A 72,089-nucleotide genomic window follows, 5' to 3' on the forward strand; every position below is an offset into this window, starting at 1 on the left:
ACAATCACATCAATAGAACCTTGTTGCAAATTAGTCAACTCCTCATTTGTAGTATGAGTCAGATTTGTAGTTGGTCATATTTAAATGTACCAACTATGACTAACCCTTGACATAACTTGTGTCAGTTGGAAGTTAAAAAGAGCTAATGGTTCTAATTTCGAGATTTAGCCTTAGACACTTTAGCATGAAGGTATACATAACATACAGTTTTTACCTCATATATCAGCAATCTGATATCCTCATGGGTACTGCTAGGTTCATCTGCCTTCAGCAGGTACCTACTAAGGTCGAATGTGATTAGTATTAACCTCATTGGTCATATTTGTTGAGAGGATTATAATATATACACAGACCCTTGAAAATATAGGGCATTGAATCTGGGTGTGGCAGAAGTTTATCCACTGATATGCTGCTAGTCAATATAGGGTCTTCACAACAAAAGTTGTGACATGTATAAACAACTTAGAGATATCACTATACTAAGGGTTGTTAACAGGTATTGTCCTGTTAGTAAGTAACAGCAATGTTTAAATCACAATTCTGCTTCTTACATAGGTAGGAATCGCCCCGTAGTGGCACATAGTCCAACACATATTAACAAGCTCTCACAGTTAAATAATAAGCATACGCGGTATGATAGTATGCATACACGGTAAGATAGTAACCCTGCGCAGTCTCACAGTAAGCCTTTCTAGCAATCACTCAAATAAACATTTATTATTGGCCAGATAGTACGATCAAATACTCGTGTTACTAGAAGCCATAAGTTGAAGAGAATAAATGTACCTCAAGAATTCATATCCAAAGTGCGTATAGAGATATACTGCACTTAATCTTTAAGTAACGGCTAAGTCGCATCCCTCAATGAAAAAGGCCGAAGAGATTCTTCTGGTCGCCTCTGAGTCAGACCGCCCGCAGTCTAAAGGGATACATGAGAGCAATGGGTCAGGAAAGGCTAATCAGCCCAAAACCTCCCGTACGCCCCAACCCCTCAGCCAAAGCGCATACCTGCTCGTCCGAACTATAAGTTACGACGTGGGTTCCTCTGTCCTGTTCACTCCGCTGTCAATGAAGCGAGTGAAGACCTCTGTTTATATTCCCAATTCACGCGCGAAACTAAAGCGCGTTCTTAATAGTACAGCCCGTTTAGCATCCGGAAAATAAAAATACTTCCGGGTCGAGAGCGAAAGTAAACGAACGACCCTAGATGACGGACTCGCTACATCTAGCGATATCCGAAGATGGACTCACTTTACCAAGCGAACGTGTGATTGTTATAACGACGCTTGGTATCTACGATGTAATCACATAGTTATTGTGATGAGTGTATAGCATATACGCTTGTTACATGATACGCAAATTTGAATTGTCACGATGCTGTTAATGCGTATCTATCACAGTCTCGGGGGTTCTTTGGATTCTTGCTCAAAAAGTTATATCTATTAGATCATAGTGCAGTCTCATTTTATTAGTAAATGTGCAAGTATAGCCCAACATGTCGTTTCTTGCATACATTTACCAATAAGTGCTATTATGTCGACACATACATATACATATATTCCTATTTATACAGCCTTGTCATATGTCCCTCATTTTCTTTTTATATACAAATACTGCAAGTGCTAGTAAGCTTAGACAGTCACGATTATACATTCAGTGTTGAGACATGCATATTCGTAAGGTCAATATAAGCAAGTCTAGTTTTGACAATCAATATAAGCAGTATTCTTAAATATGAAAAATATGAAAAATGATCACCCTTCTGAATATTTTTAAGGGGAGAGAAGGAAAGAAAAGTATGCTGTACAAAAAGTAGTACTTTACCCTTATAGTTCGTACCATTTTATATTTGGGGCTTTGTAATTCAAAAAGAAAACATGCAAACGTTAATAAACTTAATGATACCTTTCTTGGAGTTTGATTAAACTCCATCGGGTGCTGAGGGAACAGGCGATATTCCATTAAGTTGAATCATTAAACACAAAGACAAAAAAACATTCATGAATTTCAGGGAAGTCCTGCGCGCCCTTGGAACATGAAGCTTATACACGGCAGCTAGCACTTTATAAAAAAGCCATTCGTTTGAGAAAGGCTGATTTCTATGAAACAGCCATCTCAACGGCAGCTAATCCCCAGAGAGAGGTCTTTAGAGTCCTGAATGATCTACGTACCATCAAAGAGCCAAAACCTTCCTTTGACTCCAAAGACTGTCAGGACTTTCAAGACTTTTTTATGAACAAAATTAAGAAATTGGTCTCAGAAATTAGTCAGATTCCAATCCTTCCGTGCTCTGCAGAACCTGTCCCACCTCCCATCAGACCCACCATACAAAAACTATCAGTTCTACCAGCTCTAACTAAGGAGTGCCTAGCGACTATATTGAACCGGGTGAAATCCGGCTCTCCAGCTGACCCCTTTCCACCTCAGATCTTTAAGCTGGGTTGGCCGGGATTGGAGAACAATGTCCTTAGGCTACTTAACCACTCTATCGAGCAGGGACTGGTGCCCTCTAATTTTAAAGAGGCTAGGGTAGTTCCGTTACTGAAGAAAGCTGGTGCGGACCCAAAAAACCTAAAGAAGTTTAGGCCAATTTCCCAGCTTCCTTTTCTTGCGAAGATCCTGGAGCAACATGTTCTACATTCTCTTACCCACTTCCTGGAAAGTAACCATCTTCTTGAGCCCAACCAGGCGGGCTTCAGAGCACACCACAGCACGGAACTTGTGATGCTCTCCGTGCTGGATGACCTAAGACTCAAGGCGGACAATAAGAAACCTTGTGCTCTGATCCTCTTGGATTTATCCGCGGCATTTGATACTGTTAATCATTGTCAACTTTTGTCGCGGATACAGGACCTGGGGATTCAGGGTACAGCCTTCGCCTGGTTAACATCTTTCCTGGAAGATAGGTCGCAACGAGTACAGCTTGCTGATCTTGTATCCAAACCAGCAAAACTGACTTGCGGCGTGCCCCAGGGCTCGGCCCTGTCACCCCTACTGTTTAACATATACCTTCAGCCACTGATTGCGTCACTAAATAGGATGGACTGTAGAGTCTACAATTATGCAGACGACACACAAATCCTGATTCAGATCGAGGACACCGCTCAGGCTCATTTGAGAATGCAGAACACTCTCAAATTTATAATTAGCTGGATGTCGAACAACTCTCTAAAAATAAATCCAGACAAAACCGAAGTCCTGGCAATCACCACAGCTGCCAACCCATGGTGTGACCAGTTCTGGCCGGCTGAATTGGGCCCACTCCCAGCCCCAGCCCCAGCAGTCAAAAGTCTGGGCATCAAAATTGATGCCCGACTATCAATGACTCAGCAGGTATCATCTGTGGTCGGCGTCTGTGTGAGTCTGATCCGCCAGCTGAGGAAACTCTCCTCAGTTTTATCCTTTTCCACCATGAGGCTGGCGGTCTCCGCCTTAATTCTGGCACGACTGGACTACGGTAACTCTCTGTACTATGGCCTCCCAAACAACCTTCTGGCCCGACTTCAGGTCATATTGAATGATGCAGCAAGACTCATTTTTAATAAACCTAGGCACACTCGGGCCACACCCCTACTTCGCAGCTTGCATTGGCTACCCATTGCCCAAAGAACTAAATTTAAAAGTCTCTGCATTGCTCACAAAGGGGTTTACGGCTCAGCCCCCAAATACATTAAAGATCAGCTCCCTAGGTATTTTCCCACTAGGTCTCTCCGGTCAGCTGAGGCATGTAACCTACTCTCCCCTCGGTACAATCTCACATCCAAGGGCGGCAGAGCCTTTTCTAGCACTGTCCCCCTGGCATGGAACCTTCTCCCGGTTGAACTCAGGAAGGAAACAAATCTATTGCTGGTCAGGAAAAAGCTGAAGACAGTGCTCTTTGCGGAGGCATGGGGACCTCTGTGATCCGCTTTTTTTCGTCTACTGATGTTGTGTTTCCGCTGATAGCGCTTAGATACCCCTGGGTGATATAGCGCTTTACAAGCTCATAATAACATAACATAACATAACAAAGAAAGAACAACAGGCAATGAGGGAATTACAACAAAAGAAAGATGTAATTATCAAACCGGCAGATAAAGGAGGAGTCATTGTACTCCTTTGAACATCAGCTTACCATAAATAATGTACAGATCTTCTAGGAGAAGAAAGACGCTACAGAATCATCTCCCAGGACCCGACAGAAAGACTGAAAAGAACTATTAACTTCATGACAGAAGTGGCAGAGAACATGTGGATCTCAAATAATGAGGCAGTTTTTCTAAGATCCACTAAGCGACAAATACCCTACTTCTTTTCCCCACCAAAGACCCACAAGAACAGGGATCTGCCTCCAGAGATGCCGATAGTATCAGGGATACGCTCTGTGTTAGAACCCCTGTCACAGTTTGCAGACTACTACCTGAGACCTCTAGTACATCGAACAACACACTTACTTAAAGGACACACAGGATCTTCTGAATCTCTTGAAAAATGTATCATACCAACAAGGCAGTTCCTGGTTAGTTGGCCTAGACATAGTGAGCCTATGTACGAGCCTCCCCCAAGAAGCCATATTACAAACTATTGAAGCGATATTATTCAGAGCAAACTGGCCACATAAGACACTGAGACATTTCATCCTGGAATGCTGCTGTCTAGCATTAATGGAGAACTATTTTGAATATGAGGGAACCCTATACCTCCAAATGCATGGGACCTCTATGGGCAGTACATACGCCCCTAGTCTGGCGAGCCTCTAAGTGAGCACATTTGAAGAAAAATACATTCTAAAATAAAATATTCCCTTAAAGACCAAGATCCTTTTCTGGAAAAGGTATATATACAATGTTCTGATGATCTGGGGAGATAAACCAGAAACCTTACCAGAATTCCATACATGTATCAATACCAGAGATGACTTTCTCAATTTCACTTACACCGCAGATGAGAATAAACTGGATTTCCTAGACATTACCATTTAGACGGAAAACACAAAATTATCCACCAAGACCTACTATAACCACACTGCCAAAAACAATCTATTTTCATTTAATATCTTCCATGCAAGAGCACTGAGAGAAAACCTACCGTACAGTCAATTCCATAGGATAAGGAGGAACTGTAGCAACACACAGGTATACAAACAAAAGGCAGGTGAGTTAAGAATAAAACCCAAGGATAGACAATATCCTAAGACCATCATTAACAAATGCCATAAAAGAGCGAGAAACCAAAACCGAGAGAACCTTCTTGTGGTGACGCCAAAAACACTTGATAAAGATATCCTCACCTGTGTAGCTATGTTCAACATAGCTTCAAACGAGGTAAAGAAGTTAATTAACACAAACTGGAACATCCTCACGCCAGGAAAGCTACAATTCGTGAAATCTCCAATGGGGTTAACCCAGTATCCCTAAGAACCTGGGCAGTTAATCAATATTACGACAATTGGTTCCTTCGGGTGTGCCACATTTCTTTTACTCACTCATAGTTATATGTAGTGTATCAGGTACAATACAAAAGGATCAGAATCCCACACCAATCTTGTATTTATGCACTATTTTATGAATTATAGTCATTCATAAATACTCTTTGTAAATTTCAAGAAAAGGCTGTACAATGTGTGAAAAAGTGCAATTTTGTGACATTTAGTGCTCAGTGCTGGCGGCGCAAAAGTGAAAAAAACTATACAATATTTATATACAGGGAAAATATACAATGATTCAACTTTTGGTCTGTACAATTACACATATACCACTGTATACCACACAGGTTAATTTTCATCACAGGGTATTGAAAATACAGATCCAGCCATTCGTCGACGTTTCGACCCTCTAAGCGCACACATATGACGTCAAACACGGGTCTTCATCAGGACTGGGGGGACAGAACAGCCTAAGTAATTAAAAGGGGAGGTGTTTTAATACGGATATTCTGAAAGGCATCTAATTATAAGTGCCTGTGGAAGACCTGATTGCACTCACCTTCAAAAGAAATCAACTGTCAAGGTGGTGTATCTTGAATAGCTTGAACTGCGTGTGTCTGTTCAGATAGATAGAGGACCTAATACCCCTCGTTTTCCTAGTCAGAAAATAAAGTCCGCACAGCGGTTCCATAAGAACAACCATCGTGGGAGCATTCTACGCACCACTGATAGGTAAGAAAAAGAGGAAATGGGCCAATTCGTATGGTCCCAACCCTATATAACCAAGGTATTAATTAGGTCCTCTATCTATCTGAACAGACACACGCAGTTCAAGCTATTCAAGATACACCACCTTGACAGTTGATTTCTTTTGAAGGTGAGTGCAATCAGGTCTTCCACAGGCACTGATAATTAGATGCCTTTCAGAATATCCGTATTAAAACACCTCCCCTTTTAATTACTTAGGCTGTTCTGTCCCCCCCAGTCCTGATGAAGACCCGTGTTTGACGTCATATGTGTGCGCTTAGAGGGTCGAAACGTCGACGAATGGCTGGATCTGTATTTTCAATACCCTGTGATGAAAATTAACCTGTGTGGTATACAGTGGTATATGTGTAATTGTACAGACCAAAAGTTGAATCATTGTATATTTTCCCTGTATATAAATATTGTATAGTTTTTTTCACTTTTGCGCCGCCAGCACTGAGCACTAAATGTCACAAAATTGCACTTTTTCACACATTGTACAGCCTTTTCTTGAAAATTACAAAGAGTATTTATGAATGACTCTAATTCATAAAATAGTGCATAAATACAAGATTGGTGTGGGATTCTGATCCTTTTGTATTGTACCTGATACACTACATATAACTATGAGTGAGTAAAAGAAATGTGGCACACCCGAAGGAACCAATTGTCGTAATATTGAGGAAAGCTACAATGGCCCAAACCCAGATTTGCCAATAGGAGAAATAAGAACATTCGGGACATCCTAGTCCACACAAGACCAAGACTAAATCACAGGGAGTCTAACCTGATGTGTCTCAAGCTATAAAAGGACACCACCCTTGTGGCCCCTGTTCCGTGTGTAACTTGACCAAAAAAACAACAATTTACAGTTGACTGATGCTATTGTTTGGTCACTCAGACGACACACACATTGCAATACGACTCATGTGATATACATGATCACATGCCCTTGCCAATTGATATATATAGTCATGACATATCGTGAAGTGAAACAACAAATTTGTGAGCGCATCAGTAACATAAAGTGTAAAAAATCAACCACACGCACAAGCACCCATTTTCTGATCCTGAACCTCACCATGAAGGACATGGAATGGGTTGTCATTGAAACTCTAGATAACAAAGGAGACCCAAACACAGAAAGAATTCTCTTTGAGAAGGAACAACATTGGGAATGCCGTTTACAAAGGATTAAATGACAATATTCCTTGGTTGTCATTAAAACACTGAACAACTGATGCTTAAACAGCAGAGTGACCCGTGTCTACACAAAACAAAATTTCACCAGTAAACACGTTTCTTACCCCGTATATTATGGGCAAATAGACAACACAGAAACAATGACAACTTCATTATTATGGGCACTCAAGTTAATGCCATTGTATTTACAGAATACTGTGCATTGCCGTGGTAAACCTGTCTGATCCCTTCATAGAGGTTTGCATTGACCACCTGAAGCACAACATTGAGGCTCGCCTTTTGTCCCTAACACCAACCTCGTAACAGTAATTTTATAACAGCACTTAATGTAGGGAGCACATGAAGCCACATTGCAACACTTACACCTTCACTCCCCCTAGAGAATTTTCCTATCTGTCTTCATCTCAAAATTTACATTAGAATAGTCTTTTTTCAGTTTCCATACTGCATTATCACTATAAAGGTGCACTTCCTCCCGGACCGCAGGTGACAACGTCTGGGTCGCAGTAAGAAGCTACAACAAGGACATGCAAGTAGCATTCTAGAGATAACTGAGAAAAGAAATGACACCAACAACCCAAGGTAATGTGAGCAAAGAAATTATCATTGTATGTCTGTTTCTATTTCTTATTGTAGAGATTCTGCAGCACCCGATGGAGTTTAATTAAACTCCCATGAAGGTACCATTAAGTTCATTAACTTTTGCATGTTTTCCTTTAGAATTAAAAAGCCCAGAATATGAAACTAAACGAACGTTGAGGTTAAAGTAATACTTTTTGTACAGCATGCTTTCCTTTCCTTCTCTCCCCGTGAACATATTTAGAAGGTTGAGAATTTTTCAAAAACCATTTCAACAAGGTGATAATCTTTCTAGACACGTTTATTGGACATGTTCTTGAGCACACGTTTGATTACATCCTCAATGCAGGCTCTTGTGGTGTAGAGTAGGAGTAAAATTATTGATATGCTTTACACTAACTTAATGATGTCTTAACAGCCGTTTTTTCTTACCAAACAAGCCCAAATCACTTAATTATTATGCCCTTTTGTAGGCCTTTGATCCCAACAAATATAACTGGCTAATATAATCTTTGCTCATTACATTTGATTCCCCCTCATGCATCCTTGATCTATGCCCAGACACTCCCTGCCCCTCAGACTCACTCCTGCACGTTATTTTTCATACTTGCTTTCTCCATCTAACACTGTTTTTCCATCTTCCTCTTACTCCTCCCTTCCCCCTTGAATGTTTCTCTTTCTCTCTCTCTCTCTTGCTCTGGCAGAAAGTACGAGGAGGAAAACGAAGTGCCCTAAAATAAGTGCCAGTGGGCCCCACCAGCAGCCACAAGCTCAACTTACGTATTGGCCTTTCTTGAGGGTCCTTCATGCAGTGTTGGTTGATGGGCTGTGGAATGGGTGTGATATGGTTCTTGCATTTTTAGGTTTCGCCAGCGTTAGCATGCACCAGCACATGCACTCTTGCTTATTAGGTCTCGCCTGCATGAGTATGCTCTAGAGAATGTGCTCTTGCTTGCAAGACTCTTTTGTTTAGCATTGGGTTTGGAGCTCTTCCATTGCTTACCGTTCATTCGCATCATGGTAACTCTTCTTTGCTGCCAACTAATTGAGCAGCACTTGCAATGCGCCACTTTCTTTCCTTTCTGTGGCGCATGGACCAAGCACAGATTAATTATTCTTTAATGCCTCCGCTGGCCATTCATTGCTCCTGCTGTGACTCAGGTACTATTTCTTCTGAAAAAAGCTATATAATGTGGTCAATGCTGGCCATATCACCCCTTTTTTTAACCTTCTCCCCACCGTCCCTGTTTCTTCTTCCCTCACATCCTCTCTCCTGTCTTTATATCTTCACCCCCTCCCACCCGCCCTCATCTTTTTATTCTCCTGACAGAAGGATGTGGTGTGATGGCCAGAGCTGCCGACTTTGGAACTGGTGAACAATGTTCTAGTCTTGGAGTCAGCTCAACATCCTGTGCTTCTGGGCAAATCATCGAATCTCCCCGTGCCTATCACTCCCGGTGCCTACAAAAAATGAATGTGCCCTTGTGTAATGCAACTGGTGCTCATGTAAAATACGTCAATACCTTCGGGTCGTGTTTGCACTAAAATAAAACTGCAAAAGAAGTAAAAGAAATTGCTATGAAGCGGCCAGCGTAGGCCTCTTCATAGCAATTTCAAAAATCATACGCATTTTTACCCACTCCTGCTACCCTCGTTACTCACTCCCACCTGCCACCCCCCCCCCTCCAGTTACCCATCCCCACCCAATTGCCAAAGCTAATGCATCCCCCATAGGCGAGACCTATTGACTTTGCCAATGCTTGTTGTTCAGGTTTTCAATATCAAATTGCTTGCACCTTTCTAGCCAGAAGATGTATGTAAGAAGTGACTGTTTTGATGCTTCTTCAATAAGTACTTTGAACAATAAATCAGTGTGAAAACTCAGCTCTGACTGGATCATTAAAAACTCTCATAATTAGTTTTTTTAAAATAATTACTATACACCAGAAAAAATGCAGCTCTTTTATGCAAAAGAACCAGACTAAATAAAAGAATCATTAGTGCCCTTCAATGCATATTTCTCTGCATTTCTAATAGTCTAAACAATTACTCGTCCGTAAAAGGGAAGGTGCTGGGGACCTATAAGTCTATAAAAAAAGTACAAGTAACTAAAATAGAATTGATGATTCATCTTTTAGACTTGTATGCCTTTAATCCCAAACAAATTCCATTCGAAACCAAACTAGTAATAGTACAATATTACAAAGCTCAGTAGCCAGAGCATACCAAGAGGAAATTCAGTGAGAAAGTATCACCATTTAAATAACAAATTGATTCTATTATTTTGGCAGCTGTACCATCAAAGGTTCGAGGCTGAGATGGAATTTCTGCTTTTGGTCATCTCCTCCACTTCTATGGCCAGACTTTCACCTGACAAATAGAGAGATTACCTCAGGTCTGCAGTGATCTCTGTGCCTTTAGTGGAGCCACCAACACTGCTGTATCAGTGAAGGCACAAACGTTTGGTGTGCGTCTGCCATATTTCTGATGGCTGCTTACCAGACATTTTTGTTTTTCAGAAACAAACTCTAGAAAAGAAAAAATGATTGGGCCCCTACAACATAGGAGATTTCTCCCAGGGTGGGTGGGGGCAGTCATTATTTTTTTGTGTGTGCTGGCAATGACAGACATAAAAAAGTAACTAGATCATCCACTCTAAATAGGACAGGCAGGATGCAACTACTCTGTCAGCTGGGGTCTCCACCTTTCCCAGGGAAAAATACCGGCTATCTATTTACCTTTTAAGATTCTGCATAGGCCCTGGATATGATTTTTAAGTAGAACTTTATATGAAATTGTCTGCAGATATGTAGACTCCCATGGGTTATTTCAGATCATAACCCTGTTACTAAACTATGCTATGGGAGGGTTAGAACGGTCTAAGACAAACTGGACTTTTGAAAGAAGGCTGCTGGCAGATAGTAGATTTGTTGATCATCTGAATATATGGGCTGGTGAATTTTTTTTCGGCAAATAGATACAGCACATCTCGGAACGGAGTCTGGGAGGCTTTCAAATTTGCGCTGAGAGGAGAAACAATCAGCTGTGCCGCCAGGCTTAGAAGAGAAGATAGGAGTGCCGTAGAGAAATTAATGGATAAATTGGTTAAGGTGAAAGAACAACATATAAAGGATATTGCTTCAGGTAGTAATAGTGAGGCTCATCAGGGTGTTCTGCTGGCAGTAAAAGCGGCACTACAGAAAGAGGTTACACAGAAAGCAATCGGGGAATATAAATCCTCAAGGGCAAAGAGGTACGAAACGGGAGAGCAAGCTGGTAGAGCACTTGCACTTCGGATACGACAGGAAATATCAAAGAATGTGATTGTGTGTATAGAAGAGGAAGGGATAACATATACAGAGATGAAGGATATTCTGTTGGTGTTTAAAAAATACTATCAGAAATTATATGAGGAGGATCCCTTCAATAATGATCAGGAGGAGGGATGTATTGACAATGGACCTTGTCTGGATGATTTAACAAGAACAGCCCTTGATAAGAATATAACGTTTGATGAAGTTTTATCTGCCCTGCGAGAGTTAGCGCCAGGGAAAGCATCAGGCCCTGATGGTCTCCCCTTGGAGGTATATAAAGCAATGGAAAAAGTGATCGTTCCTCTTTTAGTAGATCTATTTAATGGAATACTGTATTCGGGGGTGATCCCGGACTCGTGGAAAGAAACTAATATTATAGTCTTTCATAAGAAAGGTAAACCAGCCGAGAAACCGGGGTCATATCGGCCTATATCCTTAATAAATGCCGATACTAAACTATACTCAAAGATCTGGGTGAAGAGGTTGGGCAGGATCATAGGCGGTCTCGTCTCCCGTGGCAACATGGTTTTGTTCCTGGGCGTGGTACGACAGATCATACCAGTAGAGCGATAACTTTGTTTGATGCCCAGGAAGCCGTGGGGGGAGAGATAGCCATGATCCTGCTCAATGCAGAAAAAGCTTTTGATCGGGTGGGGTGGAGCTTTCTCTGGAGCATTTTGGCCGGGAGAGCTTTGGTCCGAATGTCATCAGGGCGATCAAAGCTATGTATATAGATCCAGTGGCAACAATTACAGTTATGGGGGAGAAATCAGATAAGTTTAAGATAAGTAGAGGGACACGGCAGGGCTGCCCCTGCTCCCCCATACTATTCGCTTTGTACATTGACCCTCTTATTCAGAAAATCTTAGAGTGCCCTAGAATAGTTCCAGTGATCTAAAATGGCTATGAAAATAAGATGTTAGCCTATGCCGATGACCTGGCGGTTATTACAACAAACCCGCAGCAGGCACTCCCGGAATTAGTACAGATGGCTAAGGTTTTTGGTCAAGGCTCTGGATATCTTTTGAATGAATCCAAAACCCAAATAATCTGCTCCAGGAATATACCAAGACCCGATTTAAGGTATGTCGATTTTGCTATATATTTAGGGGTAAAGATTAATGCTTTAGTGGGTAAGATAGTGGAAGAGAACTACCTCCCCCTTATCAAATCCGTAGAGATAGAACTGGAAAGGATGGATGTTCTTCATTTATCTCTGGTTGGGAGAGTAAACATCTTAAAAATGGTGATGTTTCCTAGGGTGCTGTATCTATTTAGAGCCATTCCACTATATATTGAAGAGAAAACTCTGAAGAAATTAGAGTCTGCCTTTATTAGATTCATATGGGAGTATGGTAAGGTTAGACGATCAACGACCCTTATGTCCCTTCCGTGGGAAAGAGGTGGGATGGCACTCCCGAACCTGAGATTGTACCGCTGGGCTTGTCTCCTGATCCAGATGTCAATTCTGTTTCAATGCGACACTGGCGCGACTATTGTAGACAGTCAGTGTCCCCCTCCAATCTTTAAAATGCTGATGGGGGGAAAGCAATGGGCCTATTGTTGACGGAACTAGAATATAGGTTCTAGAAGAAGGCACGATTTAAGACCTTACTGGGGGCATGGCAAGTATGGAAATCAATCTTAAAATTCTTTCATGTCCCTAAAATTAACCCTTCTCTCCTTTTGGAAAATTCGAGTCTTTTTCCTCAGCTAAGTAATGATGGGAACCTACAAATTTGGAAGGGCTTAGGGGTTAAGACTATTGGAGACCTAATGGTAGGAGACAAGATAAGCGGGTTTGAGGACATGCAAAGAAGATGTGGCCTCCCTGAAAATCCGTGGCTTATATATGGCCAAATATCGGGTATCATACAGGCTTGCAGGCCAAAACTTAAACCCCTGGTAGACTTCCCTGTGGTTGAGGGCATTGGAGGAGGATGTAGGAAGATAAAGAGGTTTATAATATGCTGGCGTCCAGATTACAGGATGATGTAGGAAAAGTAGAAAGTGACTGGGCAAATAAACTGGGAAACCTGGATGTAGATTTGGACCTAGCATTATGGTTAAATAAAAAGATCTTTCGGGTGTCCAACCTACGGGCACAACATTTTAAAACAGTTTCCAATCTGTATCACACACCGGCCAAACTATTTGCCTGGGGTGTTAGGAATGATGATTGCTGCCCGAGATGTAATAAGGGGCAAGCAGACTTATTACATATGTTTTTTACTTGTGAGCGATTGACCCCTGTCCTGGATGAAATAATACAATTTTAGGAGGGGCTGCTAGGTCATAAGATCGATCTATCCCCAACACTGATGTTATTTGGCTCAGATTCTAAACTGGTTTTAACAGAGGATGAGGCTGCTTTGGTTTTTATGTCAGTCGCTGTGCTTAGAATCTTAATCTCGGCCGGATGGAAGGATGTTACAGCCCCCTCTTTTCAAATGTGGGTCTCCAGATTTTTGGGTATTTATAATATTGAGTCTTGTATCTATGAATTTAAAGGTGTTAAAAAACGAGAGATGGGAAGACGATTATGGGCCCCGGTTAAGAAATGGCTGGAGGACAGAATAAGAACTTGAAATGTACTGTATTGCTATATTTATTGATAGATCTTCTGTAGTATTTTTATCCCCACGTCAAATAATGTGTTTTTTAGCTGCTTATATCTAAGTGATTATGTAACTGTATTAGATGTTCTTATACCTTGTTTGTGGATAATTATGTATTTTCTCATTGCACCATGAACTCCAATAAAAAATAAATTAAAAAAAAATGAAATTGTCTGCATTCATTTTTTAACATGACCTTTCTGTCTCTGTTTACTTTATCAGTCAGGGATCATTAAGGGCAGCTGTAGAGGGTTTTCCATTTGAACTTACTTTTTAAAGTATGCTCTGATGAGGGCTATAGGTGACTTTCCCTATTTTTGTAACAGCAATAACAATAAAATACTGGTCATGCCTGTACACAATTGGCCTAGTGGCACCCCTGCTGATGGCCCCTAACCCATTGAGATAGTCGAGTAAGTTTTCCAATGGCAAAACCAGCAAAGCCAACGCTGTCAGAAAAACTATGGTCCAAACAACTTATAAGTGAGCAGGCGGCTTGAGGGATTGGCAGACATGGTGCTCCCTGTATGCCAAACTCTAATGCTAAGTCTTCACGAGATTGCAAGTATTAACACAGAAACGGGGCAGTGTAAAAGAGTGCCTGTGACTAATCGTATCAGGTTGATTACAGCATTTGCAAGATATTTGCTCAGCTCAGATTAGGAGATGGGTCCTTAAATTAACACTTAGGGGTATATTTATTAGGAAGTTGCGGAGTGCAGCGTTAGCCTTCTTTGCTTAACGCCCACTTCCAAAATGCAGGGCTGCACCACATTTACAAGGATACGGTGCAGCCCTCCGTTTCCCCATGCGCTGGCGCTAATTTTAGCTGCCTGGTGCCAATGCAGACACTTTTGCGCCATAGTGCAATGTTGCCTGTGTTGTAGGGGAGATTTGCTTATGTGCAGAAAGGTGTGCCTTCCTGCACATAAACAGTCTGATATGACAATTTGAAACTTCTATGTGTTCTGCTTAATGCAGCACATACAGAAGTATTTTTTTAAAATTGATTCTTTATGTGCATAAATGGTCACCTTCCTGCACATAAACAAACAATGGCCTTTTGCTGTTTCTATGTGTACTGCACAATGCAGCAGACATAGAAACAGCAAAAACAAGGGGAAATGAAACATTTCTCCTCATTGCCCCTGTTTAAGACCAGGTTTTCCCTAGTCTTAATTTTGGCACTGCCCCATATTTATGCTGCTTTTGTAAATATGGAGCAGTGTCAGGATCAATGGGTGTTGTGGTGGAACGCCCACCACAACACCCATCTCCCTCCCGTTGAATGCTAAGTATAATGTGAAAGGGGGCCTTATTTGCAAAGCAGCGGTAAGTTAGGTTAAGTGGCTTAACACTGCCTTATAAATAAGGTGATGCCCATATCGCCACAGGAACAACACAAAAAGTGATGTTCCTGTGGTGCTAAGGGCTTGTAAATATGCCCCTTAATCCCTTTATGATAGACACGTTTTTGGTACATGAAGGAAATGGTCAAATCAGGAGAACATTTGTTTGTTATGTAATTGCAAAGAACAAGATGTTGTGTATGCCTGTGCTACCTTCTCTGAACCTTTGACTACAGGCGTATTTTAATATTCACAATTACTAGAGCACAATGAATAAAGACAGTGAAGGTTTCTTGTATTTAACCATCTGTGAAAATAAGAATTTTAAGTATTTTCTCCCTTTTAATGCTCATTGGCGACTTGAAGGTACATTTTTTCTTCTGTGAAGAGAATGCAAAATGGCTTTCCCAAGGCAATGCATACTGGAATATCCCATTAATCTCTGTCCCGAATTTGCGGAGTGACAAATTTGGGTTAGAACTGATAAAGTCTCTTCACAATGTTGGTTCTACAGCCCCTTACTACACACAACTCTTCCTCAAGCGATGCTGTGTTGGACTATACACTCATGACAGTAGAGTACTTTGAGGCAATCGTTGATTTCAAAATTTTATCAATTATAGACAGTGATCATTTACCCCAATGTATTGAACTGAATATCAACCATACATGCTATGCGAGATCAATAATGAAAAAGAATGGAACATTTGGGAACAGAGAACTTGGAGAGAGTAAAATGGTCCCTATGGAAAAAGGGCCAACCACTAAAATAGCAAAACCTGTTTGAGTGCATTGTAAGATCAAATGACACACTCCCTTCAGCTTGGTTGGTTTACCGGCCTCAAATTGTGGCGTCAGTAAGTACCTTTCTTAATCATTTTTCCTTCATGGCTTCAGAACAGACCTACCTTGAAGCTGTGACTGACATTATATACAACTAGCAGCCCGTCCCGACGTTGTCCGGGTATGAATTGCTGCCGGCCAGTAGTATATTATTTTGTAGGAATTCGTTTAGATAGCATTTCTTATCTGTGACAGGCCTATGGAACGCTCCGATTCACAGTGCACCGCTGATGCACTTAAGAGTGCGCGTTCAGTAGTGTGTGAACTCGAGTTTCCCTACTTTATTTTTCCTTGCAATATTATATAGCGCGAACTCGACAACATGGCATGAGCACAATTTACATTACAGAAGAACACATTCATTTGTGGTAGGCACGGGGAGACAAAGCAATTTGCCTGGAATCACAGGATGTTGAGCTGATGCCGAGATTCGAACGTAGCTCCCCAGCTCTAAAGTTCGCAATTCTAGAACTTGTGGCGGGAGGTGTGTCTAGAGTAGTCTCAGAGAGATAAAGCACTAGTGTAAACTGCGTTCCCCCATGGAATGGAAAGATTATATTAAAAAACCTACATTCATCTGATCCACAATACAATGGCTGCCGCCCACATAATCAGCTGTAACAGCGTTAAGGCTCTATTCACTAAAATGGAAGTCAAGAAAGCATTGACGACTGCTTGTGGTGACTGTACACCTGGCCCAAATTGCTTAACAATGGCTGTCTTCATATCTAACATTTCTCTCTGGTTGGATATTCTAATCTAAACCCTTTATTAGCACACTGCCCAAAACAGATACAGCCACTGGCAGCAGGTGAAGTTGCCTTCTTCTTCCAATACATAAAAATTGGTCAATCCTCTTATTTGGAGATTTGCCATCTCCAAGTCCTTCTTGAGTGGGAGGTAAATGCTTCTCCAAAGTGCTAATGTATGAATTGGAAGCATAGGTCTCTGAAAAAACTATTAACCTTTTACCAAACAGGTTTCCAGTAGGGTAATGATGTTGAGGACAACTTAATTCCATTACCCATCTTGATACAGCATAACCCAAGCAACAGGAAACATGTATTATGCATTCGATCATGGTAAACTGTGGGTACAAGTATCACCACTAGGAATACCATTGGCACTTCTAGTCAACTCAGAAACCTGGGTAAAAATCAGGCTTCACCCCAGCACAGTCAGCACCAATAAACTTTTTGCAATAGAAGCCTGAAGCGGGATGTGCCCTAGCCCCATTACTATTTAATCTTTACAAGCAGATCTATGGCCAACATTTGGCATTGCTAACTCATTTTCTCTCAAATTTGCTAATGATACAGTAAGAGCTTTGAATGAATTAGAAAAATACTGTGCTAACAACAATCTTACGATCAACAAAGAAAAACAAAAGTAGCACATTTTTATCTGGAAATTCACCAAAAATAGACAACGGAATTTGGATTATACCAAAGTTAAACAGGTTAATGGCTATGAATACTTGGGCCTCAAGGAAATTCTAAATTACAACAAATAGCAATGCTCTCAAGAGCCTTAGCCCGCAAAGGACTCTATCTGGCATACAAGGATCCAGCTATCAGAACCGTCTTTAACCCAAATACTGCAAGGTGATTCGAGCAACTTGATCCAAACATTAATTTTTGGTTTGACTGCCTTTCATGGGAAGCTTTCAAAATGGTCAGGGATAGCACAATGCCCAATGTATAGATTCCTCTTTTGCTTACTTGACGGTACAAGCCAATGATGTCGGACTCATATTTAATTTGCAAAAATAATCTCATTTCCTCTAGACCTGTTATATTTCATGTGTGCCAAACCTAGATCAGAACCAGAGAGCACCTAGTAGCATTTTCTGTGGTTCAAAATCAAAAAGATTCCCATAAGTAGTGGGAATTCCTGAGAAGTTTTCAATGCTCCATCCCTTTCTAACCAACAATTTAAGGACATTCACCTGAGATCGCTACCACCACCACATTTTGAAACAAGTCAATCTCATGTCACATCATAAAAACCGAGGAGATCTACAAAAGAGGAAGCACATGTGTATGCCCCTCAGCACGTTCAATGATAATGTACCACAAAACTATCTCTATCTTCCTCTTAATCTTGCATAAAAGCATGAACTAATTATAATTCGAAAATTGGAATGCTGGGAGCACCATTGAAGACAATGGAGTACCTTCGGGCTTACAATGGCTGGTATAATACTGGAGCTCCAACATTTCAATGTTTATCTTCATGTTTCTCCTTTTTTAACTTAGAACATTCTACACTTAGTGGGTGGAATGTTCTGATAGCCTTATAGCCCTTCTGCTTTGTGCTATACTGGTTGTTAAAGGCCCTCTCCCTAGCTATAGGCCTGAGCCGCTTGGCATCAGTCAAAAAGGCTATATAAGGTTCTTTTGTTTCCAATTCAGTGATTCAGGTATGGTCATCTACATGGTAAGAACAATAACAACAACGACTACATGGTAAGGAAATCACAAACTACCTTCTCTACTCTACAGACAAGGACTCTCCTATACATATTCCTGTGTATCTGCCATGACCAGACAGCACCAAGAAGAGATTTGTCAAGAACATCTTTTTACTTTTGAAAATCAGGAGATGCAAAGACACAGGGATAGAAAACAACGTATTGTGCACAAGAAAATGCCTCAGCGGAGGCCCTCTGCATGAGAAAAAACTGTCAGCAGCATCACTGCTGCCTTTAATGAACACTGTCATTATAATATCTCCATGGATGCACCCACCCACCCACCACCCATTTGCACACCCCACAACTCTCGGTAGATACTAGCCACCACTGATGACTGACCTATCACCCACAAACGAACAGGCTTCTAAGACACAAAGAAAGATTAAGACTTTGCCTTGCAAATTGACAAATTCTGGCAAGGCTATGTTCCATCGGAATGGAAAGCAGCACAGATAATGCCTATTCAAAAGAACACGAAGGCCCCTCTAACTGACCTGGCCAATCTCCGTCCCATCTCACTGTTGCCATTTCTGTGTAATGTACTAGCTAGATATGTCAACAAACATCTCTCTAGCTATGTCGAATCCTCAGGCGGCCTAGACTCTTCTAGGTCAGGTTTTAGGCCCAAATATAGTACCGAATCAGCCCTGCTAGTGGTCACAGACAATATCAGAATGACCCTAGATAAGGGCCACACAATGATTCTGGTGCTATTGGACCTATCCGCTGCATTCGACACTATCTCCCATCAAATACTACTCAGCAGGCTGAAGGAAACGGGACTAAGGGACTCTGCCCTTTGCTGGATGGCAAGTTTTCTATCAGGTCTGACTCAGACGGTTAATCTAGGCCCGTATCGTTTGGCACCCATGAAACTCACCAAGGGAGTCCCACAGGGCTCCTGTCCGAGCCCGACTCTATTTAATATCTATGTGGCTCCCTTGGCTAATGTTTTAAGGAAACATGGGTTCATTCCGATATCATATGCCGACAATACGCAGCTGCTCTTTCTCTTCGATTAACTCACTCCTACCATCCAGGGGACCTTCTCTCTGGGCATGAATGCCATCTCACAATGGATGAGGAGTAATTTTCTTCAATGTAATGTTGGGAAAACCGAGCTCCTACTCTTTGGGGAGGCTCCCATATTATTGTCCCCTAATTGGTGGCCTATCAATCTTGGAAAGCCTCCTGTCCCAAAAACAATCTGGGAGTTCGGTTAGACCTTGCTCTCACCTTCAAAAAGCATGTTGGCAGACAGTTGGTGCATGTTTCCATACGCTGGGCCTACTCCGATGAGTCTTTCCTCTACTTCCAGACTCTGTTCGAAAGACCTTGACTCAGGCACTTATACTGAGTCGCCTGGATTATTGCAATGGTTTGTTGCTTTCTGCTAATGAACCTGCAATTAACAATTTCGCAGAACACATAGAAGGAGGAATATACCTCTACGAATTGTTTTTGTGCAGGAAGTTGTCCTTCCTGCACAAAAACAATCCTGCCTGGAACACAGTGTACCAGCACTAGGACACAGAAGAAATGTCCCATATTTTGGTAAATATGGTGCATTTCTGCTCTCTACCTTTCACGCAATGCAGTGCGTGCAGCAAGTTGCCTTGCTCAGTCTAAGTAAATCTGCACAAAATCCAGTGCAATAACCAGCTAAGCATACTACAATCATAGGAAATACTATAATGGGGCTGCGGAGTGGTTCAAAGCTGCCAATGACTGAAAACCATAAACCATAGTTTATGCATCAGTGTCTCGCACACCTTATCATTCACCACACTGCTACATCCTGCAATCCATAACACGATAAGCACACCTCTGTGGTGATCACGCACGACATGGAAACACTTCCTAGATTGGATCACATACAAAGACAACACCCTTCTAACCACCCACCACCATATAGGGTGTAGCTTGCTGCCTATGTGGGTAAGCGCTTCAGTGCCACACATGAGGGTAGTAAGCTCTATACAAGTGGGCAATACAATATAATATTCATCGATTGCATCACAAGATATGTTTTGATCCTGCTAAAGTCTTTGTTTCCATCACACTTAAGAATTAAAAAACAAAATGTACTGCTGGTATATTTTGAAATATGTGTACAATTTATTTACGGGTATATTATATTTTTGTGAATTAGAAACAATATGGCATCCTGCAGTATTTCTTTTCGCACTCACTGCATATATGGGCACTGAAATTATGAGATTCTACGGCCATGTACCTATACGATTCTTTGGCCGCTGGGCATAATTATGAATTTACTGCATTTGCCACATAATCCATCATCTGCTGCATATCCTACAGTTTTTAACAAAAAAAAAACATTTTTTTGACCTGAAACAGATCAAAATTTGCTAAAAATGTTGCAAAATGTATGGCTGTGCAATGGAAGGTCCTTCGCAAAGGTTGAATAGCTACCTTTTCGTTACGTTCAGCTGTATTTAAATGTGGAACTGGTACTAATGAAGTGAAACCTTTGGCCAGACATTGCTAAAGTATAAACAATGACACAATAATGAAGTGATACTATTAAAAAATGTAGAGCATTAAGGCACATAATTTGTTTTCTTGCCACATATATTAATCAACACTGCCACAGAATTTTGGCCTCAGATGCTGCCTAATTACAGTGGCCCTGTCTAAACCACAGTCAAACTGTCACATAGTTCACTTTTCAAAATCCTCTTGCTTACTAAAGGAAGAAAAGAAAACACAATGTTCATGTTAAATGAAGCAATTTGTCAAAAGACATAACCTGACATTTAAAATGTCTTGGAACACACAGCAAATGTAGCAAGATAAAAAAAAGACACTTGCAGGGATTTTTATTGCTCATTCACATTCTGAACTCCCGCATCTTTATTGTGTGCCATCTTCCTCGCCTGGTTGGGGAGATAAAGATTATTATGGGCTGGCCCAGCCCTCAAATGTTGCCCGTGGCCACGGCCCTGGGCACCACGGTCATCTCTCCATACATTGTCAGGAACCACTTTCACAGCGATTCCTGTCATTTTTGGAAAAGGATGACGGACGACACCGTCAAAAATGATGGCCCACCATCAAACTTTTCCAAGGGTTTTTTTATTTTTCAGAAACAAACTTCCAAAGCGGTTGTTTGTTTTTGAAAAATAAAACAACGAATGCCTCCCCCCACACCATGGGAGTTTTCTCCCAGAATGTGGCGGTCATTATTTGTTTTACTGTGCCTCACAATCAAGTTTTTTCTGGCATGATGGACTGTACAAAAACACATAATTCTCTCCACCCTAAGTAAGGCACATGGTGTTGTTATATGCTTCCTCCGATGGTACCCACTCAGTCCTGCTGCCTGAGGAAAGTTTATGCCAATGGAGCAAATTGTACTCTATCGGCCTAAACCTGGCAGTTCGTCTGACTCAAAACCTGTGTGGGCGGGCCTAAAGTCTGGTAGAGACAATCCTCCATTGCCAGCAAACACTAAATCGGGCCCTTTGAATGAAAGCCCCTATATAATTCAAATAAATTAATGAAATGGTAAATGTTTTTTTATTTGTGGCATTTTTGTAAAATGTATTTACATGATTTTATGTGGGTGCATGGCAGTTGAAATATAAATCATAAATAAAAATGTAATAGAGTTGAGTACAACTGATCCAATTTTGAACAATCTCGAGAACTGGCTTCAGACTTCCTCTTTAGACCTGAAGACACATTCAAACTGAGAGTGGCATACGCTGCTTCTTAGGGGCACACACTGACACATGCTGAGACATTCAGTCAGATGCATTAGGGCACAAACACACAAATAGGGACACACATGACACATTTTGGGGGATAATTAGATAGACACAGTGACACACAGGTCCATGCTACCTCGAAACCGGTCCGGTCCTCGGATGCTTGATTCCGTTCTGGGAAGGACATGGCTTTTGTAGTTCGGACTGGACTGTTCCCATGGGGCACAGGGTCAGAGCTGATTTGCATATCGCCATTGTCTAACCCAGGGTGGTGTGGAGTGCAAAAAAACGATGGATTTGGGCCCAGATCTTTGGACTGGGGTGAATGTGTGTTATTGATCCACATTCGGTCCATCACCTGTTTTGTTTGCAATACCGCCATAAGTGCGCTGGGGATGCTCAGACGTGGGTCCCAGGCACTCCACACCACTGGAGTCAAGCTAGCCGGGCTGATGAGAGGTGTTACCTCGAAACCGGTCCGGTCCTCGGATGCTTGATTCCGTTCTGGGAAGGACATGGCTTTTGTAGTTCGGACTGGACTGTTCCCATGGGGCACAGGGTCAGAGCTGATTTGCATATCACCATTGTCTAACCCAGGGTGGTGTGGAGTGCAAAAAAACGATGGATTTGGGCCCACATCTTTGGACTGGCGTGAATGTGTGACATTGATCCACATTCGGTCCATCACCTGTTTTGTTTGCAATACCGCCATAAGTGCGCTGGGGATGCTCAGACGTGGGTCCCAGGCACTCCACACCACTGGAGTCAAGCTAGCCGGGCTGATGAGGTGTTACCTCGAAAGCTAGCCGGGCTGATGAGAAGTGTTACCTCGAAACCGGTCCGGTCCTCGGATGCTTGATTCCGTTCTGGGAAGGAAATGGCTTTTGTAGTTCGGACTGGACTGTTCCCATGGGGCACAGGGTCAGAGCTGATTTGCATATCGCCATTGTCTAACCCAGGGTGGTGTGGAGTGCAAAAAAACGATGGATTTGGGCCCAGATCTTTGGACTGGGGTGAATGTGTGACATTGATCCACATTCGGTCCATCACCTGTTTTGTTTGCAATACCGCCATAAGTGCGCTGGGGATGCTCAGACGTGGGTCCCAGGCACTCCACACCACTGGAGTCAAGCTAGCCGGGCTGATGAGAGGTGTTACCTCGAAACCGGTCCGGTCCTCGGATGCTTGATTCCGTTCTGGGAAGGACATGGCTTTTGTAGTTCGGACTGGACTGTTCCCATGGGGCACAGGGTCAGAGCTGATTTGCATATCGCCATTGTCTAACCCAGGGTGGTGTGGAGTGCAAAAAAACGATGGATTTGGGCCCAGATCTTTGGACTGGGGTGAATGTGTGACATTGATCCACATTCGGTCCATCACCTGTTTTGTTTGCAATACCGCCATAAGTGCGCTGGGGATGCTCAGACGTGGGTCCCAGGCACTCCACACCACTGGAGTCAAGCTAGCCGGGCTGATGAGAGGTGTTACCTCGAAACCGGTCCGGTCCTCGGATGCTTGATTCCGTTCTGGGAAGGACATGGCTTTTGTAGTTCGGACTGGACTGTTCCCATGGGGCACAGGGTCAGAGCCGATTTGCATATCGCCATTGTCTAACCCAGGGTGGTGTGGAGTGCAAAAAAACGATGGATTTGGGCCCAGATCTTTGGACTGGGGTGAATGTGTGAATTTGATCCACATTCGGTCCATCACCTGTTTTGTTTGCAATACCGCCATAAGTGCGCTGGGGATGCTCAGACGTGGGTCCCAGGCACTCCACACCACTGGAGTCAAGCTAGCCGGGCTGATGAGAGGTGTTACCTCAAAACCGGTCCGGTCCTCGGATGCTTGATTCCGTTCTGGGAAGGACATGGCTTTTGTAGTTCGGACTGGACTGTTCCCATGGGGCACAGGGTCAGAGCTGATTTGCATATCGCCATTGTCTAACCCAGGGTGGTGTGGAGTGCAAAAAAACGATGGATTTGGGCCCAGATCTTTGGACTGGGGTGAATGTGTGACATTGATCCACATTCGGTCCATCACCTGTTTTGTTTGCAATACCGCCATAAGTGCGCTGGGGATGCTCAGACGTGGGTCCCAGGCACTCCACACCACTGGAGTCAAGCTAGCCGGGCTGATGAGAGGTGTTACCTCGAAACCGGTCCGGTCCTCGGATGCTTGATTCCGTTCTGGGAAGGACATGGCTTTTGTAGTTCGGACTGGACTGTTCCCATGGGGCACAGGGTCAGAGCTGATTTGCCTATCGCCATTGTCTAACCCAGGGTGGTGTGGAGTGCAAAAAAACGATGGATTTGGGCCCAGATCTTTGGACTGGGGTGAATGTGTGACATTGATCCACATTCGGTCCATCACCTGTTTTGTTTGTACTCAATTTTAAACAGCACAGATACTAAATCAGGGGCGTAGTTATCTTGTGTGCACCAGGTGCAGTGGCACCAGGGTCAAGGGGTATGAGGGGCGCATTGCTCCTTGATTATGTCTGTCTTTTACAAATCAAAGAGCAGCAGAGGTCCCTTATCCATGCTCGTATTAAGGTTGTTGGCCCCCATGTGCCAGTCAGTTCTACCTGAGAGTCAGAGTTGCTTACATCCTGGCAGGTACAGGCTCACATTAACACAGAGGCATGCAAACAGCAGTGAAGCAATGGGGACGACTTGGAAGCCTGATCATACAACGAAAGGAAGCTGTCACTACCAGAGTCAGGCAGAGTTCCTGTGTGTTTTTTTCTTTCTCTTTTTTTCCAACCTCCAGTCCGCTGCTAGGACTGTACTCAGTGTGAGATACTTCCACATGTGCTGCATACAATCAAGTGGGGATGATCGAATCAGCGTTGCTCCTGCAGAAAGCGTTGAGTTCAAGTGCGTGACACCTGACATTGAGACAATGGCTCTGACTGGGTCCTACGTATATGTAGCAAGGTAGACGGGACTACCGGAACGCGTGGGTCAAACTGTGCTGGTTGACTAAATGGATTTAAGAATAAATTAACCCGGCAGCCTTTACGCGTTTCGTCCCTCCCAGGGGACTTGATCACATGACGCGCATCAACCATTGGCATTTCATTTTTAAAAGTTACACGTTTTTTTTGGACTACAAACCATGTGATACAGTTTTAAAGTGCCCGGTGCCTAATATAACAACCCTCAACATAGTGCAGAGACAGAGGTAGAATCATTTGACCTCTAGACCCTAGAGTATAACACTGATCTTTGATTTCGGATGAAAGTTGAAACAATTGCTCAGTGTGCAACTATGCATATAAATAAATAAATACATACATACATACTTATATAAACATTGAATATGTAAACATTCGGATTGCTGCCACCATAAAAACATCAATGAAGGTCAATCAAAATTTCATTATTTAAATGTATAAAAACATATAAATATGAGAATATATAAATAAATAATTAAAATCAAGGAATAATTGGATACATCAGTTACCATTATTTCTACAGTACTAGTGATGCAAGTACATTTTTTGTTTTTATGAAATTTATCTTGACTGATCATTATCCTTGCCCGAATGCCAAATCGTTTATTCATCAGTGGCAGTTACATTAAATATGTACTCCTTCCTTTTCTCTTTCTAGGTTCTAAGTCTGAATTCAGTTGTCTTCAAGGTCAAAGCCTTGTCCTTTGTACTCACACTGAAAAATGACTGGTTGTTAAATAACAATGTGCAAAAATTATGCTTACGAAAAAAGTAAATAGTGCCTAATAAATAAGAAAATGGTGATTTGAAAGCAAAGGGGATATATTGTTGCATATACAGTAAAAAAAACTAAGTGTGGATTTACTGGCTATGTTTGAGAGCACTGGGTCATAATTGAACCTCCCTATTCATTTAATTTAATTTCATTTAATCAATCAGGTCAAATATTGCTCATGGAATGGACTAATAGGGTTTCCATTGTAAAGCTGAAGGCCATTATCTGTGTAAGCTGGTATGCATTTCCTCCAAGTCGTTTAATCCATTAAGATGCTTAGTATCAAGATTTAAAATGTAGTGCATCTCTAGTAGCTGGAGGGTCTTTTCCCTATCCCCTCCTCTTTTGTTTCTCGGGACAGAATCCTTTGGGTTGTTCTCATGCCGCTAATGGAAGTGGCGGGCCACTGGATAAGCCTGATCATTGTTTTGAATGGCACGTATGTGCTAGAGTACCCGCTTATGTCCTTGCAGGATTGTACTCCCAATGTATCTCAATTTACAAGGGCACTCCAGCACATACACCACGTGATCCATTTTGCAGTTTAAGGCCATTTTAATTTGTCTGTCTGGTCCACCAAAGGGGGTCGAATAGCTGGTAGTTGACACCCCATGTTGGCAGGCTTTACATATTTTACATTTGTGAAACCCCAATCTTTGGTTTGGCCAAGATACCTTAACTAAAGGACCACAAGGATCATTGTCTACAAAAGTGTCTTTCATTGAAACTTTCCTCCTATATATTATGGAGGGACGTTTGGGGACTATTTTGCCAATTACTGGATCCTGTCTAATCAGATACCAGTTTTTATTAATTTTGTTTCTTACTGCTGACTGCCGGTTAAATTCCAGGATAAACCTGAAAATACCTGATGTTTCATCAGAAGTGGACTTATTCGGCTTCTGTTTCAGTAGAGTTTCCCTTTGTTTAAGATTACTCTTAGTCAGTGCTGCTGCTAGGCATTTGTTGCTATAGCCTTGTTCTTTAAATCTGGCTAGACAACCCTTTTGTGCCACTTCTAAGTCTTTGCTATTGCTGCATATTCTTTTTAAGCAGTAGCTCTCCGTAGGGAATGCTTTGCACTAGATGATTTGGGTGTGAGTTACTCGCATGCAGAATAGCATTTCCTGCTGTGGGTTTTCTGTGCAAATTGGTCTCTAGTTTGCCATGATTGATGTACACCTCAGCATCCAAAAACATTATGCTGGTTTTACTAATGTTAGTAGTACAACTTAAATTTAATTTATTGGTATTAATTGATTCAATGAACCTAACTGCTTCATCCTCTGTGTTTCAGTTTCAACAACTTTTATTCGGTTATAAAATTCGATAACCATAAAAAGTACAGTTTTAAAAGGTTACAAATGCAGAAAATACGAGATCAAACGAGGATTTTAGGACATTGAGGGGAAAAAAAAAGAACGTCATTAAAACAAAATAAAAACATTCTTTATAGTTGTGGTTTTGTCAATTTAGCTAAGAATGTTACGGCGTATAGTTATGGCTGATTTGAGAAAGGTCGCTATACATTTGGCTTCGTGTGGCGTTTTTAAGGATTGTAAATAGGAGAGTGCTGGGTAGGACTGCCTTAGTCCACTGGAACGAAGAATTGGGAGGATCCATGTCTTTCTTGCGGATTTATAGTATTTGCAGAAGAGAACGACGTGAATCGTACTTTGTATCGAGACTCCGTCACACGGACACCTCGTCATATTAGGAGACCAATTTTGCGTCTCCGGGAAGGACACCAGCCGAAAAAATACATCAAAGCGCAGTCTTGTGAGAAGGTACTTTTCATAGTTGGTTAGAAAGTATGTCAAATAGGGCTGTATGGTTTTTCCCTCCTGTTGAGCACATATTTTTTCGTTTTGCGATTTGGTGATCTCTGCCTGGTTGCGGAGGTCTCTCAAATGGCCCAAGCACATTTGCTTTAGTTTTTTCCTGGAGATATCTTCAACTGAAGGTGGCTCGTCAAAGTACTGCTCGCACTCCATGTCTTTAAAAAAGTTACATACGTAATTTAGCCACGGGATTTTCCGCCAATTTGACAGGCCTATACAGTCAGTAATGAGGGAGCGAGTTAAGTGGCATTCAGGATTGCACCATATCCGATGCCACAATAAAATTGGCTTGCACCGAATAGTGTCAACAATGTAATCCATGCCAAGCTCCCGATGTGAGGCAAATATCGGGGAGCTTCGTGGGAGGGCTAAAATATACTTTATGAGGGCATTTTCAGTGACCTGGAGCTGATCTATGCGTCCGTAGCCCCAAATTCCAGCTCCATACGTGGCCACACTGTGGCATTTTGCGTAATAAATAGTTAAAAGTTCAGAAGGTGCGGGTTTCCCCATTTTCCTCGAAAAGGAGGTTAGTGCAGAGGATGCTCGACGAAAGTATAAGTTTCTGGCTTCAATTGCCTTTTGCCATTTCAGTTCATCGTCCACTAGGATGCCCAGGTATGGGTATATCGAGGTTTTTTCGAGTTTGTTATTATTAACCATTATGGGCTTGGTCGTTTTTGTCCTTGGGCCAATTGACATTGTAAATGTCTTTTTTATGTTGATTTTGAGATCAAGTGAATCCATAAATGAAATATATTTATCAAGTTGTGACTGAAGTTGATTTAGAGTACGCGCTAAAATTACTGAATCGTCGGCATATAGGAGAGTAGGTATCGGCCGACGATTTATCTGCGGGAGGTCCTGGCACCCTTTCAACATTGCCTGCTCAAGCCCGTTAGTGTATAGGTTGAACAGGAATGGGGCCAGTACACACCCCTGTCTTACTCCCTTCCTAATTTGAAAGGGTCGCGACAGTTCTCCACTGGTGCCAAAACGAACTCGACCCTCTGCCGCTGAATAAAGTTCTCTTAGGAAAGTGAGTATGGCCGGGTCTACGCCAAGATCTGATAATAATTGCCAAAGCTTCGCGTGCTGGACACAATCAAATGCCGCGCTTAGGTCGACATAAACAAGGAAAATATTTCCTCCTTTGGCGCAGGCATATTTTCCAGCCAGGAGAACAAGGTTGAGGGCCTGCTCCACGGTTCCAAGCCCCTTCTGGAAGCCATATTGCAGGTCGGTTATGATGTTGTTCTCCCGGGCCCAAGATTGCAATCGGTCCAGGAGTAATCGACCTGCGATTTTACCCATGGAGTCCAGAAGGGAAATTGGTCGGTAGCATGCGGGGTCATTGCGGTCGCCTTTTTTAAATATTGGTAGTAGAATTGAGGTAGACCAAGATTTGAAGAGGCCAATAGAGGCTGCTGCTGACATGGCCCTTAAGATTATTTTCGACCAAAAGTCCACGTCGTAAAGGAACACGTCCATTGGGACCCCATCTGGTCCTGGGGCCTTTCCAGTTTTTGAGGCCTTGATTGCTTTTGTAATTTCGTTGAGGGAAAAACGAATATTGATCGGGTAAATATCGTTTTGCTCCGCATGGAGATCATTGGTTGGTGTACTTGGTGATGTATCGTGAGGGTTTCCAAAAATTTTTGTAAAATGAAGAACCCATTCGGCCTCTGTTATTGCCACGTCTAGATGGTCGTGATCAGTACTGTTGGCCATGAATGGGGATCTCACGACTTCCCAAAATGTGGTACTGTCTTTCCTTTGGGCGCTATCATGTAGGCGCAACCAAAGTTCTCGTTTGATCTGGTTTTTCCGATCTTTCCGAGCAGAGTTATAATTTTTCCTCAGTTGAGAGATTTCATCCACGTCTCTCGTGGGCTTATGCAAGGCTTCTTTTAGGGCGGTGAGTGCCTTTCGACAGGTGGAATCAAACCACCTCGTGGTCGGGAGCTTGGTCTTGTTTTTCAAGTTAACAAATAATTCGTCCCTTATTGTTTCTTGGATATTTTGGAAGCAGCTGACGATCGTTTCTGGCGGCTCTTCTGGTGACATACATTTGGCTATCCAGTGATGGGTTTTTTCGCAGATCCTCTGTGACATCACTGCAGGGTCAATTTTTGCCCATTTGATCGTGTACCCATTCAGTTTCTTCATGGACACTAGATGTTGTGCAAGGGAGCTAGGTTTTGCGAGATGTGTTCCTTTTCGCATCATAGTGATTGTCACGCTGAGCGGGTAGTGATCACTTATTGGATTAGTCCCAATTTCGTAGTTTGTTAATTGACCTTTTAGTGAATTTGATGCTATTATGTAATCAATAGTTGTAGCACATCCTCGCCCATGAAAGGTGGGCATATAGTCATAATGCGGATCGACTAGTTCGTTTACAAAGTCCAAATCTAAAGAGAAGAGGATTTCGTTAAGTTTGTTTCCGCATAACGAGTGTGCAAAGTGAGGAATGGGATTGCCGAGTTCATTTTGGAGACCACAGTTACCATTTTTGTGATTCAGACACATGGGAGAGTTAAAGTCACCGCCCCAGATATAATAAGTGGGAGAGGTTTTATTTTCCCGTTGTATGGAGATTAAGAATGCGACTATCTCAACTAAACTAGACCAGCATTCCAGCGAAGGCAGATTGTTGTAGTAGTTTATGAGTATGAACTTGCTACCCGCAAGTGCTGCTGTCTGCGTGTCCTGCATAATTTGGATAATTTGGAAGGTAGGTGACTCCTTTAGCAGTTTCACTCTAAGTGGGAGGGTGTTGGCAATATAGGTTGCAAGACCTCCTTTTGGTCTGCCCATGTTACCGGATATTGCCTGGGTGAAGATGGTTTTATAACCTACGAGATGCAATGGAGTTGTGCACCAGGTTTCTTGCAGACACAGTATATGATGTTGCTTTGCTGTGTCAAGCCATGAGGATGATGTTATTTTTGAGGTCATACCTGCAATATTCCAGTAAACTATTGATACACCCAGTTCCGCAGTTGCCGTTTGAGTGGTTGGTATAGTTGGCAAGGTATTTGCATGCATAGGTTCTAATGGTTCTTGCGAAATTGCCTGGTGGAGTTCAGCTGGGGCCCTAGAGGCTAATGGTGGCTTATGGCACGAACCAGAAGTGGTTTCGCCTTTTGGTGGAGAGTTTGCTTGGGCGGCTTTTTTCAGAGCATTCCTGCTAGTGGCTAGTGCTATCTGTGATAGATTGTTTTCATGGTCATAAAGGGGTTCTGAGGATATTGAGTATTGTACTGATTTTGCTACTTGAGTTTTGAAGTGGGGTTCCGTATAGCTGGGTCCCTCCCTGAGTGGTCAATCGACCATCTCCAAACAATTAAAGCGATTTTGGGTCGGAAAGCCCTGCCAGCCTTCATAGGCTTGGCAGGGTCTTTCTTGCCAGTACTGCCAGTACTGCCTCGGCCACTCTCTCGGCCCGCTTCTACCACCATGTTCATGGGTGTACTCCTGGTGATCCCATGGCTCTTGGTTCCATGGTTCCCTGGGAGTTTGGTGCCAGGACCATGGCGGGGCGTTACGGTGCTGTCTCGCTGGGGGGTAGAAAAACGAGAGGTGACGGGCGTCAATCCCTCCCTTTTTTTCAAGAGATGGCCAAGAGCAGATATATTCCACTGCGGAGGGATCTCTGCATGTTACTATGATGCAGTCTCCGCGAATTGTTTTCGTGGTTTTTCCTACCCAGGTTACCCTACGGGCTGTAGAGATTCCTCCCGAAATGTGGGACTCTAAAGGCCTGTTAATACTTAGCCACTGCATGACCTTGTTCTTTAATGACCATGCAGTTTCGGGAGTGTCATCAGTTAACTCAGGTACACCTGTGAGAACTATAGTATAAGGGGTAGCTCCTGGGGGCAAATGAGCTGGGCGCTTTTTTGGTGGTGGTTTGTTCATCTTGTTCCCTGGGGATGGCTGAGGAACTACTAGTTTTTGTGGGAGGGGAGCTTGCTCTGTACCAGATTGGACCTTGTTTGTATTATTGTTATTGACCGTTATTCCTGGGGTATCTAAGGTAGCTGAGTCTGTGTTTTTCGGTTGATGGTTTGATACAACCGGGGTGTTACTTCGTTGTGGTTTGGGCGTTGGGGGTGGAGGGTTTTGATTTGTGGGGTTTTGGTGATGGCTTTTGTGGGGTATATTGGTTGAATTTGAACAGTTGGCTGTTTTACGTGATTGCGCTTGGGTTTGCATTTTGGGTTGCTGCGGTGGATTTCGCTTGCCCTTTACTTCTATGCGCGTATTGGTGTCAAGGAGTGTTGCAGTGATGATATTCAGCTGAGCTTCTACATTTCTAATACTGAGTTGGATGGGTTTTAAGTGCTGGAAAAGGAGATCTTTTATTGTCGTCACAACTTGCGCCGTGACTTTACACGTTTTACAGGAGTTTTCAGGTACCTCAGGTGAGGTTTTCATAAGTGGTAGAGTTGTTACGGGGGGAGGGAGTACGTTTGGTTGGGTTGTGGAATGTACATGGGTTGAAACATGATCTAGGCAAGAGGCAGTAGTAGCAATAATGCTAGATGGAATTATGTTACTTTGTTTAGGGGTAGCTCCTTCCCTTTCTTCTCTGGGGTAGAAGTTCGTATTTTCACTTATTTCCCCCTGGGTTTGGCAAATCGCCAGATCTGGAGTTGCTTCCAAGTCGTCTGTGTATTCCGAGGGGTCTGTCTCGGATTGTGTTACGGACAGATCCACTATTGATGGCACGGTATTTATATCTGGGGCTGGCAGAGACACAGGAAGGGAACAGTTTTGTGAATTGAGGTATATTGGAGAAGTGGCGTTTGCAATGGCGCCTAAGGAGGAACGTTTAGCATTTGCGATCGTGAGGTCTAATGACACTCTTTTCTCCATCAGGGCGATACTCTTGTTTATTACCTCATGGGTCCGTGATATAAAAAGATCAATGGGACCCGTGATTAGAGCGACCTCTTGTGCGTGCTTAGATTTAGTCTTTGTAGTGCTCCTGGTTTTCGGTGGCATACTGCTGCTATTTGCTACTACTATAGCAAAGATTTGAAAAGGGGGGGTAGCCCGGTCCGGTCTCTACCGGTCACTAACGGGCAACAACGGGCCCGCCCTTGGCCCGGGCTTCGCCCCGGGCTTCGGCCCGCGCGCGTCCCGCGTGGCGCGTAGAGGGGCTTGCTTAAGTTGCTGAGCTTTGAAAGGGGGGCGGGCACTGGGAGGGGGCGCGGCTCACTCGGGAAGAGGAAACAGCTGATGGATTTTAGCGCTGTTCCTCGCAGTCCCGGGGCCGCACCTCTCACCTCCTCTGCGGCCTCGCGTTGGCTTCCTCCTCCCTCTTGGCAATGGTAAGTGGCGTTTTTCTGTTGCTACTCCTGTAGCGCTGGTCTGGAAACAGCTAGGGCGTTGAAACACAAAAACCTCAATGCGAGCGGCACCCGCGAAGCGGGGGCCGCGAGAGGTTATAGGCTGATGGGGGCGGGCACTGGGAGGGGGCGCGGCTCACTCGGGAAGAGGAAACAGCTGATGGATTTTAGCGCTGTTCCTCGCAGTCCCGGGGCCGCGCCTCTCACCTCCTCTGCGGCCTCGCGTTGGCTTCCTCCTCCCTCTTGGCAATGGTAAGTGGCGTTTTTCTGTTGCTACTCCTGTAGCGCTGGTCTGGAAACAGCTAGGGCGTTGAAACACAAAAACCTCAATGCGAGCGGCACCCGCGAAGCGGGGGCCGCGAGAGGTTATAGGCTGATGGGGGCGGGCACTGGGAGGGGGCGCGGCTCACTCGGGAAGAGGAAACAGCTGATGGATTTTAGCGCTGTTCCTCGCAGTCCCGGGGCCGCGCCTCTCACCTCCTCTGCGGCCTCGCGTTGGCTTCCTCCTCCCTCTTGGCAATGGTAAGTGGCGTTTTTCTGTTGCTACTCCTGTAGCGCTGGTCTGGAAACAGCTAGGGCGTTGAAACACAAAAACCTCAATGCGAGCGGCACCCCATCCTCTGTGCCTTGCCATACCAAAAATAAATCATCAATGAATCTCCACCAACATTTGACATGGTCGGACACAGTTTCAGGGTGATTTTCCATTAGAAACCAGCTCCTCCCACCAGCCCATGTGTAGACACGCATAGCTGGGGGAAAAGCTGGCTTCCATTGCTACTCCTTGTGATTGCTGGTACAGAGCATTCTGAAACATAAATATGTTATTCATTAAACAAATTTCAACCATGTTGACTAGCATTCTGGTGTGTTCAGCATATTGTGGCCCTCTCCTGGACAGATAGTATTGCAAAGCTCCTAGTCCATCCTTATGTGTGATGGATGTGAGGGGCTACATAGAGTGTAATCAAAAGTTAATCGTCTTGCCACGGGAAATTCATCATTTTGGCTAGGAAATCCCCTGTGTCTTTGATATAGGAGGCCAATTTGTGGTCGTGCTCCTGTAGAAAGAAATCTATATATATTGAGATATTTTCAAAAATGCTGTTTCTAGCTGATATGATCGGCCTCCCAGGGGGGTTTCTTTCATCTTTGTGTACTTTTGGAATGAAGGACATTACTGGAGTTATTGGGTTTGCAGTCCATTGAAATTTGTATTCATCTGTTGTAATTAGTCCAGTGCCACATCAAGCCATCAATTTCATTTTATATGACGATTGAACCATATTTAAAGTCATTTTGTTGCTGCCCTAGTAGCAAGATTTGTCATTCGGTTGACTCATTGCCTCCTTTAAATAGTCATCTCTTTTCCACAGTACCACGTTGCCGCCTTTATCAGCATTTCTAATGACTATATCCTTGTTGTTTTTTAATTTTGTCATCAATTGGTGCTATTGAAGCTCTTTCTTATTTTTTGTAGCATTGTTTTTTGTTTTGTACACCGATCTGTTTACGTTTTTAAGCCATTAATGACTTGCTACTGAAAGATATCAATGGTGTCCTTGATCATAAGAGGATAGAATGTGGAAGGTGGTCTAAATGGTGTTTGACACAACTTTGTTTTAGTTATTGATGTATTTCCAACATTGGTATCACTTGCATGATCTTCCTCATGTATTATATCATATAGGATTTACACCATATTTTGTGATTCTTGGTTACTTGTGGACTTAGTATGCTCTTCTTGTGTTGACTGACTGTTTCCAGTTGCAATTGCTTCAACATTGTCAGATTTTGATGGTTTGATTTGGGCATAAAACATTTGGAGCTTTAATTTTCTGGCACTCTTGTATATATCAACCAGCGATTCAGTATAGATGAATGAACTCTCGGGGCAGAAGGATAGTCCCAAGGCAAGTAGTTGCTTTTCCGCAGTGTTCAGAAATATGTCTGTTAAGTTGCTGACTGTTTTATCACTGGTTGCATCCATATTAATTGGCCCTATTTTTTACAGAATTTCTTCTGCTGCCGTTTTGGTTGCCTTTTGTTTGTTCCTTCTTCTGTTTGCCTTCCTTCTATCGCTCCATTTTCTGTTTCGCCCCGATTTGGATTCGCTTGCTGTTTTCTTGGCCTGAGTCATAAAAAATCCACTTCCTCAGGTAGGAAGTGTCTGTGAGCTGTCGGAGGTTTTGTTTTTCTGCAAGTGTCAGCTTCCGATCTATTTTCCACAGCAGAGATTGCATCAGAGGCAGAGGTCAGATCTGGTTGCGGATTTTCCACCCCTGCCCCATGAGACTGGTTCTCCTATTTTACCAGCTTACTGCATCAAATTTTTTCGCGAAGGTAAAGACTCTTCCATATTCATAATCACACTGGTCCCGTTGAAATTTGAATGCTTTGCGCTCCCTTATTAGGTCTTCTTCTTTTTTTAAACAGTATTTCATATCAATTTTAAGTTTTTCAATTTCCTCCTGTTTTTCCATTGATTCAAGTTCTTTGTTAAGGTTGTCTATTTCATCAGCTAATTTTGTACAATCCTTTTCTGCGTATTTGATCAAATAAAAAGTAATTTGCGCAATGACTCTAAGTTGGTCTCTGCCCATTCCTGCATCATCTCGCAGTCGGGCGCTCATAGCTTGGAGCAATTAGTATCCTTAGACCGTGCAGAACTCTCCCCACGTCTATATAACTTTGCAGTGACTTGGCTTTCCACCAGCATTTCTGCTCTGTTCACATGAGCTTTTCCAATTGCTTGCATTTATCTTTGATGCCTGTTTTTCAGCTCATTGTTGGTGTTTTCTGGGTAATTGAGTCTTTCAACAGCTCGTTGTCATCGCTAAGCAAAGCTGCCGCCGCTTCCTCCCTTTCTCTAAGTGCGTCAGCTGCCATAGTTTCGATTGTGAGTTTAAATGTATTTTAGTGCTGCGGTTGCATGTGTTTTAACGGCTTGTTAGAGAATTCTCCTGTCACCACGCTGTAGCTTGGCCATAAACCCAACACCATGAATCGCTCTGTGCCCAACTCGGAGTTATAATATCAGGGTTCAATCTTAACCCCTAACACCGGTGCCGCGTAAGCCGCGTCCTTCGACGCGCCCCTCGCTTACCTGCATACATATATGACTTGTTCTAGTGGGAATCTACAATGCAGGAAACCAGATATTTATATATATATATATATATATATATATATATATATATATATATATATAGTGGCAAACTGGTGTTTGGGTTCGAAATAAATACTTAAAAACACCTAAGAATTGGGTCTCGCATCATCCTTTGGCTGCAAGTAGCTGAGCTTAACCAAGCTGAGGACGACACATACCGCATATATATATATATTCACTGAAAAAACCATAGGTTTCACACCAGTTATAGTTAGGAATTAGCATTTAAAAAACCTATTAAATTCACTGAAAAAACCATAGGTTTGACCCCAGTTATAGTTAGCTGGAAATTTTACTGATATAAAACCATTGAAATTCACACGTTATAGTTAGTCGGACTCACTATAACTTGCGCGTGCAATGCACTGCTGATGACATCACATATTACATCACTCATGACATGGTCAGTGACATCACTCATGACACCATCCTTGTGACATAGTGACAGACCTCCTTTCACTATAATGTAACCCTTGAGACACATATTCAAAAATAGAAACTGAAATTTTTTTAAAAAATGGAGATACCTATATCAGTTACAACAAGTAATTCAGTAATTCCACCATCTATATACACATCCACTCATACATATACTCACTCATCATATGAAGTGATACACCTATACATCCTGTTACACACCGACAATCATTGAAAAGTTACTCACACACATACTCACACGTGCAAATAAACTATTGAACATCCATTTATTTGAATATAGAGTTATACACACACTTCCACCTTACTTCTATTGAAAATTACACATATTTATTCTCTTAAACAATCACTTATAGAAACACATACTTATTTAAACAGGAACTCTTTCAATCTCTTACTCTCACATATACTCACTTATATACATCAATATTCACATATACTAGATTAAAACATATGTCGTTACTGATAAAGACACTAGTGAGACAGTCATTCACTCACTAACAAACACATATACACACTCATCCGCCCATACAGTCCTGCACATATGCTGTCTTCAAAACACATAGAAACAGAGAGTCAGTCACTCATGCATCTATGTGCTAAGTAATACCCCCACCAAACCATATAGACACTCATACTGATACTAAGAGAAACATCTAATAACCCATATACATACGCATGTAGCTACTTACCAACACATGTAGCCACTTATACACAAAGTGAAACACTAATATATATATTTAAATATTTAAACATTACTCACTAATATTTACTTTTTCAGAAAGGCACATATTCACTGGATGGTGTCATCAGTGATGTCATGAGTGATGTCACTGACCATGTCATGAGTGATGTAATATGTGATGTCATCAGCAGTGCATTGCACGCGCAAGTTATAGTGAGTCCGACTAACTATAACGTGTGAATTTCAATGGTTTTATATCAGTAAAATTTCCAGCTAACTATAACTGGGGTCAAACCTATGGTTTTTTCAGTGAATTTAATAGGTTTTTTAAATGCTAATTCCTAACTATAACTGGTGTGAAACCTATGGTTTTTTCAGTGAATTTCATAGGTTTTTTAAATGCTAATTCCTTTCTATATCGAGTTTGTATCCTTTTTTTTTTTACAATTTGCTGTTTTTTTGTAAGTATTCTTTTTTTTATATATTTTTTTCTTTTGCGCTCTTGGTGCGCGCTCCGGGAAGCTTTCAGCTAAGCGCTCCCGTAAGCTTTCCGGTGAGCTTAGCAGAAAGCGCACCCGGAGCGCTATTGTCGTTCGTGAAAAAAAATATGAATGAAAAGTTAATAATAATGCAAAACTTTTCGTACTATACAAATAAAATCAGTTTTTTTTAATAAGGAAAATGATTATGCATTTCTGTAAAAGTTTGATGACATCACTTCGGCGCGCAACGTAAGTGCCCTCGGAAGCGCCTACGCTCGCGCCTCGTAAACGCACGCAGAAGCGCCTACGGTCGCGTCATATGTGCGCCCCGGAAGCGCCTTAGATCGCGCCGCGTAAACGCACCCGGAAGCGCCTACGATCGCGCCACGTTTGCGCCCCGGAAGCGCCTCCGTTCGCGCCGCGTAAACGCACCGGAAGTGCTCCGAAGCGCGCAGCGTAAGCGCGTCGGGTCATGTGACCCTAAAATAACACTTTTCATTGGTTGCTAACAGTTTTTTTTACAAAGAATGAAATCCCCACCCATTTCCTTCACTATTGCTTTGTACTTGGAGAGAGCAAGAGCTGTTCTGTGTACTATCTTCATCTCCTACTTTCCTGATCTACAGCAATGGCTGCAAGAGAGTCATCCAGCAGTGATTCAGATGCATTTGTAGATGAGGACCCTCCTACGCAGAAGAAAAAAATCCATTTCATCTGGAAATTTTATAACATCCCTGAAGGTGAAAAAAAAGTCAACGCTCCAAAAGTAACCTGCAAAATATGTGGTAGTACTTTATCCAGAGGCAATCCTCTGAAAAAATATAGTTTTGGAAATGCCAATTTAATCAGGCATGTCAAAAGAAGACACCCAAACAACTTTGCGAGGGAGAGTGTCAGAGACCTGGCACGGAAATTACCCACAGATGGCGGCAGCACCTCCACTGGTGGAGCAACACCTTCGGGACCATCCCGTAGAAGAATGGTCCCTAACATACAGCCAGAGTTTGCAGGCATCAAATTTCTGTGCACGGAGTGTAACGAACTGCTCTGCTATGGGGAGCAGAGTGTTGAACTTATTGCCCTAAAGAAACAGCAACACCGCTGCCCTGACAGTCCCTAAATTTTCACATTTTTTTGCTCCTGTTGAGCCGTTTTTGAATCCCTGTTTTTTGTTTTTCCCTTGACAAAAATCCAAAAAAATTATAAAATTGTTTTAAAAAGCCAAAAAAAGTTCAAAAAGTTCAAAAAACACAAAAAAATATAAAACAACAAAAAGAAGAAAAAAAAAGTTCTTTTCAGAACTACCTCTAATTTATAAAAAAATGCATTTTTTTGTGAAAAAAATCTGTCATTTTTTATCTCCTTAGTACGCTCCTCAGTAAGCTCCCCGGTACGCGTACCGGGTGCGCCCCCCGCGGAAATCGAAAAAAAATAATTTTTTTTTGAGGCCCCGCGGGGCCCTTTAATGGCCCCCACATCAAAACTAGGGGGTCGGAGGGGGTGTACTCTTCCCCCTTATTGTCATTTCCCCCTTTCTTTTAGCCACCTCTTGTGTCTCGATTTTACCGAGACACAAGATGGCGGCCGCTCCAGACTGTTTAGAATGTTTACAGACAACTGAGATCCAATCAGCTTCCTGCGCGCAAGTCGCGTGTCGCGCCTGGAGCGCTCACCGGTGCGCGTACAGGAGCGCTGCTCTAGATATATATATTTTTTTGAACCTAAATTACTCAAAATCCACTGGAGCACATATCTTGAGACATAGCAAAGGCACATCGGGCTACCAGTCCCTACAATTTTGCCAAGTTTGGTGGAAATCCATTCAGCCGTTCGAGCTAAAAGTGAAATCGACCGCCCTATGGAAATTAACATGGGGAAAACGCGTTTTGGGACCCCCCTTTTATCTCGGCCCCCGCTTGACGAATCCCCCCCAAACTTTCAGGGAAGGACCGGACCGCCATGAGACCATTTTCCTGAAAATTTCAGGCAGATTCGTCAACCGGCGCCAAAGTTATTCAAAATAGAATGTTGAGATTTAACATTGAAAATTATCCTAACTATAACTACCTACTGGCGACCGCCAGTAGGTAATATATATATATATATATATATATATATGCAGTATGTGTCGTCCTTATATATATATATATATATATATATATATATATATATATATATATCCAACGTAGTTTGCTCCAATCTTGAGCCCCTGACCTCAACAGGGCGGCCACGGCGCGCGGGTATCGGAGCACCCCGCTTATATCCAACATAACCTCCCTTGAAAGTACAAAGAAGCACGCCGCAGGCCGGAGTTTGATGAAAAACAGCACTTCTTTAATGCAGGCTTCGGAAAGGGCAACAGATTCATTCCTGACGCGTTTCAACTCTCGTGGAGTCTTGTTCACAGGTGAGCAAAATGAAAGACTGGGATTTAGTCCGTTTTTTAAAGGCTACAGCATCTCTCCGTAGTCTCTTTTTACTACAATGTCCATGGTGCACTGGGAGAATCACAGTTTCAACACGATAATGCATTCTTTTAGGAAAGCCTTTTCATTACGTTTTCCAATGTATTCTTTAATTCTTGGGAAATGCTGGCTCTTATTTCCAAATTCATTCGTGATGTCCCATGCACCAAAAGTGCTCAAAATTTCTAGATGCCACATTTTCTGCAGTGCCTGTTAATCTAACTCCTTCAAAGGGACCAGTGTCCGTTTGAATTCCCTTGCTCTGCCACACTTCATGATGAAAGGTGAAACCATTTTTCATACCTTTTAGTGCAGTGTATCATGCAGGCGGGTCGGGCTCAAAGTCAAGTAAATCCAACGTAGTTTGCTCCAATCTTGAGCCCCTGACCTCAACAGGGCGGCCACGGCGCGCGGGTATCGGAGCACCCCGCTTATATCCAACATAACCTCCCTTGAAAGTACAAAGAAGCACGCCGCAGGCCGGAGTTTGATGAAAAACAGCACTTCTTTAATGCAGGCTTCGGAAAGGGCAACAGATTCATTCCTGACGCGTTTCAACTCTCGTGGAGTCTTGTTCACAGGTGAGCAAAATGAAAGACTGGGATTTAGTCCGTTTTTTAAAGGCTACAGCATCTCTCCGTAGTCTCTTTTTACTACAATGTCCATGGTGCACTGGGAGAATCACAGTTTCAACACGATAATGCATTCTTTTAGGAAAGCCTTTTCATTACGTTTTCCAATGTATTCTTTAATTCTTGGGAAATGCTGGCTCTTATTTCCAAATTCATCACGAATGAATTTGGAAATAAGAGCCAGCATTTCCCAAGAATTAAAGAATACATTGGAAAACGTAATGAAAAGGCTTTCCTAAAAGAATGCATTATCGTGTTGAAACTGTAGTAAAAAGAGACTACGGAGAGATGCTGTAGCCTTTAAAAAACGGACTAAATCCCAGTCTTTCATTTTGCTCACCTGTGAACAAGACTCCACGAGAGTTGAAACGCGTCAGGAATGAATCTGTTGCCCTTTCCGAAGCCTGCATTAAAGAAGTGCTGTTTTTCATCAAACTCCGGCCTGCGGCGTGCTTCTTTGTACTTTCAAGGGAGGTTATGTTGGATATATATATATATATATATATATATTCCAGTACTCTATCTTTGCAGAATCCAGTCAGCAAACCAAGGACTCAGATAGACAACGCGGACCGAATTTCTTCGTGCTTTTCTTATTTATTTAAAGTTTTTTCGCCCCGCATCAGTATGCCGCCATGACGCGTTTCGGTCCGACCTGGACCTTGATCACATGACGCGTTACTCGCGGACCAGCGCCAAATTTAAAGTGCAAGGTAACACAAAATTGTAAACAGCTGTGACATTACAAAAATAGAACTGAAAAACAGACTATGTAACGCACAATGTATAAATAACAGACTGCAAAGGGAATATATGGAAACCTCAGTGGACTGTACAAGTAAAATCATACTTATTTACAAATTATTTCATATATGTACATCTTCATATTAGTAAAAAAATATATATCTATACATCTCAGTATAAAAATATATATATATCATACAATAGTTAAAGACATTTAAGAAAACATGGCTCCTCAATTCATTTACGGAACCTATACCACATAATCATAATATGTAGTAGAACCACTGATCACACTCCCTGCGTGCGTCTTCCCTCAGTCTGTAATATGCTGTTTACATTAATATTGCCCAAGTGGGCAAGCACTTCAACAAAATTGGACATCCTGATCCTAGAATTCATAGATCGATTTTATCAGCTACCTGAAATGTTTAGGCGTTGAATTACGTGATAAATTAACAGTGAACCAGTGAAAACTTAAATATAAATCCTATCCAGAACATTATATTTGGTTATAACATATATCCACCAATGTGTTACGTGAGTTTAAAAAAGACAATGCTTCGATACATAGTTAAGCGTAGATGTAAATGTAGAGAGACATTTGAGAGGCATTGCATGATAGGTAAATGGAGAATACGAGCAATGCCTTAGCAGTATACTGTTCCAAAAATAGATGCCCAATCATAAAGGTAAAGCAATGCTAGCCCAATAAACTTATTCTCATAACAGGGACATAGAGGCGAGATCTATAAACAGGTGTATAAATCCTCCGTGGTATTAAGACCATTCGGTACTTTGGAATTTAATTCCAAAATATATCTGGTCTCCAACACCCTCAAGGCACTGTCCCTATTGCCCCCCTTGCGCGATGATGGTATACAATCAATGGCAAAGTACTGAAGCAAGTTGTTGTCACTGTCATGTTTGGCTTCAAAATGCCGTGCTACCGGGTATGTGTGGTCTTTGTTATTGATGGCCCGGAGGTGTTGGAGAATCCTCATATGCACGGGTAGCTTAGTACTGCCAACGTAGCGCATAGCGCAAGGACATTCCAACACGTAAACCACGTATTCGGTTTTACAAGTAATACGTCGTTTGATTTTCACAGGTTGGGACAAAAAAGGAGTATTGTATTCCTTTACATTTTTGGCATGCTTGCAAGCTTTACAATAAATACATTTGAAAAAGCCCTTTTGTTTGGAAAGCCAGTTGGTGGGGGGCCTAATTTCAGGATTACATTTGTCAAGGCAATTACCCATGGACCTGGCTTTACGAAAAGTTATTTGAGGGGTAGGATTGTCTCTAAGCAGGTCATTGCCTATAACAGGGTCCTTCAATAACAGATCCCAATGCCTTCTGAGAATTTTTCTAATGGCCGCCTGTTGTTTGTTGTAGGTGACAATGACCCTCACCTTTTTATTGGCACCACTAGCCGTGGCAGGGACTCTGGGTGATAGAGCACTTTCACGATCTAGAGACTCAGTTTTATGAATTGCTTTCTCTATAATCGCCGGGCTATATCCCCTTTGAAGGAACCGTTCTTTACAACTTTTCTGAGCCAGTTTACACTCCTCCTCATCACTACATATGCGTTTGATCCGCAGCATCTCCCCATAGGGGATGCTATTGATCAAATGCTGGGGATGGTGGCTAGAGGCATGGAGAACCGAGTTCCCAGCAGTAGGCTTGCGATGTAGTCTAGTGCATATACCGTTGTTTTTGATATATACTTCGACATCTGAGAAGACTACAGAAGTCTTGCTCATATGAGCAGTAAACCGCAAGTTCAATAGATTGTCATTCAAACTGTCAATAAATTCCCTTGCTGCTACTTCTGACCCTCTCCACAAAATGAAGAGGTCATCAATATACCTCAGCCAAAGGGGGACATGAGTTTTCAAGATGGTTTCATACTCTCTTTTTAGGACCTGCTCCTCGCACCAGCCCATATGAAGGCAGGCGTAACTCGGGGTGAAGCAGGCCCCCATGGCTACCCCCCTTATTTGTTGGAAAATGGTGTTGTCAAAAGTAAAATAGTTATGTTCCAAACATATTTTAACCATATCCACTAACATCTTATTGTGGAGAGAAAAGCAAGCCGGCCTACGATTGAGATAGTATTCAATCGCCCTGATTCCATCCCAATGACTAATGGAAGTGTAAAGGGATGTAACATCCATGGTAATCAAAATCAGATCATCAGACCAATTGTTGTCATTAATTTTTCTCAAGAAATCAGAGGTGTCCCTAACATAAGATGGTAATGAGAGCACCCATTCTTGTAAGAAAAAATCCACGTATTTGGAGGTGTTTTCACTTAAGCTCCCAATACCCGAGATTATGGGCCTGCCAGGAGGTTTTTCCAAATTCTTATGCACCTTGGGAAGAAAATACATCGAAGGTACTGTAGGGTAATCATTATGCAAAAAAAGATATTCATCATTGCTGATTAATCCACTACTTTTCCAGGCTAGTAATTTGCCATAATAATCCAACCAAGATGACTTCATTATTTGTAGATTGCTACGTTTGTAACAAGAAACATCATTAAGTTGGCTGTATGCCTCGTCCATATACATGAGTCTAGGCCAGAGAACAATGTTTCCCCCCTTATCAGAGTGTTTTATAACAAGTTCCTCATTGGCCTGTAACTTTTTCATCAATTCTATGTAGCACCTATGTTTACAATTCATTTTAGTGTTACATTGATTAGTGACTCTGTAAAGATCCTTCAAGTCTGAGGCAACCAGTTCATGAAACCGATCTAAATTATCATGCAACATTATAGGCAAAAAAATCGATTTAGGTTTGAATGGAGTTTTGATAGTACAACCAAAGTCCATACCTTCCAACCCCAAAGCGTCAGTGGGTTCAGTTTGTTCTTCCTGGAGCTGCTGTAAATCAAAGAAAAGGTTAACATCCCCGGCAGAAATTAAGGGTGGGCTGGTGGCATATGAAGGAGTATTAGAGCTGTCCTTATTGGATTTTGTCTTGTGAAATTTTTGCAATTTTAATTTCCGAATAAATCTAAACACATCCATTCGGGTCTCTGAATAATTGAAATTGCTCTCAGGACTGAAAGAAAGGCCAAGAGAAAGTATCTGACATTCAGCTTTATTTAATGCAATGTCTGAAAGGTTGATAACAGTATTCGCAGTGTCTTCAAAATTCATTTTCTGTTCCATCTGCCCTTCGTTGTCTTTTTCTTTGGAGGCTTGCTGCCGTTTGCGTTGCCTCTTGCGCTGCCTCCAGGCCCCCCGCTTGGCATTTGCGCGCCTTTTTGTTGCTGCGGTTTCTTCCGCGGTCTTAGCTTGTCTCTCCAATCTTGGCAAAGGACATTCATTTCCTCTGCCCGGGACATAATTAAATATATATATATATGCTGCAAAGACTCGTCCTTCAGTTTCTCACCCGAAACAGACTGCCAGAACACGCAAGAAGACGAGGTAGACCCAATTTCGGTGCTTCTTTTTTTATTTTGCGTTAAAGTGCAACCACATCACCACGACGCGTTTCGGCAGCTCCCTGCCTTGATCACATGACAACAGTGTCGTGGGATGCACCTCCTTTTAAAAAGTGCCAGTGCGCAAATGGACATAGAAAAAATACAAATAACAGTTTTCTTTCTCGTGTGATACGTAAAATACAGGTTAAATAGATAATAAATGTAAAATACAGTATTGTAAAAAAGATAATGCATGAATGTTGAGCCAAAGAAATTTCAGGTATAATACATTATGGCTATTATCAATTCCAATGCATATGATAACCTTCAGTTCATGACATATCAACTGTTATTATTTCAAATATCCATTCACTAAATACTAAAGTGCATCACCGTGAATCCAATAAATGAGACTAATATATTGATACTGACGTGAAAAAATTCCATTAATAAACAAAATTAATACCTTATGTGAAAAACAAATATTCCAAATTTATAATGCACCCTACCCATAAACAAATTCGTATCTTTGAAGGGATAGATACAAGGAAAGACATATATTTCGAGGGTTCTTCCATTCAACTGCAACCAACTACAACTTTCTAATGAATGATTTCCACAATTGACGACATCAAAAATTCATTTTTTGTGTCCTTCAATTCACTCATTGTTCATTTAAAATTGCATAAATAATTAAAACCCTTTTGTATCAAAAATATATCTTCATCTTTCGTCTTGTAAAATCTACTATTTACAGTAAAAACGAGCTATCAAAATATTTACAATTAGGAAATTATGGATGTATCAAACACTGTTTCATATTGATGAGGACCACATGGGATTAAAGTGCAATATGTATTGCCATGATCATAATAGTCATTCTAAAAATGTATACAAATCTTCACTCATGTTCAGGCCATTTGGCTGTTTGGTATCTAGAGTGAGAATGTAGTGTGTTTCAAGCCTGCGAAGCATACCTTCCCTATCCCCTCCTCTTCTCTGAATTGGGACGGTGTCAATGATGTAATACCTTAGATCTTTCGGGTTTCCACCATGAACATCATGGAAATGTCTCGCCACAGGATAATTAGGGTCATTGTTGTTAATCGCCCTAATGTGCTGCAAGATCCTCTTGTGGCTTGGAAGTTTTGTGCTGCCTACATACTTTAAATTGCAGCTGCATTCTAGTATGTAAACCACAAATTCACTTTTACATGTTAAGTGAAATTTGATATTTTGCGGTTTTGAGCTGAAGGCTGTCAGATATGAAGTTTTATTTACCCCATATGAGCAAGCCTTACAGCTAGGGCATTTGTAAAAACCTTTCCGTGCTAAGGACCAACCTGTGTTTTCCTTGTATTCTGGGCTACTCCTTACCAACACATCCCCCATTGAAGTGGCTTTTCTGTATGTGATCGTTGGATAGTCAGGGAGAGTGTCACCAATTATAGGATCTTCCTTAACAAGATGCCAGTTGCGCTGAATGATTTTACGTAATTCCCTATGTTGGCGATTGTAGCTCATGATCAATCTAGGTACATCTTCAGATGTTGTCTTGCTACCTATATCTTCCAACATTGGGGTTTCCATATTGCGCAAAAGTTCATCTCTTGATTTTAATCTGGACTTAGCAATTGCCGCATCCACTGTTTTGGCACTGTAGCCTCTTTCTAGGAATCTACATTTACTCTCCTGCTGGTGTTTTCTCAATTCTCCCTCATCACTACATATTCTACGTAGCCGCAGCATCTCCCCATACGGGATGCTGTGGATAAGATGGCTAGGATGTGCACTACTTGCATGTAGCAAGGTGTTCCCTGCAGTTTGCTTTCTGTACAAAGTGGTCATGATTTTACCTTCATCAATCTTAACTAAAACATCTAGGAAGGAAACCTGACTATTACTTATGTCTGATGTGAAACATAAGTTTATGTCATTGATATTGATGCTGTTAATAAATGTCTGTGCGTCCTCTTTACTGCCTTTCCACACTATTATCAGATAATCAATGTACCGTAACCATGATACAATGTTGTTCACACAGGTGTCCCGGTATTGCCCCCTGAGGACCAGCTCCTCCCACCAGCCCATAAATAAACAGGCATAACTGGGGGAGAAGCTGGCCCCCATGGCGACACCTTGAACCTGACGGTACATTTGTTTGTTAAAAAGGAAAAAATTATGTTCTAAACAAAATGATAATATGTCAATAAGCATTTTGTTGTGCATTGTAAATTCAATAGGTCTCTTAGATAGGAAATACTGAACAGCTTTTACTCCATCTATATTCCTGATGCAGGTATATAATGAGGAGACATCAAGGGGTATTAGATGATATCCATTTTCCCATTTGACTTTTGCTATTTTAGACAAAAAATCTCCAGTGTCTTTTACGTACGATATATATATATATCGTCACACGCTCCCAAACAATGGTGTCAGGAAAGAAACAGCCAGCACTCCGATGTCGTGATCTTATCGATTATTTTATTTCCAAACAGCCCAGCACCCCCGACAGACGCGTTTCGCTCAAGGCTTCGTCAGTGTCGTCAGTGTACAAACAAATTCGCCATTTTAAACAGTCCGCCCTTTCTGGTTCATAGACACAGAAGATGGTACGAAATCAATTTTGTGGCGGCCATCTTGTAGTGTGTTTATACAAGGTTTCTACTACTGTTAAAAAATGGCGACATATAAAGTGCTCAGTGCAAAAATATAAAACAAAGTTTGACATTTGACCAAAAATTATCATGACTAGCACATATTAACAATTTTTACATTTGTGATACCAAGCGTTGCTATTTACAAATTTACAGGCGTATATGATGTTATGTAGGGGTGTATCCCCAATTATATACAAGCCGTTACTGTGTGCAAATCCAATATATACAGATGATAAATTATTCAACACAATTACCCGCTATATACAAATCTACACTATGTATGTACATATGGTAGGGCCAGTTTTAAGCATGGCTAGTTGATTGTAATTAAGCCCCGTATGGGCTTATGATTTGCCACATCTCGCAAACATGATTTTGTGGTATCACTGTTGTTATTTTAAATCTAATCAACACAGCGTGAAGGGAGGGAATACGTATTTACAAGGCTACAGTCAGTTTCTATTTACATTGGGCCAAGGAGTCATGTCTTGATGTTCTGACAGATTGGATGGTTTAGCAGATCAGGAATTTATCATAGGTGTACCCACATTTCGGCATCATTGTTAAGCCCCCATGGTGTCATCGTTTTGAGGTCCAGAATGTACCTCGATTCCAATATACGGAGGGCTCTTTCTCTATAAAAAAAAATATATATATAGATATATATATATATATATATATATATATATATATATATATATATACACACACAAAAAAGTCCTGACCTCTGGATCCTCAGATACCAGCAACAGGTGCAGACCACAAACAAGCTTCAAACGATCATTTAGTGCATAATCTTTATTTCAGAATGGCGTTCGTCAGCATGACGCGTTTCGGCTGCACACAGGCAGCCTTGATCACATGACGCCCCGGATTTAGTTTAGGCTTATATACATGCACTTCCTTTTTAGGCTAAATTGCACCAGTGATAAAAACAGACAACATACTATTGCACTTTCACAGAGTCCCGGATTCCTCTGACATGGTATATCGTAACTACTGTCTTAAAAAACAAATAAATATATTCTTAAGATCAAGTAAAAATTATGATAAAATATTTACTAATTGTACCAAACCATAAGTTTAGAAATGTAAAAACAGAGTAAATTCATACTGTTTTCTATAGTTTGTACTGTGTGGACTACTGGCCAAGTGGCCGTACTAAATTAGACCTAGAAGAATCATTATGAAAGAACACAAACAGTCTAAATATTGTCTGTCCTACTTACAATATGCTGCTAGATATCAAGGAAAAAAGCATGATATTTAAAATCCTATCATTGGATTCCAGGATAGAATTTTTTTTAATAGTGCAATATATGAGTTAAAAATATATAATTTTATTTGAAAAACCATGGTCTTAGGATGCTCGATTTTCATTATATCTGACAGTCATAAAGTGCAAGTGCATGAATAAATAAGTCATTATAAAACTGCAATTTACATAGAAACTAATTCATGACACTACATACACTATATTTACAATACTCCTAATGATATTCATAAAATCCACTAGTTAACTATTACAGACTATCATGTTAAGATAGCTCATACACAGAAAGTTTTACAGAAAATTTCGAAGATCTTCCCCCATACTCAACTAATTTGGGTTTCTGGAGTCGAGCATTAATATATATTTAGACTCCAATTGTCTGAGTTGTTTCTCTCTGTTACCTCCCTTGATGATTTTGGGCACAGAGTCAATAATGAAATACCTCAGGTCGTTTAAATCTTTGTCATGCACAAGCTTAAAAAGGCGAGCTACAGGATAGTTTTCATCCGAATTTACTATTGCTCTTATATGTTGTAAAATTCGGACATATGCTTGCAACTTCGTACTTCCCACATACTGTAACTTGCATGTACATTGGAGTACATAAACAACATAGTCAGTAAGACATGCATAAAAACCATCAACTTTACTAGGAGTAGATTGTGGTATAGATTGATACTCACTAGTGTTACTCCTGAATTTACATGCTCGGCATGATATACATTTAAAAAATCCTCTCTTTGTAGATAACCAATTATTCTTACTTATTACCTCTGGGCTTGACCTTACTAAAGCATCTCTTATAGAAGGACCCCTTCTAAAGGTAATGCACGGTTGGGGGGGTAATATTTGCGACAATGTAATATCAGTTTTTAAGATGGGCCAATGTTTGTTAATAATAGCCCTCACCTTCCTTTCCTCTACATTAAAGGTTGTGATTAGTCTGATCGGTTCCTTAGATGCTTGATCACCTTCAGCGTTTATTACTCTTTTTTGTCTACTGGAACTAGTGGATTCCAAAAACTCTTCTCTCGATTGTTGATTAGCTTTTTCTAGTGCTTCTCTAAGATTCTTCAACTTGTATCCTATAGCCAAGAACCTATTCAGTGCTTCCTGTTGGCATATGTCCAGGTCTACCGGTGAACTACAGATCCTACGCATCCTTAAAAATTCACCATATGGTATACTTTTTATCAGGTGCCCTGGGTGTGCACTGCTGGCATGTAGTATAGAGTTACCAGACGTGGATTTGTGATGGAGTTTAGTTTGTATGCCCTGGTTGTTAACATAGATTTCCACATCCAAAATTGAATTTTACATCTATTGATATCAGCTGTGAATTGAAGATTCAAGTCATTTTTGTTAATTACCTCCACAAATTCTTTAGCTGAATCTATAGAGCCCTTCCAAATCATACATATGTCATCTATAAATCCCCAAAATTGCACAACATGGGAATCAAACATTGTTCTGTGTGTTCCCATGAGGATGTGTTCCTCCCACCACCCTACATGTAAACATGCATAGGTGGGAGAGAAACAAGTCCCCATGGCCACACCTCCCATTTGTTGGTATACATTTTTGTCAAACAAAAAATAATTGTTTTCCAAACAAAGCTCTATCATTCTCAATAACATGATATTGTACTGGCGAAACTCAATAATCCGCTGGTCTAAAAAATGTTTTACTGCTAAGAGACCATCTCTGTGATGGATACTAGTGTATAATGCACAAATATCCATGGCTATCAGTACATAATCTTCTTCCCACTTTACTTTGGATCATTTAGAAAGAAAATGACCAGTGTCCTTAATGAAACTAGATAATTTCTCCACAGCATCATGCAAAAAATAATCAACATACTTAGAAATGGGTTCCATTAAACTTCTCTGGGCCGAATTAATTGGTCGACCTGGGACTGGTGATACTTGTTTATGGATCTTAGGTATGAAATACAAGATCGGTGTGATAGGGAATTCATTCATAAGAAAACTACATTCATTTTTACCAAGCACACCATCTCTTCTCCATTGATTCAATTCATTAAATACTGTCTCTTTCAGATTCTTTAGGTCACTAATAGTTCCTTTCTGATAACATAATGTATCATTCAAATGTCTTTGTGCTTCTTTCATATACATCAAGCGAGACCAAATAACAATATATCCTCCTTTATCCACCTTATTGATATTAGTTTTTGCATGAGTTTGGAGTACTGTTTTTCCATGTATTTGAACCTGTTTTTCTTCCTATTTGACATATATTGCAAAGATTTAGGATCTTCTATAATTACATCCGAAAAAGTATCTATGGCATCCTTTGCCATCAAGGGTATAAATGTAGAAGGTGGTTTGAAGTTACTTGGACATGGCATATTACTTCTTACCCCCATTATTTCCAATTCTTGTTGTGCGGAATTCGTTCTTGTTGTTTCATTTGAGGATAGAGCAAAAACTGTTTTTAAACTCTCAGTGTCATTAGCTATAAATTTAGATCTTGGTGGCATAGTACTATCAATAGTCTCCGATCGCTCTTGAGCTTTGGTTAATTTAAAATGTTTCCTGAGTTTAAGTTTTCTGATAAATTTGAAAACATCAATACGTGTTTGCACATAATCAAAAGAATTCTTAGGGAAAAATGACAGTCCAAGTGCCAGAAGCTGGGGTTCTGCTCTAGACAAAGTCTCCTCGGAATGATTTACTATTGTATTGTCAAGTTCTTTGTTAGCGTTTTGCTCCATTATTAGTTCCTCTTCCCCCCCCCCCCGCCTCGTTTTGCATACTTTGGAACTTCTGGCTTTTCTCCGTTCTTTAGCACTTCTGTTTTTCGTGTTGTGCTGTTGCCTCCGTGTTTCCATTGTTGCCGCTGCGTCCCTGGTCACAGCGTCTGTCTCCTGTCCTCCACTAAAAAAAACAATTCTTCTGAGGGTGAGTATTGAGTGGGTACGTTAGATTGGTTGGTTCTAGTAGAGTCCTCCTCTTCTGAATCCACGCTACTCCCTACCGAACTCCCCTCCGTGTCAGACAATGGAGTAAGCAAAACGTTTTGTTCCAAACTAGTCGGGTTTCTTGGGACTTGTGCCTGTGCCTGTGCTTGCGCTTCCTTTCTGCATTGTCACACTTGCGAGCAAACGTGAAAATTCTGCCAGTCTCATAATCACGTTTATCAAGCAAAAATATATATTGTTTCCTCGTTCTTATAGTTTCTTCGTGCTTTGTCAGGCGTTTTTCCAACTCATCTCTATGTTTGGCAATGGAGTCCTTATCATCAAATGTTTCTATATCCTTATACAATGCCTCAATCTCCATCAAAATTGCCGTACGATCAATTTTGGCATACTTAATGAGTAAGCAGATCATATTCATAGATGCATCAAGGTTATTCGTGGCCTATTCTTTCAACATTAGGGGGTTCGGGTTCTCAAAAGATGGCGCCATGAGAACCCTCAAGCCCCTAGGGACACGTCCAACTTCCTTGTATTTTTCTAAAGACCGTTTTTCCCACCACTTGGTTAACTCTGTTCGAGAGAGCTTTTCAAGCTTCTTAAATAGTGACTTTAAATCGATTGTAACTTTGTTAGTGCCAGCAGTTTTAGAGATAACAAGATTTTTGTTACTTGTGTCAGGTACATTGTCAAATAAAGCAACTGCTGACATCGCCATTGTTTTATGAAAAGATAATAGCCCCTAAGGATCCCTGCCACTTCCAGCGACGGGCCTCGGACGGGATAGGCGAGTCCCTGTAAATCCACCACTTTGCTTCCCAGATAAAGAAAGGATTGTCCGGGCCACTTCAGAGTTGAGAGCGTCTTTATTTGGACAGCTTAGCTCGACGCGTTTCGCAGGACAAGCCTGCTTTTTCATGAGTACGAGACAAATGTTTACATTGCATTTAAATACAAGTCACATGGTATTCACGTCATACCAATAAACATCAACAACAGAGTCGCTGAAGTCATCACGGAGCTCATACATATTATGGCCTTTTTAGAGCATAAGGCTTAAACTTTACAAATAAATAAATCGAGAATGCACCTGTGTCATATCGTTTTTTCACATGATAAGGAAAAGCAATCTGACATAATTCATTGAACTAATAGAACATGCATCGCTATGCTCAAATGTCAGCCCTCATTGTAGTCAATAAAGCATCAATGCGAAAAAAATATATGCGAAAAAAAAATGTTTTTTCTTTTTGTTTAAAGCATTGCTGAGTCTGTTTGTCTTAAGCACGCCCCAGTGGGCTAAACACAATCTACCTTCGGTGGATCGAAACCACCAAAGCCACATAGCGGTCAATGTGAAAAATACAAGAAAGCTCAGCTTGCGAAACCTTTCAGATGACATACCTCCCCAGTGGGCAACTAATATAAGAGTCAACTCATTCCTCCAGATTTGGTTGCCAGCAACGATGATACTCGGGCATGCACAGACGGCATTGATCCAAAGTCAAAGCTTTATCTGGTTTCACTTGCATTGTCATTCATAAAATAAATCCAACTGACATACATGCTCCCAGTCTGCTGTGATCATGGCCAAAGTGAAAAGACTCTCCTATTAAGACTTCCCAGAGATCTGTAAAAATAACTATATAAAAACAGTGTCTCACATACAATCTTAAAAAACAATCATGAGAATGGTTATAATTTTAAAACGGCAGAGAACTCTAACCTAGGTGCACAGCAAGTTCCTCGTGCAAGTTGTGCCCCAGTGGTTGTGTGGTTCTATATTTAATGATCAATTTTGATTCTAATCTCCTTAGTTCTTGGATTTTGTCGCCTCCTCTTTCCCTGATTGGTACAGTTTCAAGGACACAGAACGATAGTAAGTGGGCATTACTTTTGTGGTGCATAGCAAAATGCCTTGCTATGGGATACTGCTTATCCCCTTTAGTAATGGCACGCATATGTTCCAGTACCCTCGTTTTTGCCCCTGATGTAGCGTGCTGCCAATGTAGTTCAGATTACAGGGGTATTTTAATGCATAGACGGCATGATCAGTGAGGCAGGTGAATCTTTAAGAATTTTAAAGTTGTCACAATCATTGGAAAGTTTAACCTCTTTCCGATTTTAGCTGTAGCGGCAGGCCTTACATTTGCCACAAACATAAAAACCTTGAATCATGCTACTTTTCTTGCTTTTCCCTGGTACTAGAGTGGTGCACAGCATGTCTTTTAGAATTCTGGGTCTTCGGTACGTGATTTGGGGGTGCTCACCAACACTGTTGGCCAAATCTTTATCGAGTTTTAATACGTTCCAGAATTTCCCCATAGCTTGTCTCACTTTACTTGATTGTAGATGATAATCAGTGATGAATCTGCAAGTCGTTGTGTCGTGTTCATATCTAGGACCCTAATTCGATATTCCCGATTTATGCCCTTGTGAGGTTATAATCAATAATGTCCTGACACAGGCATAAGAATCAGATTCTTATTTAGTAATAGCCCATGCAATCCAAAGCACAAGCACGGCTACTCCCATCGACTCCTAGAAAGCACAACGCGTTCTTTAAACAAACCAAGCCTCCAGCAGCCCGGGAATACCCCCCTGCTTTTGTTTTGATTTGAACAAGAAATCCTGAAGTCCTGCAAGAACTGTTAGTTCTTGGTGACGTCTTATGTCCAACCTTACGTCAAACCCGGCACCTTTCAGGTATAAAATACCAACAGCTGCCTTAAGCAAACACACAGTGGTTTGGAGCAGAGCGGCCATCTCCTTGCCCGAGAGCCCAGCTGATGCGAGTGCCCGCCGAAGCCGCCCCTCCTGTTTGACGCACTGAGAGAGACCCTGTCTTTTTCTCCAGCCGAGAAAATCCAGCTCCGGTCTTTCCAGCCTACCCTTGCAGGTTGCTGGGATATCGAGTCCTGAGGAAAGAGATACCAGGCCTCCCACATTCTATTACCAAGGTACGGAGCTGACTAAACCCTTAGGAGAATTCTTGATGCAGATTCTTGGCAAGATTATCTTAACCAACTTAACTTAACATCGCTACTTACTTGTCCCTTCCCACGTATTAGGCTTAGGTCAGGTACACTGGGGTAGGCGTAGTTAGAAGCACCAGTTGAGCCTTTTAGTCAATATATTTCTGTATGTATATATTTTATCCATTTTAAAGTATCACATGGCTAAGAAACCGTATCAATGCTTTTACAGTATTATTTCATAATACTACTTTTACTGTACGCACTCTACTTTACTTTAAGTATTGCAATTGTGGCAATTCATTTCTCTTGCATGAGAAGGAAGACTGCTCAATAAATAACACCTTTTATTGAAAACGCCCGTCTCTCTATTTCTCTGCATTCTGGTGAAACTAAGTATGCACTGCTGACTGAGTGAAATATCTGTCTATTGTTTTCACACAACTCTAGAGATATACTCTTATTATGAGGGAGCAAAGTTGTCATGTTTATGGGGTTGTCGGAAACTGAATCCCTTCTTGTCTGAGCCAGGAAAGGTTATCCATCCCTCTTCATTCAAGAAAGTTTCCAGTGACCTCTGAGCTAGCTGGCGCAAACCTAAATTAAGTTTAACATAGTCAGTAGAGACCTAGATGACCTCAGTCCTACGTCTACACTGATGTTTATGTTATTCCAATGCGTAGAGCATATTGGGAAAATAGGAACTACACTACATGACGCCCAACGTTTGGAAAGGCGATAATCTAATGCAAGACAATAGAGTAACTCAGTCGTGCTTTTTCACACAGAACCCTTTTCCCGTAAAAACTGCACTAGACGACTGGAGTGGGTGAAAGGTTAATATCCGCCGAACTTAGTAGGATAAAAATCCTATGTATTAGTTTCTGGTTTTGATCAACGTTGAAGGATACAGTGTTCCAAAATATTGTGCGCCTAATCTTTGTTTCCTTGAAACTCGATCTACAACAGAAAACTTTCAGTCAGTTAAAATGACAGAAAGTGACGAAGAAAGGGAGCGATTAAGAATAGCAGCTCAACTCTTAGAGGAAGACACAAGTCTTCATGAAACCGAACCAAGTGCTATACTCATTCCGGTCAATCTAAGAAGAACTATAACTCTAAAACTTATAGAAAATGGCCTGAACCAGCGAGGTGGTACAGTCATATTCGTGATAGAGGCACACGAATATCGGCAGACAGAGGTATTCTATTCATGGATACATTTTCCAGCAGCACATGCTACGACAAAAGACTTCCACTATTACAAAATAGAGGAACCTCCAGATGAATACACTCCTTTCGAGGAGATTGAGATTCCACTAAAATACCAAGAGCACATGCTCTGTTTTAAAGGCACCCTAAAACATAATAATCACATCACCAGGCTCAGTCCACTAGGTAGACCAAGAGAAACGGAGCCGGTCCTAAGCAACTATGCAACACACCCAGACTACGAAATAATGTGAAGCGAACAACTCCTAGTTAAACTAAAATAATTAACAAAGGCATATAGAGAATTAGTTCAATTGGCAAGGGATGATATAAAGAACCTCCAGAAACTGAAGGAAACATATATAGCAGCCCAACCATTGGAACTTGCCAGAATTATAGAAAAATCCTATGAAGAGCTAGGAAGAGATAATTTGGGTGGGAAACCGATAAAACCCCAACTAACTGAAAATCCTGAAAAAACATTTATTAAAAATATTTTTAAAACTCCAAAAAAGAGTTGGGAAGGTAATATACAAACCATTCCCAGGGAAAAACGTTTCCAGTCCAGAGGAAGGTCTCCTCAGCGTAGAGAGAGATCTCCATGCCGAGAAGACAAGTCTCCCCAAAGGGAACCCTCTGGAAAAAGATACAACCTTAGAGATAGGGATAAAATAAGAAAACCAGACAGATATCAAGATGTTGATACACGTCCCTCTAGATCATTCTCACTGAATCCTTCTCGATCTTCCTCACAGAAATCGGAAAGAAGAGGACGGTCAGAACACAGAGAAGAGCACGCCAAGTCCAAAGACAAGGAACCTGCTCATCAAAGTAAAAAATTACAATTTCCCAGAAAGAAGGTAGCAAGTATTAAGATTAAACATGCCGAGGATACTGAGGACACAGCTGAAAAATGGCGAGTGGGCACAGACAATGCTAGACAGCGGAGCAGAAGTGACCATAGCTCACAAGACCCTGATGAATCTTCTGGAGACAGTGGACATGAATGAATACATTCAAGCGGAAACTGCAGACACACAATTTAGTGTGCCCCATAAGCTATATGAAATAAAATGACGTATAGAGGGAGATAAAACCAGGAAAATAAAAAGTCTCTTTTGGGAAAAACTTTCAAAAGGCTATGACATTCTGTTAGCTGAGAAAGACTGGCCACCAGAGTTTGTCAGGGAGTGCCTTCATGGCGAAGAAATGATTATGCCTGCCTTCTCGAATCATATCCCGATTCATAAAAAATACACATATGCAAGAAAATGGGCAGTGGCCCAAGCTCCTGCTTTGTACAAAAATCATGTAGGATGGGATGAGGAGTCACCTCACCACAAGATCCAGTTAAAAAATCAGCCCACTGCACAAAGGCAGTACCCAGTTAAACAAGAAGCTAAAAAAACAAGTCAGGGAGATCTTAGATCAACTTGAATACCAAGGGGTGATCGAAACATGCACCTCTCAAATGAATAATCCTTTGTTTCCTGTCTCCAAGCCAGAAGATTCGTATCGTCTAGTTTTGGACTACAGACACCTTAACTCCTGTTGTAAAACATTTGCTGTACAAAACTCACATAGTGCAGCACTAATGAATAACATTGTGCGCAAAAAATATAAAACAACATTAGACATCTCTAATGGATTCTTCTGTCAAAACATTGCACCAAAAAGCAGGTATTTGACCGCTTTCTCAATATTTGGGTCGCAAAAACAATTTTGCCAACTCCCACAGGGATTCAAGAATAGCCCGGGATTATTCTCAGCAAGGGTAACAGAATTACTACAAATATATGATGATGAGCTTTTAAAGTATCCCGACCAGCTCAAGATTTCATTAAGTGATTTTGTGACACCTAGTACCTTCTCTGATGACTGGGACTTTGAAAACATTAATAATATGATGTCAGATTTAGTAATGTCAGCAAAATTTACAGAACAAGATTACTTGCAGGGTTCATCCAATTATGAAGAGCTTTACTGCTACAACCATTATGGTGATCACTGTTTGCATAAAAGTGCTCAGCCTAGAAATGTTTTATCTTTTAACCAGTGGGAACACTGTCCTACTCCACCAAAAGGCAGTTCAAAAAAGTTTTCTGATAACTTCCATTACTCCTCAGGACTTAATAACAGTGACCCAAGAATGTTTTATTTTAAAATGTCAAATAGAACAGGAATGAAAACAATGTTGACAAATACTAAATTGATTTATTCAGAAAAATTTGATGACAGAATGTCAACATTAGGTTTCGAAATTTGGAAAAACACCATTGAAACAAAAACGATCTGGGGTTCCAAAGATTGGCAAGTACAAGGCCTATAAGCATTGTTTAGGGCCTGCATGATCCCAGAACAAAATATTTTCTTGAATGACACAATTCAACAAACTACTTGTCTTGGCCTTGCTAAGATAAAAGACATGAACACACCGTCTATTCCAAAACCCATGTCTGATAGTGACAGCACTACTGATGTGGAGATAGACGTTTCTAATATTTTATACCAAAACAGAACACATACTGATTGGAAAAAGTGATAGGTTCCTGAACAAAACACAGGGGTTTAAAATGACCAGACCAGACCCTAGATATTCCCAGAGACAACATCCAGGGATAGTTACAACATACAGTGTAGGGAAACTATGCCTTGAGTGGCTACAGAAATCCACACTGGCTGAAATTAAGCAACACTTGACTTTACTTAAAGACGGTGCTGACTTGCATGATTTCTTAATGGGACCATGCAAACAGCGTCAAAAACGTTTCATAGCGGCCGGTATATACGCTGCATACAACGAAGCATGGAAAATAATGCAAATTGAGACAGCAGAAAAAATAAGAGAAATTGATCGTATTCATTTGGAAAAATAACTTTTTGTTGTGGACAATGGGTTAACGACTCTGTCTTCCAGAATATATTCACTGGACAGTATTGTATTGTCTGCCTTTGATATAACAGAGCAGGACTTACTAATGCTACAACATGGTCAGTCTCAATTGCGTTCTATTGTACAGCTTGGATGGACGTTGCAAAAACTGCGTTCAGACTACGAAACATGGCGTTTAATCAACTCAACGTCATTATTCGGTCTCTTTAACCTTACTGATAAACAAATCAGTTTGGCACAAAAAGGAGCAGATTATACAATCCTGAGCATTGAAAAACTTGAGAGATTGCCATTGACAATGTCAGAAGACCTGTCATTGAATGGATAATACATGGAACGATTACAATTCCGATAACAACTTTCCAGTTCAATTACTGTCAAGAGTATATACCAGCAGGCCAGTATGAAAGGTTGGGTAAAGAATACATCAAATCAACCTGGGATTTACCTTATACACACAGATGTTATAGTGAAGGAAACAGAGAGGTATTTCGTAGTGGTAAAAATTGTAAAAAATCGCTAAGCGGTACACTTCTATGTCAAGGAATTAATTTGCATGGAGCCTGCGAAGGGTCTTCAAACAACCTTTCATGTCACCTGCATGGCACGCCTGCAAAACAGATAGAGCCATTTTTTAGACCACTTTCAAATGGTAGTTGCATTTTAATAGGTGACCACAGCTGTTGTGTCATACCTGTGCTTCGATGTCTGCTATGCGGAGAAGAATGCGTGTTGGACATCTGTCTTACACTACAATCAGCAGTACCAATGGATATCGATACTTTGCTAGGTCCGGTAATGACTCATGCATCGTGTTGTCCCCAGCGGTTACCGATTCTGATGACGGCATTCATTGAGACTTCACCACTACGAGTAGGTGGCGGTGAGGTAAGAGAGGAAAGCAGCACCGAACAGGTACAGCCTTCTGTGTTCATTGCTGATCCAAACATCGATGACAGCACTCACACAGAGAACTGCGCAGTAGCAATATTTTCAAACTTGGTAGAACTTTCACCTGATGTGGTAGACCAATTTTTTGCAGGTCTGTCTGAAATAATGTTCTCTCCAACCAACGAGAATAACTCTTAATAAAAACAATGAGCACACAGCGTTCCCTGAACTCTGAATTTGGCCTTCAGTTTTTGATAAACAAAGCTACAGAAAATATTTGGAACTTTTCCCCTGAAAGCGAAATTATTTTGACCATACTTTCAAAATATTTACTTTTTTTGGCACTTGGTACTCTGCTTAAAGTAGAACTATTCTTAGAGAACAGAGCTTCTATTTTACGATACTAGAGACAAACTTTTACCTCAGCCTCTAGCAGATATACAGCGATATGTATAAATATGTGATGAAATGGTCTTGACCTTCTTTTCTGTATTTAGAGCCATTTCATGTGTAATTTTTGCAATTCGTTCAGCTGATATATTTATGCATTTCTCTGAATGATAACACTGCTTGAAAAACGTACAGTACAAATACTCATTTTCATGTATTTACCGTATACCATTTGAAATGTGAAATATGGATTTTGGGGTGGGTCGGAAAAAACACATGCACCTTTGAATGTTTAATATTGCTTAGTTTTAGTAATGAAGGACATCAATTCGTGGAGTGGGTGTCGTGTTCTTATCTAGGACCCTAATTCGATATTCCCGATTTATGCCCTTGTGAGGTTATAATCAATAATGTCCTGACAAAGGCATAAGAATCAGATTCATATTCAGTAATAGCCCATGCAATCCAAAGCACAGCACGGCTACTCCCATCGACTCCTAGAAAGCACAACGCGTTCTTTAAACAAACCAAGCCTCCAGCAGCCCGGGAAAACCCCCCTGCTTTTGTTTTGATTTGAACAAGAACTTCTGAAGTCCTGCAAGAACTGTTAGTTCTTGGTGACGCCTTATGTCCAACCTTACGTCAACCCGCCACCTTACAGGTATAAAATACCAACAGTTGCCTTAAGCAAACACACAGTGGTTTGGAGCAGAGCGGCCATCTACTTGCCCGAGAGCCCAGCTGATGCGAGTGTCCGTGGATGCCGCCCCTCCTGTTTGACGCACTGAGAGAGACGCTGTCTTTTTCTCCAGCCGAGAAAATCCAGCTCCGGTGTTTCCAGCCTACCCTTGCAGGTTTCTGGGATATCGAGTCCTGAGAAAAGAGATACCAGACCTCCCACATTCTATTACCAAGGTACGGAGCTGACTAAACCCTTAGGAGAATTCTTGAGGCAGATTCTTGGCAAAATTATCTTAACCAACTTAACTTAACATCGCTACTTACTTGTCCCTTCCCACGAATTAGGCTAAGGTCAGGTACACCGGGGTAGGCGTAGTTAGAAGCACCAGTTGAGCCTTTTAGTCAATATATTTCTGTATGTATATTTTTTATCCATTTTAAAGTATCATATGGGTAAGAAACCGTATCAATGCTTTTACAGTATTATTTCATAATACTACTTTTACTGTACACACTCTACTTTACTTCAAGTATTGCAATTGTGGCAATTCATTTCTCTTGCATGAGAAGGAAGACTGCTCAATAAATAACACCTTTTATTGAAAACGCCCGTCTCTCTATTTCTCTGCATTCTGGTGAAACTAAGTATGCACTGCTGACGGAGTGAAATATCTGTCTCTTGTTTTCACACGACTCTAGAGACATACTCTTATTCTGAGGGAGCAAAGTTGTCATGTTTATGCGGTTGTCGGAAACTGAATCCCTTCTTGTCTGAGCCAGGGAAGGTTATCCATCCCTCTTCATTCAAGAACGTTTCCAGTGACCTCTGAGCTAGCTGGCGCAAACCTAAATTAAGTTTTACATAGTCAATAGAGACCTAGATGACCTCAGTCCTACGTCTACACTGATGTTCATGTTATTCCAATGCGCAGAGCCTATTGGGAAAATAGGAACTACACTACAGTTGGTTCAGAGACATCTTTGTTAACATCTTTAATGGTAATTAAACTCTCTCTCTCTCTTGTACTCACTGTCATAATGGCTTTGGAAATGCACTTCATTGTGTATCCTCTCTGTTTGAAACGCTCTGTCATGACGAGCACCTCTTTGAGATATTCTTCCTCTCTTGAACAGTTACGTTTTGCACGTAAGAATTCACCAATAGGTATGGAATTGATCAAACTGTTGGGATGACAACTGCGGGCATGCAGCACACTATTGCCCGCGGTCTCTTTTCTATACAATAGGGTCTAAGATTGTTGCCTTCAATTTTAACTTTAAGATCCAGAAAGTCTACCACCTTGTTGCTGGTGTGACTGGTAAGGGAAAGAATTCCGCTGCCTCATCACCGGTTCCGTTCCTTATGACGAAAATATCGTCTATGTAGTGGAGCCATATGATGATTTTGGCTGATAGACAGGGGACTGCCGGACCACCTGCTCCTCCCACCAGCCCAGTTAAAGACCTGCAAAATTGTCATCAGAAAGATTTCACAAGACGAGCTTTCATGTATTTTTCACATTGACAGCTATGTGGCTTTGGTGGTTTCGATCCACTGAAGGTAGATTGTGTTTAGCCCACTGGGGCGTGCTTAAGACAAACAGAGTCAGCAATGCTTGAAACAAAAAGAAAAAACCTTTATTTTTTTCGCATATATTGTTTCGCATTGATGCTTTATTGACTACAATGAGGGCTGACATTCGAGCATAGCGATGCACGTTCTATTAGTGCAATTAATTATGTCGGATTGCTTTTCCTTATCATGTGAAAACCGATATGACACTGGTGCATTCTCGATTTATTTATTTGTAAAGTTTAAACCTTATGCTGTAAAAAGTTCATAATATGTATGAGCTCCGTGATGACTTCAGCGAGTCTGTTGTTGATGTTTATTGGTATGACGTGAATACCATGTGACTTGTATTTAAATGCAATGTAAACATTTGTCTTGTACTCGTGAAAAAGCAGGCTTGTCCTGCGAAACGCGTCGAGCTAAGCTGTCCAAATAAAGACGCTCTCAACTCTGAAGTGGCCCGGACAATCCTTTCTTTATCTGGGAAGCAAAGTGGTGGATATATATATATATATATATATATATATGTATCCAAGAATCCTGTCGGGATAGCCGCCACGTCTTCATTCACGCGCTGCCAGCAAACAGGACACAGACCCGGTATCAGTGCTTCAAATTTTTATTTGCCCAAAAGTCGCTTTTTCACTCGACTATATCGACTCGACTATATATATAGAGGTGGAGAAGTGTGGCTCACTGGTTAGAGCAGGCAGACCCTGAAGCAGAGGTCAGACCCGGGACCAGGGTTCAATTCCCGACGCGGCAGGGTTTTGAGCTCAAATGTCCATGGACTCGATAATTCTCGCTTTGGTGCCTGACCTAATCATGGGTTCACACTCTGCAACTCTGGGCATTAAGCTTGCTTAATCTCCACAACGGCCCCCCGCGGCGGGATGCTTGGCTTTCACCTTGGGGATGCCCTGTAGGGGCTATCTCACAGGGAAAAGCCAGGACGGGTTCTCAAGGCAAGCGCGGAGATACCCCTTCGGGGGTCGATTCTGGCGCTATATAAGAAACATAATAATAATAATAATAATAATATATGGAAAGAAAGAGTTGCCGCTAGGTGGGGATGCACTTACAGGTAGGAATTGATGCCAGCGCAAGGGCGCAAGCTGCGAACAGAGTCCCTTTCCTGCCAGACGCATTTCGGGCCAACGCCCTCTTCAGTGGCAGCACATGTGACATGACGTCAAGCTGCAGGCAACAGTAAATACCCTCAGTAATTATGCACAGGTGTAAAACCTGAAGCAATGCTCTCTGGGACTGGTGGTTCCGTAAAACCCAAGTGGGTGGCCGCCGCCGTTCGCATGCAAAACAGTATTAAAGGGATTGCCAATGTCCCCGCAAGCACCCCGCAAGTAAAGGCACCTCCTGTACCACAGAAAGCTGCCCAAGTAAGGCAGCTGTGGACCCGTAGTTGTAAGCGGTATATATATATATTCACTCCACAACAACTTCAATTTACTGAAGAAAACAGGACACCCATAAGCTCCAGTTAAAGAATTTATTCTGCAGGTGAAAAAATCTCTGGTGGAGAGAATAGGGAGGTTAGAAATAGGACGGAGGTTATTTAGGTCATTGGGATCACCAGCAGGATTTTTGAGGATGTGAGTGATTTGACCTAATTGTAGGGAGGGAGGGAAACACCGAGAGGAAAAGGAGGAGTTGATGATGGAGGTCCAGTAGGGGGTAATTATATGTTTAAGGTGTTGGTTGAGGTTTGAAGGGAGCGGTTCATTAGTGTGTGAAGATGGTTTCAGTCTGGAAATGATGTTAAGGACATCCAGTTCCGTGACAGGATGGAAGTTGTGCCAAGAAGCATTATTTTTTAGTTCCAGCGTGATGGGGCCAGGTTCAAGAATCGGGACGATAAGAGGGAGAGATAAGGATTCATGAGGGAGCGCAGCGAGTGAAAGGGTATTGGAGGAAATGTCTAATGGAGGTAGTGGGTTAAAGAGGGGAGTTAGGGCGAAGGATTGATCTATATTGGAGATTTTTTCTGAGAAGTAGTTGCCGATTTCCTCACATCTCAGTGGAGGCGATCACCTTTGAGGGAGCAGAGGAGGTTGGGTTTTTCACAAAGGTGAAGAGTTCCCTAGGTCTGATTTTTGCCCGATCGAGTTTTGTGCGGAAGAATGATGTCTTAGCATTGAGGATGTGATTTTTGTAGTTGGATCTAGCGGATCTGAGGAGAGAGAGGTCAAAGGGAGAGGGATTTTGCCTCCAAACACGTTGAGTAGATCTGAGAGTGTGACTCTCATTGTTGAGATCTGGATTGAACCAGGAATTGGTGGAGCTTTTCTGTCATTTTAGTTTGGTCGGGGTGATTTGATCAAGGACCTTAGCAATGGATTTGTTAAAGTGTACGGTGAGGTCATTGGCATTTTGAGAGGGAGGGGAGAGTTGAAGTTGAGCTTTGACTTTGGCTTCCAGTTTGTCTGGAGGGATAAGGTGAAGATTTTTGGTCAGTTTCATCTGTTTAATGAATTTTGGTGGGGGAGGAAGAACAGTGTTAGAAATCTTGAAAAGGATGAGGTGGTGGTCAGACCAATCAATGGGGATTATGGAAAAGAGGGAGGCCAACTCATTGTTAGTAATGATGGCATCAAGAGTGGCTTCTTTGGAGTGGCAAAGTTGTTTTAGGTTATTGATGTCAAGTAGATCGGTGAGGAGGTTAACCATAGGATAGTCTTTTGTGTTCAAATTGAGGTTAAAATCTCAGAGGAAGAGGTTTTTAGAGTTGGAAAGTGAGGATTGGGTAAGAAGGTCAGACAGTTCTTCTACAAAAGGAAGAGGAGCACCGGGCAGATGATAGATGTTGTGTAATCTAATTGGAGGGAAGCCATGTACTTTAAGATCTGCTCTGAGATATTCAAAAGTAGAGGAATCGTGGATGCGCACAGGGGAGAGTTGGAGTTCATTTTTGTAGATTATTGCTAGACCGCCCCCAGTGTTACCTGGCCTGTCTTTTCTGAGGATGCTGTAGCCAGGGGGGATGAGTATGTCAAGAATGGAAGAGAGTGATCTTTCAGCCAAGTTTCAGTAAAAAAAGGCAATGTCAATGGATTCACTAAGGATGGTTTCTGAAATTCAATAGCGTGTTCGACCGCGGATCGGCAGTTAACCAGCATTCAAGACATGGGTATAGGGTTGGTTGCAGGGGGAGGGCAGGGGCGGATTGTGGTAAGTTGCGGGGGAAGTCTAGGCAAGGTTGGAGAAGTTGGGATTCTATTAGTCCTAAGAATCACGGGGATAGGAGCATGTGGGATCAAAGGGTCAGTGTTTATAGAGCACAGGGTGTAAGGATACCATGAGTCAAGGAGGTTTAGAGGCGGGGAGGAGGTTTGGGGCATGTAAGGTTCTAAGTGTGTCGATACTGAGGGGGGTAATGTCCTGTAGCTGTGTGACTGAGGAGTTGCTTTGATCAGTGCACAGGGAACTTGCAGGATTGGGCCGGTTGAGTGAGGAGAGGAAATTGACATCTTTTCTGAAAGAGGTGAATTCAAAAGATAGGTTCGGGAGAATGAGATCTATGTTAAGAAGCGTCTGGGGAATGATGCACCTCCTCACAGCCTAATAAAACCTTTTATTCACCTACTCTAAAATACAGACTACCAATATTGAAAGCATAAACAGACCAATAGCAGTTAGCACATACTCATTCAGCGATTCATAGGTCTACACGCACACATCTTCTACTCATTCACCCATATAGTAACTCATACATATATTCACTCATCAATACAGCACTATCATCGGCACTCATACACCTATACATACACTTACACACCACCACTCATCCATAGACTTACTCACACGCCCACTCAATCATGCAAAGAATCAATCACACCCATTTACTCACCTATACAGTTATACACAGACCACCTCATTTATTTATACAAATACTAACACATGCTTACTCTCTTATACAATCACTGATACAAGCACACACTCATTCATACAGCCACTCTCACAATCACTCACTCTCACGTATAGTCATTTATATACTCCAAAACTCACATATACTGCCATTCACATTCACATATGTAGTTACTCACATATATATCACTGAGATATCCATTCATTCACCAGCACACCCATACACACACTCACCCACCCATATAGCCCTTCGCACATGCACTCTTGATCCCATACACCCAGTGAACCACCCACTCACACATCTATGCACAGAGTCACCCACGCCTATCCACTCACAAAGACATTCAGGCACCCATACAGATACTCAGACAACCAATCAATAACCCAAGTAGACAGTCATGAAGCTACTCACCAACCCCTGCAGCCACTTATACACCAACTGAAAGACTGATACAGACATTTACACAGTTTGCTCACTAACACATGTACTCAGTAAGATACGCTTAATCAGTTAGTTATACAATCAGTCACGCACCTCCTAAATTATCCATTCAGACACTTATACACCCACTTATTCTTCAAAACACCTTGGAATCTATATTACCTACTGGCGGTCGCCAGTAGGTAGTGTTAGTTAGGATTTTTTTCAATGTTAAATCTAAAAATTCTATTTAGAATAACTTTGGCACCGGTTGATGAATCTGCCTGAAAATGTCCTCAAAATGGCCTCGTCGAGCTCCGGTCCTTCCTTGAAAGTTTGAGGGGGATGGGTCAAGCGGGGGCCGTGATAAAAGGGGGGTCCCAAAACGCGTTTTCCCCATGTCAATTTCCATGGGGCGGTCGACTTCACTTTTAGCCCGAACGGCTGAATGGATTTCCACCAAACTTGGCAAAATTGTAGGGACTGGTAGCCCGATATGCCTTTGCTATGTCTCAAGATATGTGCTCCAGTGGATTTTGAGTAATTTAGGTTAAAAAAATATATCTATAAGCGCGCCCCGGTACGCGCTCCGGGGAGCGCTCCGGGCGCGACACGCGACTTGCGAGCAGAAAGCTGATTGGTTCTTGGGTGTCTGTAAACATTCGAAACAGTCCGGAGCGGCCGCCATCTTGTGTCTCGGTAGGATCGAGACACAAGAGGTGGCCAAAACAAAGGGGGAATTGACCATAAGGGGGCAGGGTAGACCCCCTAGGTTTGATGTGGGGGCTATAAAAGGGTCCCGCTGGGCAAAAGAAAAAAAAATCGATTTGCGCGGGGGGAGCGCCCGGTACGCGCACCGGGGAGAAAAGAGAATGGCAGAGTTTAAAAATGTAAGTCATTTTATATAAATGGGAGGTAGTTCTAAAAAGAACTGTTTTTTTCTTTTTGTTGTTTTATATTTCTTTTGTTTTTTGGAAAAAAAAATTTGGGGGGGATTTTCAGAACAATTTTATATTTTTTTGTAGTTTTTCTGGGGTGAAACAAAAGACAGGGAATTGCAAACAGCTCAAATGGAGCAAAAAAATAGAAAAAAATTAAGGTTGCTTGCTGCAGTGATGGTTGTCTGCAGCTCGATTAAGTAAAGTGATGCTCTGCTCACCATAAGATATAGTTTTGTTGCAATATATGCAAACAAATTTAAATTTGGAAAACTTTGTTTGAACATTAGGGACCATCCCCCTAGCCTCTTCACTGGATGGAGTGGGTTGGTTGAAGGTGCTGGAAGTAGAAGGTTGGGGAGGGTTCAAGGTCAGTTGCCTGACTTCTGCTCTTGAATAATTCTTTGGGTGCTTCCTCTGCATGTGCCTTATCATCGTGTGGTTCCCAAATGAATATTTTTTATTTGGGTTCCCTCTTGACAGTTCTTGGTCACAGATGAGGCAAGTGACCTTTGCTGCATTTACTTTCTTGGCACCCCTTGGCATTTTGAAAAACTCCCCAAAAAAATGTTCTTTGGGTTTGTATGGGAGAGTGTCCTCAGGCAGATATTGCCTCTCCTCCTGCTCCTCTTCGTCCTCCTCTTCTTCGTGACCACCAATGTGGTCTTGTGGTGGTCGTTGTGGTGGAGGTGGTGGTGGTCCAGATGCACCTGCAGCTGCTAATACTGAAGCCATTTCTCACAAAATACAGGTCTTCTTCACTCAAACAACAAAGTGAAAATGAGGAAAAAAGGTGGGTTCTTTCATCATTTGGAAAACAAAACTGTTGTGAACCAATCAAAAGTGTTATTTTCAGGTCACATGACCCGACGCGCTTACGCAACACGCCCCGGGGCGCATCATGTAAGCGCGTCGAATGCTTCCGGGTGCGTTTACGCCGTGCGTATGACGCGGACGCGGCTACGCGATACGTCACGATCATGTTTTTGTTCGCGACACTGGCGCTATCGGGATGCTTCCCGGTTCGCGCACGGGGGCGCTTCAAACAAGTACGCTCTCCGGGGCGCTCACCGGGGCGCGCACCGGGAGCGCTCCAAGGCAAAAAAAAAAATTTTTTAATTAAAAAATTAAAAAAGGGAAAAATTGTAGGGACTGGTAGCCCGATGTGCCTTTGCTATACTCAAGTGGTTTTTACAAAAATTAACTTCCAAATAAATATATATTGTGCTACATTGGACTATATATATATATATGTTAGAGCCCAAATGTAGCCCAAATGTAGCCCAATGTAGCCCAATATAGCCCAAAAATGGCCACCAGAGACAAAAAAAAAAATGCAGCCCGAATATCAGCCATATGTAGCGCAACTATAGCCCAATGATAGAATATACCAGAGTGTTCTAAAGAACAATTAGAGCGTTAACAGTCTTACTTATAAAGAGAGACTTATAGTTAGGAATTAGCATTTAAAAAACCTATTAAATTCACTGAAAAAACCATAGGTTTCACACCAGTTATAGTTACCTGGAAATTTTACTGACATAAAAGCATTGAAATTCCCACGTTATAGTTAGTTGGACTCACTATAACTTGCACGCCTGCAATGCACTGCTGATGATGTCACATATGACATCACTCATGACATGGTCAGTGACATCACTCATGACTTCACTGATGACACCATCCTTGTGACAGAGTGACAGACCTCCTTTCAGTGTAATGTAACCCTTGAAACACATATTCAAAAATAGAAACTAACATTTTCAAAAACATGGAGATACCCATACCAGTTACAACAACCAATTCAGTAATTCCGCCATCTATATACACATCCACTCATTCACCAACAGTTCTATATAGTCACTCATACATATACTCACTCATCATATATAGTGATACACCTATACATCCTGTTACACACCAACAGTCATCCAAAAGTTACTCACACACATACTCACACATGCAAATAAACTATTGAACATACATTTATTTGCATATACAGCTATACACACACTACCACCTTCCTTCTAAGGAAACTTACACATACTTACTCTCTTAAACAATCACTTATAGAAACACATACTTATTTAAACAGGAACTCTTACAATCTCTCACTCTCACATTTACTCACTTATATACATCAATACTCCATATACTAGATTAAAACATATGTAGTTACTGTTAAAGACACTAGTGAGACAGTCATTCACTCACTAACACACACATATACACACTCATCCACCCATACAGTCCTGCACATAAGTTGTCTTCAAAACACATACAAACAGTGAGTCAGTCATTGATGCATCTATGTGCTAAGTAATACCCCCACCAAACCATGCAGACACTCTTACTGATACTAAAAAAAACATCTAATAACCCATATACACACACAGGTAGCTACTCACCAACCCATGCAGCCACTTATACACAAAGTGAAACACTGATACAAACATTTAAATATTTAAACATTACTCGCTAATATATGTATTCACTAAGATACACTTAATAAGCCAGTTAATCAATCATTTTTTTAAAAGAAAACATCCATTTAGACACTTACTTAAACATTTATTCTTCCATCCACCTCTACAAATACATATATAAAACATATTTATTTTTCAGAAAGACACACATTCACTGGATGGTGTCATCAGTGATGTCATGAGTGATATCACTAACCATGTCATAAGTGATGTAATATGTGACATCATCAGCAGTGCATTGCAGGCACGCAAGTTATAGTGAGTCCAACTAACTATACCGTGGTAATTTCAATGGTTTCATGTCAGTAAAATTACCAGGTAACTATAACTGGCGTGAAACCTATGGTTTTTTCAGTGAATATATATATATATACATATATATATATATATATATATATATATATATATATATATATATATATATATATATATATATATATATATATATATATATCTCCAACACACAGGAGTCCATTTGAAATGAGGCCACAGAGAGATGAAATAGTTCTCACCAATTTAATGACAGCATGCAGGTAGAAAGAAATTCGGGACCCACACCACACAGTCTTCAAATGCCAGACGGGTTTCGGGAGAAAACAATCCTGTCTTCAATGGCAAACTGTTTCTGAAGAAATGAAAAGCGCAGTTGCATGGCGCACTCTTTATTCACAACACCTGCCCCAGTGGGTGTGGCCAGAGCTACGGCCTCCTGGGTGTTGTAGTGTGCCACAGTCCTGCCCCAGTGGGCTCGCTTAATCATTTCCAAAATTAAAACAATGTTCAGTCACAAGTGGGTAGGGGAGTGCATCCATTATCATCCACCCCGCTTTCGTGCTGTCATGCAGAGTGAGCTGGCTTCACCCTGCAAAGACGCCAGCCCTTCTCTCTTCCTAATATTCAGGCACCGAATCAGCACTCGTAGGATCCGCTTAACTTGCGACGGGCCTCTTATCACGACCGGAACACAGCCGTTTCAATATCCAACACACCGGAGCCCATTTGAAATGAGGCCACAGAGAGATGAAATACTTCTCACCAATTTAATGACAGCATGCAGGTAGAAAGAAATTCGGGGCCCACACCACACAGTCTTCAAATGCCAGACACGTTTCGGGAGAAAACAATCCCTTCTTCAATGGCAAACTGTTTCTGAAGAAATGAAAAGCGCAGTTGCATGGAGCACTCTTTATTCACAACACCTGCCCCAGTGGGTGTGGCCAGAGCTACGGCCTCCTGGGTGTTGTAGTGTGCCACAGTCCTGCCCCAGTGGGCTAGCTTAATCATTTCCAAAATTAAAACAATGTTCAGTCCCAAGTGGGTAGGGGCGTGCATCCGTTCTCATCCACCCCGCTTTCGTGCTGTCAGGCCAAGTGAGCTGGCTTCACCCTGCAAAGACGGCAGCCCTTCTCTCTTCCTAATATTCAGCCGCCGAATCAGCACTTGTAGGATCCGCTTAACTTGAGACGGGCCACTTATCACGACCGGAACACAGCCGTTTCATTATCCAACACACAGGAGTCCATTTGAAATGAGGCCACAGAGAGATGAACTACTTCTCACCAATTTAATGACAGCATGCAGGTAGAAAGAAATTCGGACCCACACCACACAGTC

Source organism: Lissotriton vulgaris, chromosome 9 (assembly GCF_964263255.1).
Source record: "Lissotriton vulgaris chromosome 9, aLisVul1.2, whole genome shotgun sequence".
NCBI lineage: Eukaryota > Metazoa > Chordata > Amphibia > Caudata > Salamandridae > Lissotriton > Lissotriton vulgaris.